The 72,089-nt window shown below is 41.6% G+C and overlaps 2 protein-coding genes across 2 annotated transcripts in view; both read left to right on the top strand.

The window, feature by feature from the left end:
- Positions 1–2,818, top strand: part of LOC148038704 (GDSL esterase/lipase At4g28780-like) — a 3,850-nt gene extending 1,032 nt beyond the window's left edge. Inside the window, exons 2-5 of the mRNA XM_087674443.1 lie at positions 346–473; positions 986–1,225; positions 1,317–1,569; positions 2,362–2,818. Of these exons, the coding sequence (XP_087530569.1) occupies positions 346–473; positions 986–1,225; positions 1,317–1,569; positions 2,362–2,582 (842 nt within the window). The 3' untranslated portion in view covers positions 2,583–2,818. The remainder of the gene's footprint in view (positions 1–345; positions 474–985; positions 1,226–1,316; positions 1,570–2,361) is intronic.
- A 46,761-nt stretch (positions 2,819–49,579) lies between these two features.
- On the top strand, positions 49,580–52,554 carry LOC148038703 (uncharacterized). Its single transcript, XM_087674438.1, has 6 exons — positions 49,580–49,917; positions 50,678–50,809; positions 50,891–50,928; positions 51,009–51,075; positions 51,365–51,876; positions 52,082–52,554. The coding sequence occupies exons 1-6, from the start codon at positions 49,696–49,698 to the stop codon at positions 52,098–52,100; spliced, it is 990 nt and encodes a 329-aa protein (XP_087530564.1). The 5' UTR covers positions 49,580–49,695; the 3' UTR covers positions 52,101–52,554.
- The last annotated feature ends 19,535 nt before the right edge of the window (positions 52,555–72,089 follow it).

Below are 72,089 nucleotides of genomic sequence, written 5' to 3'. Positions count from 1 at the left end.
CAAGCCCTGCTGTTCATTCAGCTTGCAAGCTATCCTATCTGCGCGTACACGCAGCAGATTTCAACTATTTGTCGGCTATTCATATATAAAGCTCCAATTCAAGGAAACTCCCAAGTGATCAGAATCAGCTCAATCCTGGCTAGATTCCCAGACGTAGTAGTGTCCACTACATCTTTCGGTCCTGTCAATCTTAGTCGAGCAAATTCCAATTATACATTTTGTTTATGGTGGGCTCACTTGTTTTGCTTTCTTTTACATAAACTTTCAATGTTACACGACAAGGTGCTTTAGGAGGATCAGGGTCCGCTGAAGCTTCTTCTTTCCTGTGTTTGATCATGTGCACAGGTGACTTTATGGGAACCCCTCCAATCAAACCATACCTGGACCCAACCAACGATGAGTCCAGCCTTCTGCTCGGCACCAACTTTGCCTCTGCTGGTGGTGGGATCCTCAATTCAACCAGCAGGCAATTTGTAAGCGCTAATTTACAGACACTGAGCCTGTCTTGCTTGTAAGCATTAGTGTACTGCAAAAGAATGATCTTAGTCTCAACCGAGCCACCCATTCTCCCTCCCCTGCACATACCTGCAGAGCTATTGGGTGGCCATGTTGCCTAGGCAGGAGACATCACCAGGGGTTCTAATTAACTGCACAGGTCCTTTGAGCTTAATGTCAGTCTAATCAAGTGAACTGGTTATCATCAATCAAGTGAACTTGGTTATCATCAAGTGAACTGGTTATCATCAATCAAGTGAACTTGGTTATCATCAAGTGAACTGGTTATCCAATAAAGACCAATCTAACTTTAATTAAAATGAAGAGCTATCTGCGACTAAACTTGGTACTAATTTGAGAGAGAGCCCCTAACTAATAGGGCTCTTCAAATGGGCAGATTTGCAGTTTAAGCTGTCAAAATGGAGCTGTTTGAATGGGAAGTTTGCGGTTATATGTGATTAATGGAGTTGCTTAAATGGCTAATTTGCAGTTCAGGGTTCTCAGTGTAGACAAACAGCTCGAGTACTTCAAAGAATATCAGCAGAAGATTGCCAGTTCCATAGGTATTGAAGCAGCCCAGCAGCTCGTCAATGGTGCTCTTTACTCCCTAACCTTTGGGGGCAATGACTACATCAACAACTACCTCCAGCCGCTTTCTGAATCTAACAAGCTGTACACCCTTGCCCAGTATCAAGCTTTCCTCATATCTACTTACAAGAGGCAGCTCACTGTAAGCCATTACTTAGGAAGTGTGATTCGTGTAATTCATGGATGTGAATCATGAAATCTCAATGTATATAATCTTTGTCTGGAAAATGCAGGACCTGTACTACCTTGGCGCCCGCAAGATCTCCATCTCATCTTTGGGTCCTTTAGGCTGCATTCCCTCTCAGCTCAACAAGAAGAGCAAAGATGGCAAATGCATTGACTCCTTGCAGCAGATTGCCGTGAACTTCAATGTAGCTCTCAAGACCACGACGGAGGCCCTCAATGCAGAGTTTCCTGATGCCAGATTTGTGTATGTCAACAGTTTTGGTATGGTCATGGATTACATCACCAACCCTTCAACTTATGGTAAGTGTTATTCAGACAAGAAAGATGTGGGCAGAAGTGATTTGTTATTATTTGCTGCAAGAGGAAAAACTGTTTTCTACTGACATTTTGTGTGTGTGTGTGTGTGTACTGTGTTTGCTCATGCATATATAATGTACTATCATGTAAGCTTAGATATAGGTTTCAAAATCACAAGCAATCCATCCTTGCAGTAAAAGCAGAAATACAGACACCCGCTTATCTACATGCGTGCATGCTTGCCAGCTTCTTTTCATATTTTCAGTGCCACAAATCAAGCTTGACCTATGCATCTTTCTCAGAAGATAGAATACCAGTCTGATCATTGGTGATCAAGGGACTCTCAAAGGCTCTCGTAGAAGTTGCAGCTGACTGCATATTGAAGTCTAAATACAACCATAATCAAGATCAATGCTAATGCTTCTTCTTTTATGTCTCTGCAAAGCACGGAATAATAGGAAATTTAAGGGGTTCCTTTGCTTGAAATAAACCAACACTTGGCAAAGGCCAAAATTATTCTTAGTAAACGCATAAGTGAGAAGGTAAATGTATTCCTAGAATCTTGTATCTAAAAGAGGCCCACATTTTGTCACCAAGTTAGTAAGTCTAGTGCTTATAAGACCCCATAGATCGAAATATTGTATATGTTTTAAAAGTTTGGGATATGGGCAGAATGTTGTTCAACCCTTACCCCCAAGCTTTGGGACACAATATATGGAGCTTATCTCAAAGCTATTGGCAAGCTCTAGAAAGGTGTAAGAAGCTAATCCATTTGGATTTGTTGTGTTGGACTAGGGTATGATGTAACAAACAAAGCTTGTTGCGGGCAAGGCAACTTCAATGGCTTCTTCATATGCAATCGTCTATCCAACTTGTGCACAGATCGATCCAAGTATGTATTTTGGGACCCATTCCATCCAACTGAAAGGACCAATCGCCTCATCACAAATCGCATCCTTAATGGCCCCACATCTGACATTAGTCCAGTGAACATTAGACAATTGTTGGGCATTTAAAGATCTCCCTTGCCCATTCATTCACTTTCATTCTCTCTTACCAACTATTAATTTATTTTCTTCAAAGTGAATAGCAAAGATCACTTCATAAAAATACTTTGCATTCCAAGAAATAAATGCTCATGTTTGAAAGCACATCTTCACGTTTGAAACATTTGAAGCTCATGTTTGATGCTAACAAAAGATGGCATTTTATTGTATTTGGACTAGTTGGAATTCTAAAAATATTGGTTGGATTTTGTTATGTATGCACTTATAAAATAGCACTAGCTTTTTTGAGTATTTTTATTATAAAATTGGCATGTAATATAGATTTTGAACATCAAAATCGGTTGCCTTGGGAACTTGCCTTTATATTTACCAAGTGAGAAACAAGTTTTTTTGTGAGCATTGCTCGTGTCATTATGTAGTGGGGTGGTTTGTTTGTTCATGTGAAGGTGTTTGTTCATGTAAACATGCATGTAAGTAAGTGTTCACAAGAGGGAGTGCACATGCAAAGTATCTTTACAAAGAAAATATATATATTAATTGGACAAGGATTGACAACATTACACATGAACACTAAGAACAAGGTGAAGACCTTTTAGACTTGGCAAGTTTGTTGTAGGTCATGCTTCTTTGATTCAATTGGTTGGGACTACAATCCTATCTTTTAATAGGTCATTACATGATCTATCTTTTGCTACACCTCTCTCCTTTTATAGGCCATCATAGGCTTTTTGGTGTAGCTCAACTTGTGCTTGATATAATGATCATGATTTTAAAATGGTGATGTAGGCCAACCCTTCTTTCCCTTTATTTGTTTTTACATATCTTAGGAAGTCCTTGTGGTTCAATCCATATTCTTGAATAATTTGTTCAAAGGATCTCAACTTGAGTGTTCTCGTATCCCATAATTGGATACATTGCTTAAGTCCTTTATTTGGAAGTTCATTTGGAAGTTTGGGACTATTAGTAATTCGTGCCATTTGATCTTTAAGTGTTTTAAGAGTGGAGCTAGCATGCCACAACAAAATGAGGTAATTAGATTATTTTCTTTATGAAGCTTTGACTTGATCTATTATTAGCTTTATCTTGATCTCAAGATCTACCACTACTTCATTCAAAATGCATTTACTAAACTTAAAGACGTCACCATGTTGAGGATCACATTTTGGATCTTGGCACTTACTAGAGTCATATTGCTTGGTATATCAGGGGTTCATTGTATATAGACTCTTTGTATCATGTGTGTTAAAGGATTATTTGAAAATACTCTTATTTGTGAGTTTTTCCTAAATAAAAGACACCCATTTTCTATTCAATTTGTGAACAAGCCATTTACATGGCATCCTTTTGTATGTAGAAAATGTGTAAAACATGTACTTTTAGTATTGAATGTTGCTTTCAAGCATGATAAAGTTTGTGTTTCAAGTAACAACTAATTGTTTATAAGAGCAATCGCTAGTGAGAATAGTCTTTGTATGTCAACATTAGAATAGGTTGCTAGCTCATGTATTATGGACTAGTAAAATAATGCCTCCTATCAAAAGTTTTTATAATGGCAAAGTTCATGTACTACGAACTAGTAAAATAAGGCTCATGTATTATGGACTAGTAAAACAATGCCTCTTATCAAAAGTTTTTATAATGGCAAAGTTCATGTACTATGAACTAGTAAAATAAGGCTCATCAAAGAGGCCAAAAAGGGTAACTAGTTCATGTACATGAAAAAGTTGACCCTATGCTAGAGACTCTAAAGCTATTTAAGGTACACATATTTGAGATTATCTATGCTCTTATGCATGCATTATATGATATGCATTTTCATGTGTTGTTACACATCACCATTGATGTGTTTTTTCTAGCACTTCTTTTCACATGATTTTCTTGAAAAGAAATACAATTTGGGGGTTCATCCCAAACCATATGTCCTCTTTGGCACTTGTTTTGGCAACATCTTTTTGTTTTGTGGATAACAATGTTACAAACTAGTACTTTCAAGATCCACTCTAGTCATAATGCGAGTCACCATGACTTCTTTTAAAAAACTTATGAATTTTGGGGGTTTTGTGTACATGTCGCTTTCAAGTCAATGTTGAAATTTACCTACAAGTTCAAATTCAAAAATTGGTGATAATAGAACTTATTATCCAACATAGGATTGAAAATGTCTCGAAAAAAATAAGTTATATGTTGATAATCTCTAAATGTTTCAAATTTAATATCTAAGAGATAAGGTTGAAGGCATTTTTTTCAAAAATTTTCAATTTTCCCTTGAGAGGGCTTTTTTTCCACCTTTCCAAAACCCATTAATAACATATTCTTTATCTAAGGAATGCCACGACTTTCTCTAGTCACGTTGGGGCAAAGACCAATATAGCTAGCCATCCCTCTCACTCATTAACCTTAAATGTATATGTATAAGCTTATTTTGTATGTGTTAAAGTGACAAGGTAATAAGGTGCTCCTCACAAGAGAGATATTGAAGCACCATATATATGGCATTTGTGTGTGTGTGTGTGTGTGTGTGTGTGTGTTCTTCATGCTCTATGTAGCTCCATCAACAATTGGTACTAGGGTTGGTGGGAGTCTCCACCTAACATTGCTAGCAAAAATCTTTGCAATTTCCTTTTTGGATCAAATTTAATGTGTGCACTTAGGGTTATCTTATAAGAGGCAATTTGTTTTTTTCTTCAATCTTAGGCTATTTTTAGCTCCATTTTTCACATGTAGTAACTATTGCATATACTTTTTTGTTCCTTTTTTGCAATTCTGTAGAGACTTTAAAACTTGTAAATTGGGTCCTAGGTGACAATTTCCTCCATTGTATAGACACTATATATAGATTACCTAGTGAAGGTAATTAGTTACAAACTACTAAATACAAGTTGTATCAAATTATGAATTGCTTTATAGAGGTTGTATATTCCAAATTTTCCAATTATGGAGTTTGCCATTAGTAATTGTTGTATGCAATAATTATTTCTTGGAGCAAAGATTGTGATGTATGCATTATATGATCTATATATATTGTTAGTTGTGAGTTATAGTTTATGATATGTACTTATGAATGCAACATATTTAGTGTAAGGGATGTGAAATTTTCATTTTAGAATGGCTCTACCTTCACTGTTAAGAACGTACCACATGAGCCCAAGCAAAGAAAGACCATGATCTTTATTAATTAGAGTGATGACTTGGGGTATTTCACTACCTTTGCTTAGTCAGACATGGAAAGTCCACAAGGCTTGCTTGTTGGAACCTTGTATTCTCTTCATGTATACATTATAAAAGATCATGTAATTCTAGTAACTGAGCAACCAAGAGTACTTTTATGGCATTGGGTTTATGTCATACATCCAAGAAAGAAATGAAAATCCTTCTTGTTTGGATTACCAGTCAATTTTTTATTTTTTTGTTTTTTTAATTTGTGAGCATTGTATATATGGTAAATATGCTTGTTTATCCCATAAAAAGAATTAAGCATTAAAAAAAGAGCCACTTAGTACATACAATGATATATATAGGACTATGCCTACTATAAGGCCTTTAGGGGAGGTATCTTATCTTATTATGCTTATTGATGATGTGACTAGGAAAGTGTGGGCTTTTCCTATGGCTAGGAAAGATGATGCATTATTTTGCTTTTAGAAAAATTTGGCCCTTGTAGAAAATCAATCTAGAAGTAGAGTAAAGTGTCTCAAGATTGATAATGGTAAAGAGTATGTCTCCCACAAATTCAAAAGCTTTTGTGAAACATGTGGCATTCATCGAGAGCTCATCACTCCTAGTAATTTTGCATAAAATGATGTGGCTGAATGCGTGAACAAGACCAATAATGAAAGGGTACTATGTATGTTAACATCATCCATATGACGTAAGTATCCCAAATCTTATACAATTTGCATCGACTTGACACTCAAATTTTATGATAAACATTCTCTACATTATGCAACTATTCCAAAACTAACTTAAAATGGTATGGGCTAGTGACATGACTAACAACACAAATTGAAATATAATTTAAAGAGATATCAAGACCTTAAATATCTCCAAAAATAAGTTTATAGTATTTTGGCTTCCACTTTGTTATCTTCTTGCTACTTCCTATTTTTGGCATTTAATTACTATATGTAGCCATTATGATTTTTGGTAGTTGCTATTTTTTATAACTTTTGAAAGATGTACTTTTAGTAACTCATGGTGCCTTTGGCAACTTATTTAACTTGCTAGATTTAGCAGTTGCTTTTTGAAAATTAATATTTTGAGTAGCTACTACTATTCACAGTTATTGAAATCTAGGAACATTGGGGAACATTGGAATATCCAATGCAAGTCATTAATGTTTTTTGAGTTGATCTACATGTAGAATTATATATCCATAGTAAAAATGCATACTACCTTGGTTGTATTACATTTTAAAGAAAACATAGATTTCTTATCATGGGAAAATAGTATATGCCATCTTTACTCATATGTATAGAAAAATTTAAATTGTGAGTAAATAGTGCTATTGATCATAATATTAATATCTCAAATGATACAAATGAGAGATTATTCTCCAATGTACATGGAACCACATTGGTTCATCCTCTTAAGATTTTAGTTAGTGGCTTATTCACTAATATACTTGTGACTTTTCAAGCTTCCTCCCTTTAACAATTTGGCACTTGCTATAATTAAAGAGCAATGTGCCTTTGAGAGAGATAGAACAATAAAATGAAATGTGAGGTACCCCTTACCCAATGCCCATCAACTTTTGATAGTGTGTAAACTTCTTTAAGGGTGGACTCTTACAATGAAAGTTTGTAGGGTTTTCATAAGTATGCACTTTGAATAACCCATATATGCATGCTCTTATGCACTTGATGAATGTAGTGATACTTCACTTCTATTTTCTTGGTCTTCACATGAAACATAGGATTCTTTGCTAGCACAATGACACTCATGCCTATTGTTGTGTAATGATAGCATGTCTTCTCTAAGGCCCAAATCTCCTACGAGATAACTAAGCCATGTATCTTCTTTGCGTGTCCTTGTGGTTGCTATATACTCTACCTCAATGGTGGATAATGACATACATTTCGACAAATGAGACGTCCATGGGATTGTACAAGTTAAATGCATATCCTATGGTTGACTTTTTGTTGTCAATATTCCCTACATAGTCTGCATTTGTAAATCCAAGTTCACACCAACAATTGCTTCTTGCAATGTATATGCATATGTTTGTTGCACCACTCAAGTACCTTAAGATAGATTTCATTGCTTCCCAATGTTTCTTGCTAGGATTTGACATGTATCTACACATGATTCCCACTACAAATGCAATGTCTAGGCAAGTAGCAAACATGAAATACCTAAGACTATCCATGTGTGATACATAAGGAACCTTAGCCATTTTATATATTCTCACATAAAATTTGGGACAATCATTAGCACTAAGGCTCACTTATGGAGGCACTGGGATACTTAGTGCTTTTCCCCCTCCATATTGAAATATTGCAATACAGAGACTCTTCCTTAGCTTGCACATTACCTGTTTCCTATCCTTTTGCACAAAGCCCTTAGGCTATTGCATATATATGTTCTCATTGAGGTCCCATGTAGAAAAGTTGTTACAATATCCATTTGATAGAAGTCCATATCTAACTATGCGACCAAGGCCAAAACCAAGCGATAGATAGTCATTTTGACCACATGAGAGAAGATCTCATCAAAATCAACTCCTTTTTCTTGTTCAAAACCCTTTGCAACCACATGGGCCTTATATGCTAGCTTAGGGAGACCAAGGGTACTCTTCAACTTATACATCCACTTGCATGGCGATGATGTGAAAGGTGGAGTGGAAGTGGAAGGACGAGTAGAAGGGAGTAAGAGCTATGAAGGTTCAAGCAAGAAGAGAGATATTGGTATGTGAGAACTCCAACAATCCAATGTATGACCCTTGCCTTCTCTTATTCTATTGATACTAAAATAATAAAGAATAAAGTGACAGGGATGGGTGTTTGCCACTTGCAATGTATGTGTGTTCAAGTATTGTATACAAGTAAATGTGGGCATCTAAGCACAAGCGATCTTTAACCCCCAACAACCTCCCACTTAAAGGCGAATGTGCGTTGGTGAGGAGTAAAAGAAAAATGAGAAAAGTACAACATATACATAGAGTACAACATGAGGAAATATCTCATCTCATCCTATGCCCATCAACTTTCTAATAATAAAGGCATAATGTTGCTTGTTAGGTGTAGCCATATAACGTACCGAAACTCATACTATAAATGCTATGTCAAGGCGAGTGGCTATCATGACATATATTAAACTACAATACAGATACACATGGAACCTTGGCCATGGCGCCCTTGGCATCATTTGACTAAGGAAAATGATTAAGGACAATCAACCGAACTAACCTTCACATGAGAAGGTAAAGAACAATCGATAGGCTTATCATTCCACATATGGAATCATTCAAGTACTCTATGAATGTAATCCTTTTGGGACAAGTAGACAAGTCCCTTAGAGAAATTATGCATAATGCGCATACCAAGCATGTGTGAAACTTGCCCCATGTTTTTCATCTCAAAGTTTTTCTTGAGCTAAGTCTTTAAAGCATCTAGCTCAACATGGAGACTCCCAATGATAAGTATATTATCAACATAAAATAATGAGATAATAAGGCTATCATCATCGATATTTTTCATGTATAGACATAAATCCATATCACTGTGGGAATAGCTCTATGAATGCATTAAAGCAATAAACTTATGGTACTACTCCCTAGGTACTTGCTTAAGCCCATAAGGACTCTTCTTCAATTTGCACACTAGGTGTTTCCTGCCTTTTTCCACAAAGCTCTTAGACTACTATATATAGATGTCCTCATGCAAGTTCCCATGTAGAAAATTTATCTTGATATCCATTGTAGTGGGAGCTCACACTCAACCGCCAAGACCCACGGACCGCTTATTGCTTCAAGTGTTTCAAGCGAGCTCTAATGGCTATCTCTCACCTAACCGACGCGCCGTCGATCCTACGAGTGTAGTGAGCTTACCTTGATGCCAATGTGAGTAGCCTCCTCCCTTGCACACCTTGGTGGCTCCACGATTCTTGATGCTAGCTCAAGCATCCTCAAGCCTCCTCCATCTCCAAGCTCCATCCTCCATAGCAGTGTGCACGAGAAAAGAGAAGAGAAGAGAAGAGAAGAAGAGAAGAGGAGATGGTGAAGAGCTTCACCTCTTGATCCCTCCCTCCCACACACTCACTCCCTCACACTCTCACACTCCCTCTCTCAAGAGCACACACAAGAAGAGAAGAAGAGAAGAAGAGAAGAAGAGGAGAGCTCTTGTTAGCCACACACCAAAGAATGAGCTTCCATTCACTTTTTGAACTTTATATACAAACCCTAAAATCCCATGGGCACCCATCCCCTCTTTTACATGACCGGCCATTGTGGCAAGGTCCTTTTTCTATTTCCCTCTTCTAGCCTTATGCCTCTAGCCTATGCCCATCTAATATTTTACAATTGGCACAGGAGGGAGCCTGGCGCTCTTTTACAAGAGTTTTTCAAGTTTTTGGAGGCGCCTTTTATTTAAAATTGTGCCTTTGGTCTCGGCTTAGCTTTTAGAGGTCGCTTGCGTGTCTTTGCTCTTCTTCCATGATTTTTTCACTTTTTCCTTCATTTTCCACCATTTTCCGCCATCTCGACTTGGGGTTAATATTACCCCCCTCCGAGATGGGTGCCAGTCCCATGGCACTTATTGTTGTTGTAGGGTGGTAGGCACTTGCGCAATGATGGTGTAAAGGGAAGGGACACATGTAGATTCAGGTGCGTGTGGAAGCCGATGTTTGTTAGGGAAGCCAGATGGATAGCGAGTGGTTGATGGGGGCCTCCGAAGTTGGTGGTTTGCCGCTTGTGTGATGCTTGAAAGGAGAAGGTGCGGTGCTCTTCCTAAGGGGAGTGCCTACCTTACTGTGTTAGTGTAGTGTGCTCATGCTAGTGGAATGGGGAGGTGGGTCTAACCGCAGGCAAGATTGGGTGGTGTCCTATACTTGAGGACCCCATTTGAGTTAAGGGAGGTGCGGTGCAAGTGGCTTAGGGTGACAGGTCTAACCATAGGCGAGTGTTAGCTTCCTAGGTATGTCCTGCCCTTGATGTGCCCTAAGCATGAAGTGGGGAAGCAAAAAGGGCTAGCGGGTTAGGAGCGGAGCCGACCGACCGAAGCCACCGAGCACGCCTAACTTGAGAACCCCTAGGTGCAGTGATAGTGCTCTATGTGGTGTTTAAGTGCTTCTGCAAGTGAGTGCTTGTGTGCTTTTCCTTTCATGTTATTCTTTTCTTTGCTTTGACTTTCCTTTTTTTTTTTGCAGTTGTGGAATGACAGCCAGGCCTAATTTTCTTCATCTGAATGAGGAGGGGAAGGGACTCGGATGGATTTGCTAAAAAACTGGTAGCTTTGCATTTATCCTTTCAGATTCATGTGGACGTGGAGAGAAGTGGTGGAGAGGAAAGGGTGATTGCACCTAGTGAATTGGCTATCATTCATATCTTCTAGGAGGGCTAGGCAAAAAGAGGGGAGGAGACTAGCCCTCATCATAAGATGAGCCATGGTGTAGCTGTCAATAGAGTTAGGGTCAAAGAAGAGGGGAGGTAGGCCGCACTCTTGTGGAGTTGGGTCCTGCTTAAGGAGTAGCTTAAGTAACCTAAGGTAATTATAGGTTGTTACAAAGGCGGGGTCATGGCATGAGGAGAAATGTGCAATAAAGCGTGTCATAGAATCATCTAGGCTTTCAGAGTTAAAGAGAAGGGCATGCTCGAAGGATACTACATTAGAGTTATAAATAATAGGAAAGTCGTACCAGCCGTGGAGGGTGGCATCAAATTCCACACCTACCCTTCGAGGGTATGCCATGTAGATGGGGTTGTTCCGCTCGAATGGTAGGGTGTTACAAAATGCCATCCAGGCAAGCATACTGATGTTGCATACTCGCCTCCTCCACAGGGGTTGGCTTTTGTAGCCCTGTACAGTGTGTGAAAATTTAAAAACTTTGTTCTGCCAGTAATCAGCCGCTTCTGTTCCCCAAGAGGTCAGGGTTTTTTCTCGCTCTTCTAGCCATCTTTGCCCCAACTGGCCACCAATCGCGATCACCTTATCCATCACCTTGAGCGGCAAGACCCTCCGCAGACTGTTGGGTAGGAGAAAACTAAAGGTGAATGGATCATTTTCTGGTTCTTGTCTCTCCCACATCACCAGTTCTGCATGGAATCTAGCGGGGATATCATTAGGGCAAGGTGGGAGGGGTACGGACGGCAGCACGGCTGGTTTGGCTCTCAGCTGTTTCCTGGCTTCCTCTACTAGCTTTCTGCGTCTTTCCCTAGATGCGGCTTGTCTTTCCGCAGATGGTTCCTCCTGTGGTGGCTCTTGATACTGCGGCGAGGGGGGTTGTGGGACTACATCCTTCCTGAATAGGTTCATGTCGATCTCAAGTTCTGCTTCCTCCCCTTGCCGTTCTCCATGTGGTGCTTCCTCTTCGAATTCGAGGGCGTCGATTTCCTAGGGGGTTAGGCTGGCTAGCAATAGGTATTTTCGTTGCTCGTCCAAGCTTAGCCTAACCTCCGCAGGTTGGGGTGGCATCTGCAATCCAGCATGTAAGGCTCTGCGTGCGATGTTGAGCTTTCTTTGTGTCACCTCCAACGACTCTCCTTGCTCTGAGCGGGTGGTGTCCATGATGGTATTGAGGAAGGCTTTTTGTTGGGCACCGAAGGCCACTTGGGCGGCTTCCGCCTTGCTCTCTGCAATGATTTTCTCCTTCTCTACCAGAGCAAGGCACCGTGCCAGTATCTTCACCCTCTTTTCATTATGCACAGCCCACTCCTCTGCTCTCTTGTTCATTTCCTCCATGCTCTCTCCTTGCTTCAGGGTTAGTATCATGAGCCTTTGCTCTTGGTCCTCCAACTCCCTGACCAGTCTCTCTTGCTCTTCTTTTTCAGAGTTTAGTTGATCTGTCAGGCGCTCAATTTCTTCTTGCTGCTCCTCTATGTCTTGTTTTCTCTCCTCATCTCTGGCATTCATCTCAGCCACAAGTGCATCAACCTGAGCAAATTTCGTAGTGAGCTCTTGGTATTGCACTATCATGAGCTTGTGCACTCTTTGCATATTCACTAGCTCCTGTGTTTCGTTCTCGAGCTACTGTCTCCAGTGCTCCTCCTTGTCATCCTTAGCCTTTATTTCTTGTTTGAGATCTGCTATCTCCCTTTGCTGCATGGCTATCATCCTCGTTTTACCCAGCTGGAAGGTGGCTACTGATTCCTTCTCAGCTGCCAACTCAGCCACGGCTATCTTGTGTTCCTCCTTAGCTTTCTCCAATTGGGAGAGCAGCTCGGCAACGTACTCGTTGTAGTTAGCCGATGGCGTCATCGTTGTGTGGATGGGTGAGGTTGAGGCTTTAACCTTCTACCGTTTAGGATCTTGCCTGGATTTCGCATCAGTAGCTGGCCTCTTTTGTCCTGTGGCCGTGGTTTCTATGCTCTGTCCCTGGGCCATCTCTTTGTTAATGAAGTATTGCATCCATGCCACAAAATTTGACACGTTGGCACTGGTCGGGATGCTAGGGGTGATGGTGATGGGTTTAGTGGAAGGCACTAGGAGGGTAGGAATTGGATGAATTGGGGCCTTGCCCTTGCCCTCAGTGACTGCAGGTGGCAGATCTCCGACACCTGTGTGCTAGACCCTGGCCCTTCTTCTCTATGTGGGCTCAAGTTCCCCAATTCATCAGCTCGGTTTTGTTGCTCGATGGACCGGCGCATGGCTTCAGCCAGGTCCTCTTCCTCCTTCCTTCTTAGTTCTTCCTCTTTCTCATCAGCCTTTCTTCTCCTTTCCTTCTCTCCTTTTGTCTGCTCTTTCTTCTTTTTCTCTTTTTCTTCTTTTTCCTTTCTTTTTTTCTCCTCTGCTTCCTGTTTCGATGCCTTCTTTGCTTTCTGTAATTCTTCTTTCTCCTTCTCTTCCTTTTGTCTCTTCTTCCTCTCTCTCTCCTTGGCCTCTTTTAGGGACTCTTTCTTTGCCCTTTCCACAAGTCTTCTCTCTCCTTCTTTCTGCCTTCGTCATCCTTCTTCTTTCTTTGCGCTGTCTTCTTTTTGGGCTTCTTGGTTGTCTTTTTGCTTATCTGTTCTTTCCCTTCTTCCTCTGTCTCAGTTCTATTGGTGGACCTATCCTTGTCCTGGTGAGGAGGCGACCTTTTTGGCGTTTCTCCTTCCCCTTCTTCTGCATCCTGTGCTTCCTTCACTGCCTACTGGATGAGCGCAATCAAGACACCTCCATACCCGATGAAGGAGGCTTTGGAGGAGGCTTTCTTTCTTTCTGTATTTTTAGAGGCTGAAGATTCTCCTCCTACTCGTACACTTCCTAGGGCCAATGCTTTGGCTGCCTGGTCGATCATTTTTCGCACATACCCGTTCCAGTCCACTTCATCTAGGGTATGGGCTGCTACATTCTCCAGCACATGTACGCTAATTCGATGCATCAATGAATTGTAGCGCTGGCTGGAGAAGAGCACATGTATCAGCTTTGCTTGCATTCTGACTTCTGCGTCGGGGATATCTTGGATGCTTATGCCGCCATTTGTGAGCACATCTTCCCTCTTCATTTTAAGCATGGCATAAGCATCCCTTTTCTGTTTCCTCTCCGTCTTTGGCTCCAACCCCAAAGCCTTCTCCACCAAGGCTGGGTCTAAGCGGACCTGTACCTGCTTTGCATTTTCTCCTCTGCCCATTGTCACAGTGCCACATTCTTGATCTGGGTTGTACGTTCTGAGGAACTCCACGCACTTCAAGTGGTTCGGCTCCTGCGAGAACTTTTCAAGATACTTCATGAGGTTGCATTGTTCAACCACCTTCCTAGCTGCTTCCTCCTTGGCCACCACAACTTCTACATTGTGGATGGTTCGAAACTTAAGCTGGCTGAAGGCGCGGTTCTCTAGGTAGATGCAGTATTGCTCTCTTTCCTCGTCTGTGAATGGGAGTCGGTGGGCGCGGTCTTGCTGCGACATTTTATGTTCCTGCCATAAATCGTAACTTTCATTAGTGCTTTCCACATATTAATTCGCTAATTGCTGGAAAAGAAAAACTCTATGCTTTTTTAATGAATTCATTAAGAAGCAATGTAGATTTTCCTTTTCAGACTTGGACTTTTTGCCCTTTACTTCAAAGTTTTCATGCCCATTTTCCTATCCCATCCTTTTTTTCATAATATATGTTTATGTTTTTCACCGATTTTGCTTTGATTTGCCCCTTTGATTCATTTCTCATCTGATTCATTTCACCTTACCCCCTCCCCTTCCATTTTGAGAATAATCCTTCCTAGGATTGAGGGTCAAAAGGTCAAGGGCTTTCGACATGTTGGTGTAGGAGTTACTTGTGAAGGAGCCAAGTATAGAAATTTGGATTGTATTCCATTTGAGCTTCGCGGTCCAAATCAAAGGGTCGAATTCCCACGTGCGTGATGTATGTGAGAACATCTGTGAGGAAGTCACCAGAGTCAACACGGCTAGAAATGTGTAACTCTTCCTCAGTCCAACAAGCGATCGAGGTAGGGGTGTCCTTTGATGTGTTCTTCCATGGGTTGGCCCCAAAGAGTGGTTAACACTCTATATGAGGTGGGCGCGACGTAAGTGGGATCATACTCTACTATTTCGATGGTATGGCGTTGCTCAGCGTTGGTCATTATGCGACATCCTTCAACTTCCCATTGCAACCTAAGAGCATACTACTACCTCAAGAAAGGTGATCCAGTATTAGCAAGTTGTGATAACTCCACAATTTCTTGGTCAGTGATAGCAGAAGTGGTTCGTGGATCGTATGACGTGATAAGGCGCTATTTGATGGCTTGCTCCTTGGAGATTTCACTGTTAAGCAACTCAGCAGTGGAGCGAGAAGCTTTTGCGAACACGAATTCAAAGGTTTCCCAAGAGCAAGGCATATTTTGCACTTCAGTTGCAAAGGGTTCTTCTAATGGACCTAAGTCCAAGCGGTCGTAGCTTAGTGCGAGTGACACGAAAGTGTCATCTAGTCTTTTAATACAATCCACCGCGTCATCCCCGGTGTCCTCAGCGAGGTTAGCGGCTAGCGCTAAAAAGGATTTTCATTCATAGGAGGGCGTAAGGCCGACAGGTGGTTGAGGTTTGACAGAACAAGAGCTTTTGACAACGAAGGTGGGCGGTATGTTGAGTGGATTAGGAGTAGCCACGACGGACGGGCTGCTGCATTTAGGTTGGAGTTGGGGAGGCGGATTGACTTCGGCGGGTGATGACTCTTGTGACGGAGCCTGCGGTTTGGGCCGGTAGGCTTGCGGGACTCTCTTGGGCCTAGGCGTGGATGAGGCGGATGGTTGTGGTTCAGGAGAGCACTGGGGCTTATGGTTTTGAGGGTTTATGGAACGCGGTTTGATCAAGCTTGAGGGCGGTGTATGAATGGTGCCTTTGGCCATGTGGGCCTTAGGGATCCACAGCTAGGTATTTCCTTCGTAGTAGCCTTGCACACGTAAGAGGGCTTTAGGGACCCATCTTTGCTTGATCATGCGATGCTTTCTGTGACTGCGTCTTGGCCTCCTAGGTTTAGAGTTTTTGGTCTTATGAGGATAGGAGCGTCAAATCCTAGGCGGCGGTTGCAGCTGCTTAGGCTTCCATTGAAATCTAGGCTGTTGAGCCTTATGTTTTGCTACTGTGGGCTGTGATTCTTGAATTCTGGGAGGTGGTGGCCGTGCACTACCCCCCTCCTTAGATTTGGTTATGGAGAATTCTATCAGTGGCTTTGTGGACGGTGATGAAGTTGCGCAGCCCTTGCTGAAAGCTATGACAATGCGAACGTTGCCTATTACGAGGTGGATGCACTGCGACTCATAATCAACATTGCAGTGAGTCTGCTTTTTGAAAGTGCGCCCTAGCAGCGACTCCGTGCCTACATCTTTAGCATTTGGCAACACGTAAAAAAACATTGCGACAGTCTCAGACTCGATAGAAACGGCTACTTTGCACTTGCCGAGGAGTGCGTAGGAATGGGCCCTATATGGGCTTAATTTAACATTTGTGGGCTGAAGAGGTGGTCTGCCAAGTTTGGTCCAATGATCGTGAGTTAGGACATTGAAGTTTGCTCCCTCATCGATCAAAGCATTGAAAGCGCAGGTTTGTTTTGCAGTGACCGTTATATGGAGGTATGCGGGCTCTACGGGTTCCTCATCCTTGTCATCAATCTCAGTGATTGTGGCCACTCGTACTTTGACAGGCGGTGCTAACATCGGGGGCTCGTGCAAAGGATGGGTGGGAGGGTAGTACTTCTTGACACGACTGCCATTGAAGAAGCCTATTCCCTCACCGTCTAAGGTTTCGAGTTTGACATTGCCTGTGCGGCTGATCGCATGAACTTTGAAGGGTCCAAGGCCTCGAAATTTCATTTTCTGTTTATGTCCCTTAACAGAGTAGAGGAGCACTAAGTTGCCCTGTTCAAAGTCGCGCTGCTTGATATGCTTGTCAAACCAACTCTTGCGACGGGCCTTCTCACATATAAGTGCATGGGTGGCTAAAAGACAGGTCTTTGATAGGCGTTCAAGCTCGACCAGGTGTTGCGTCCATGCCTCCTTCCCTTCCATCATTCTTGAAGGGCTATTCTCAGGCTAGGAACAAAGAATTCTAAGGGTAGGATTGCTTTTGTTCCATAGGTCAGCCTGAACGGGGTTTGACCGACAGCCGTTTTATAAGTTGTATGGTAAGCCCACAAAGTTGCCATAAGCTTGTTGTCCCAGTCGCTACGTGAGGCTGAGACTACTTTGGTTAGGACATTGATGAGAATCTTATTCGTGGATTCTGCTTGACCGTTTGCCTAAGGGTAGTATGGCAATGATTTGCGATGGATAATGAGAAAGGTGGACAGGAGATGCTCTATCACTTCGTTGATGAAGTGAGTGCCTTGATCACTGACCACTTCGATGGGGCAGCCGAATCGCGAGATCACTTGCTCCCATAAGAACTTGGCAGTCGTCCTAGCATCGTTTTTACGTGTGGCCCTTGCCTCTACCCATTTCGTGAGATAATCCGTGGCCACAATGATATACTTGGCTTGTGAGTACTGCCTTGCAGGGATGATGGGTCCTATGAAGTCGATTCTCCATTTTTCGAAGGGTTGTCAAGCAATAATTGGGGTCAACTCCATCTGATCCTTGCGAATCGGGACTTTTGTCCGTTGGCACTCGTCACAATGCTTGACGAATCACGTAGCATCGCGAAAAAGCGTGGGCCACCATAGTTGAGACTGCAGCACCTTCCGTGCTGTCGTGTCTCCGCTAAAGTGTCCTCCCGCAATGCCGCTATGTGCCTCTGAGAGCACATCGTGCATCTCATGCTCACATACGCATCTACGCAACAATCCGTCTTGCCCCAGCCTATAGAGTTGGCCTGCAATCAGCTGATAGGGCTAGATCTTAAGGGATAAGCACCTAAGTCGGGCTTTTTCTATTGGTCGCTCAGGTAGTCCGTGCTCAAGCACTTGGACTATGTCATCCACCCAATATGGCGTTAGATCAGCCTTAAATAAATCTCTCTCACTGGACAGGTGGAATAGGTGGGCGTCGGGTAATTCATCAACTATGCCTTGTCCAGCGGCTTCTCCCGTGGGAATGCGTGACATATGGTCAGCCATGTAGTGCTATTTTCCTTTCCGCACAACTACGGAGAAATCAAATTCCAAGAGCAGAAGGAGCCATTGAGCTATGCGTCCTGTAGCACAAGGTTTGTTTACTAGATAGAGCAGGGCTTGATGGTCCACGAAAAAGATGAAGGGTGTGGCCAATAGATAATGCCGGAATTTCTTCACAGCGAACACCATGGCTAATCCCTCTCTTTTGGTTGTTGAGTAGTTCATTTCCGTCTCAATGAGTTGTCTGCTAGCAAAGCTCACTAGATAATCTAAGTTGTGCTCACCAGGTTGGCACAACACTGCCCCCACGGCAAACTTAGAAGCATCGATGTGCACGTGGAAGGTAATGGTCCAATCTGGGGCTCGTAAAATTGGTGCTGTGGTTAGAGCATTTTTCAACTCTTCGTACGCTCGTTGGCATGCCTCGGTCCACTCGAACACAATCAGAAGCTTGTACAATGGTCTGGCAATCAACGCATAGTTCAGTACAAACCGTCGATAGTACCCCGTATGGCCTAAGAAGCATTGTACTCCCTCATAATTAATTGGGGATGGAAGGTCAACAATAATCCTAACTTTTGAGAAGTCAGTGGCAATGCCGTTCTTCGACACCACGTGCCCTAAGATGCATCCGTGCTTTACCCAAAACTGGCACTTTAAGGGGTTTAAGGAGAGACGATATAAGCGACACCGTTCAAAGACTGCGCGGAGTTTGTCTAAGTGTTCGATCTAGGTCAAATGGACACACAGGTCATCGACGAAGACTTCTGACTCCTTACGAAGCATGTCCTTAAAGATGGTGCACATGAGGCGTTGGAAAGTGGCAGGGGCGTTAGTCAACTTGAAGGACATGACTATGTAAGCAAAGACCCCCCACTCAGTGTGGCAAAGGCGGTCTTGTGCCTGTCTGCAGGATGCACTTGCACCTAGTTGTACCCTGACAAGCCGTCCAGAAAACTGTAGGCTTCCTTGCCTGCCACCCTCTCAAGCATGTGCTCGGTGTACGGCAATGGATAGTTGTCCCTCTTCGTAGCAGCGTTCACCTTTTTGTAATTGACACACACTCGGATTTTTCCATTCTTTTTCATCACGATGACTATGGGTGATACCCAGTCTGTGTGCTCAATTTTGTAAATGAATCCCGCTCTCATCATCTTGTCAATTTCCTCTTTAACAGCATGAGCGTGTTTTGGATTCATAGGGTACGGTCGCTGCTTGACCGGCATTGTGTCTGGCGTCATGGGTATGTTGTGAGTCACGACACTCGAATCTACCCCCTTAAGCACTTCCAAGGACCAGGCGAATACGTCTATGTACTCTCGCAAGACGACAAGACTAGTTTCTTCTTCCTCAGTCAAGTCGTCGACAATGAAGACTGGTCGGGGTGTTTTCCCTTCCTGGGCCAAATTCACCTCCTTGACCTTGGCTGGTCCCTCGATTGGTTCGTTGGTTTTTCCTTGACGTTTGGCACCTAACAGAACTACTACCCTATCCCCTTTTTTGAATTTCGTGAAGCGCTTAGGGAGGTCCTGCGGTTTTCGATGTTCTTCCATTCGCGTATCCTGGGTTGTTTTACCTTTTCCTGCCTTAATCGTCTGCGTCTCAGGTGGACGGGTAGGTCCCCCTTCGTGTGTCTAGTCGTGGGCGGCCTAGGGATTTCTGGATCACTGTCCGAGCTAACCTCCGACTCAGAGTCGAACTCCCCGTCTTTGCTAGAAGAGGTAGTCTCCCCTGGTGGACGTAGTTCAGATGGTGATTCTGTCCTAAGGTCTAGTGTCGTCCCTGGCTGGGCTAAGCCTGCTTGTTCAAGGTCTATGACTCCTACGTGTTCCAACCAGGCGCGGTCACATTCCATGCGCATGACCCCTCACTCTATCCTAAAGATATTCCTTTTTTGCAGCTTGGAGTCTGGTCATATTTGCTCTATTTCTTGTCCTTCAGTGTCGTATTCTAAGGTATCTACTTCACCCTCAGTTCCATCACTGAAGGATTGGCAGTCTTTGTATTCATCGTTAGAATCCCCTTCATCAGACTGCTCGTCATCTCCTAGGGCTTGGTACACCTCTTGTCGTTGGTCAGGGAGTAGGGCCCAGTTATACATGAGGTTTAAGTTATGCACTCTGGTCCATTGCCACTTGGATTCACCTAAGAGATCCTGGAATGGTTTGAAGTTTGCAGCTGAATTGCCAGCTAGCTTGTCTGTCAAGTATTCCAGCATCTCCTGGAGTTCCCTTTTGTTAGTTGGGACTTGGAAGTTGACAGGCTTAGGCTTTCCCCGAAGGGTTCCTGCCATCATGCAGACTGGTACGGAGAGTGTGTCACTAGGCTTGCCGATCGTTTTGATGGTTTGCTCATACACCTCATGATCTGAGAATGGCAGGTCGATTGTAGCAAGAACGTGCATCCAATCCTGCTCATCCTCTGGGCATGGGATGTACTTGGTCAAGGGCTCATAGGACTCCTTGACCTGAGCGTTACCCTTGAGCATAGTAGAGATGGCGTCTAGGTTGACTGGTGAGGTCTTTCAAGTATCCATCTCTATCCTTACGGCATCCGTTATGTTGCCAAGGAAGATCAAGCTGTTATCCCAATCTTCGATGACTCTAGCATTGCGTATCCAGGGTTAGCCTAATAGGATATCGTAATCCACTCCCTTCATGACTATAAAGTCAACAGAGAATTGTATGCCTGCAATCTTCACTGGCCAATTCTTAAGTACCCCGAATGGCTTTACTCTCATACCGTTTGCTAGTGTGACATTAAACCTAGCAGTTTCAACCGGTGGGTTTCCCCAAGTTTGAAGCACTGCGTGGCTAAGCACACTAACCCCAACTCCCGTGTCTACGATTCCCTTTCTTGTTGTGTCACCTAGGGCTAAGACCGGTAAGTCTGCGTGCATCTCAGAACCTTCCTAGAAGGCATTGACGTGCAAGGATTTAGGCACAGAGTGCAGCGTCAAACTCGGTATTTGCATTTCTGCGTCATGGTCTTGAGGGTCTGTTGTGACCTGCTCTCGTGACCCTTTGACCCACTGCTTAAGATCTTGCCATAGGGTAGGATGCTGCCTAAGTAGATCTCCCAGGCTAAGTGTTACAGGGGTAGTCACTAGCATGGTCAGGAGATCGTTGGATACTCGTCTCTCCCCTAACTTGGATTGTCCTGGCCAATGGTCGTGACTGATCTGCGGCTCTGTAGCATCAAGGCTTGGTCTTAGCAGCACTGCTTGTGGTGCGGTTGCTTCTGTCGACTTAGGTTGAGGCAGCGATATTGGCGTGCTTACACTGGAGAGATCATCAATCTCGTCCTCTATGATGGGCTCAGCGTCCTTGAGATGCTCTTGAGCCTCCTTCACCCATTCCTTCACCTTTTCTATGGCCTCTAACTGTCACTTCGGATGCGGGTATTCCCCTACCTTAGCGCTTCCCTTTTCGGCTGTCTTAGGGGCTGAAGTCTCTGCCTCTGCATCTGAAATCTTCTTTCCCAGCAGGCAGAGTCGTAGCACTCTCGGTTTTTAGTGCGACTTTAGCTTCCGATCTCTTCTTTTTCCGCCTACGGCTTTTCTTCCCTATCGAGGTTGTGTCAAGATTGCTAGGTCCTGGCAGAGAGATGCCAGCCTGCTTCATTTGGGCTCAGATCATGACCCGCAATGGGATAGGTGTGGCCTCCCCATCGAGGTTTTCGACACCAAACAGCCCCAATGGGACAGATGGTACGTTGGCTGAGCTAGAAGATGGCTTTCGCTTTGGTAATCTACGAAGAGATGGGTGATTCCGCACTCTGCGCACCTTTGGTCAGCCTTGTCTCTGTTTTGTTGCTCTCTTTCAGGGCAGTGTGATGAGACATGATCGAGGTGACCACAAGTCCTGCGTCTGCCCTCCTAGGCCTCTACCTCGTCCTCTTCCTAATGCCATCACCGGCATGAGTCGATAGTCCATGAGGACAACGTTGCCCTCGTCGTCATGCAAGACGTAAGGGTATATGTAAGTTTCTTCCTCACTTGGCTCTTCCACGTAGTGGACTAGAGCATCGCTCGGTGGATGGGCCACGTAAGGACTAGGCGGTCTAGGGATGCCTGTAGGATTTATTTCCATCCTAGGAACAACTGGCTTCATATCGTTAGGCGCGGGAAGGGCCAATGGGGCTCCCCTTCCAAAGGGGCGAGTATGGAAGTCTTCTTGGTAATCTACAATGCGCGAAGTCATGGCCAAACCTACCACAGTTAGCACAAGGTCTTGACCTAGGGTCTTGACACTCGGCCGGTAAGTGGTTTCCGCCACAATACATGCATTGGACGTGCGAGCGCGTTGGTCATCTCAACATGTCTTGCAACTTGGCTAATTCCATCTTGACATCAGCCAAGCCTTAGTCTGTCTCAGTGGTCTTCCCCTTATCTTGGGATGATGGGATTGATCGCCCACTAGAGGCTGATGCTCTCTCTGAACCTCGTGAGTTGGTCTCCTCTACGTTCGAGCTCCTGGAGCTCCGCTCTTTCAGCTGATCATCGACTCTGATGGCTTCCTCAAACACTCTGGCTATCATGTCTCACTGTAAGCTTGAATTGCCTGCCAAAGCCTTATATAACTCCTCGTCTCAAATTCCGCTGATGAATACAGTCGAAACTGCTCTTTCAGTCGGTCGCTCGCCTAGAGGGATTCTCTTGAAGAGACTCCTCATGTTGGTTACGTAGTCGCGAATGTCCTGCTTCTCTTTTTGCTTGACGTTCATCAAGCGTACTAGTAGGTTATCGGAGTATTCGAGCTCGGCGAATCTCTTAATGAAGAGATCCTTGAGGCCATTGAAGTTGGCTCTCTCTACAGCATCTAGGCTTATATACCACGTCCTACCCTTGTCGCCTAGGCAAAGCCCGAACGCTTGCGAACATTGAGTCAGGTCGTTGAGGCCGTTGGCTTCGTGGACTTGCTCAAACTGCCCAACAAAGCTGTATGGGTTGTCATGGGGTTGGTACTTGTTGAGTTGCTTGGCAACGTCGGTATTTTGGACTGGCTCTTTGAGCCTTGGTTCGCCCCTAGTCCTATGAGTAGCGATGTCGCTAGTGCCGCGGCACTTTGCTCTGCAGCCGTGTTATCTAGCGGTCGCTTCATGAGAAGCTTGCTCAACATCAAGTCCCCCTCTAGGGCTCTCTCGTGATCTATTCGATTTCTACCTGCTAAGTTCAACACTCGCTGCACCTCGTGCAACTCTGTACTTTGCCTTTGGCTTCTAGCCTGCTGATTCCTATTGTATTTGGCTATGCTTTGCGGGCTAGCTTTCTCTCCTCTTCTAGATCTGCGATGATAGCATCTACTGTCCTATCGGGGTGCTCATACCGGGCGTGTGCGTCGTAACTGCTTACCAGCTCTGCTGAATAGCTTCTGAGAAGATGTTCAAATCGAGTTCCTCATTAGACCTGCGGTCTGAGCTTTCCTCTGCCATTGTCGAGTTGCCTTGCTCCACCAAGCTGTCGATCAGGTTCAGTAGACTTGTTAAATCCACATCGTTGGCGGCAGCCATTGCTGCGCCCTTATACTCAGCCTCTGTGCTCGACAAGGCAACTGTAGACTGTTTCTTGCTGCTCCAAGTGACTGCAGCACTTCCAAAAGAGAGCACATATCCACTGGTAGATCGTCTATCAGAAATACTACTAGCCCAATCAGCATCAGTGTATCCATGCAACTGTATTTGAACCCCAGTCTCATAAAGTAGTCCATACTGCAATGTGAACTTCACATACCTGAGTATGCGTCTAGCCGCATCCAAATACGATTTCCTTGGAACCTACATAAACTGACTTACCAATCCAATAGCATAGCTCAAATTTGGCCTGGTAATAGTCATATAAATCAAACTTTCTACTATGCGTCTGTACATAGGAGGGTCTTCCAGAAGCTCACCTGCATCTGCGCTCAACTTCACATTCTGCTCCAAAGGAACTGAAATAGACTTACATCCTGTCATCCCATATTTGGACAGCATGTCCAATCCATACTGCCTCTGTAAGAGCCATATCCCACTTGGTGATCTAATCACCTCAATGCCCAAGAAATAACGTAGCTCTCCCAAATCCTTCATCTCAAACTTCTGCTTCAATCGCATTTTCACATGAAGGATATCTTCATCACTATCACCTGTGATAATCAAATCATCAACATAAATGACAAGCAGCATAATACCACATAAAGTGAGAAATCTGCCTTGGAAATCTGAAAGCCAATAATGACAAGATACTGTCCTATCTTGTCAGACCATGCTCTAGATACTTGCTTCAAGCCATACAAGGCTTTCTTCAACCTGCAAACAAACTCAGGATGAACAGCATGCACATAACCTGGTGGCTGCTCCATATAGACCTCTTCTTGCAAATCACCATGCAAGAAGGCATTCTTTACATCCATCTAATGTAAAGACCATCCCTTTGATGCATCTATAGCAATGACTGCTCTTACGGTTGCCATCCTTGCAACCGGATTGAATGTTTCTTCATAATCAATGCCATATCTTTGTGCATACCCCTTGACTACTAATCTTGCCTTGTATCTATTCACAGAACCATCTGCATTGTGTTTCACCTTTTTTCCCCACATTTAAAACACAATCCTTTAGCAAACATTTCCTTTAGCCTATTATTTGTAACATGCTTTAATTGGGTATTATTGGCTAAAGCTTTACCGCCAAAATCTATCCTTTTTTGCTCAATGTTTCCATCAGCAATAGGTTTGAAATTTTCTCCCTATTTTGATGCATATGCTATAGGAAATGTAGGTATCATGACATAAGTATTTAATGGCATTCCATCATGATAATTCCATATTTTGACTATCCAAATGGTTGTGCACCTCTTGTAGGTTGATTTGTACCCCTTGTTTTAGGCAAAAAACTCTTATCCATGAGAATTAAATCTGACCTGCAAGCCCTGCTCAACCATTTGACCAATAGAAACCAGATTCTTGGTGATATTCGGGGTATGAAATACATCATCCATGTATTTCTTTTTCCCATCCTGCATTGACAAAGGAATTTTTCCAATCTGCACAATAGGATGTGCAGTATCATCACCAGTCTCCACAAATTCTGGTTTTTCCATTTTCCTTGCATCCTGCATCCATTCTGCATGACCTGTCATGTGGTTTGATGCACCTAAGTCAACATACCACACATCATTGCTTTCTTCTATACTTGTCACAGAATTGGTCATGTGCTGCACCATAAACAAATGCTCATTTCTGTCATCACCCTGTCTACTAGAAGATGCATAATTTCCTTGTTGCAATTTTCCATTCATGATGTTATTCTGCTTTTTATAGCAGTCTTTATCCATATGACCCATTTTACTACAGTAGTAGAATTCAACATTGCTATTTGCATTTTGGCCTCTTTGCCATCCACCACGACCTCTTTGGCTCCCCCTGCCTCTAGAGTTACCACGTCCTCCTCCATAGGACTGGTTTTCTTGAGTTTGCTGTATATTCTGATTTCTACCATGGCCTCCAGACCGGCCTTCTCTACCTCCGCCTCTACCTCTTTCAGCATTTGAGTAGAAGACAGCTTCTTTTGAAGTTCCTCCTGAAGAAGATGCACCACCATTTATCTACTCCTCAGAAATTAGAAGAGCAATCAACTCCTCAAAATCAGGAAATCTTTCACGAACGGAAATGGATGTTCGGAACTGTGCATAATCCTTTCCTAGACCATTCAAGGTCACAGAAACTAAATCATCATCTTCCACTGGCGACCCAATGGAAGCAAGTGCATCTGCAATTTTCTTCACCTTCATGTGGTAGTCATTGATGCTCATACTTTCTCAATCATAGAGTCTGAAATGCTGATAGACAGCCAGTACATAACTTTCCTGGCTCTCTCATGCCATGCTTTAAATGCTTGCATTTGCTGTTGATTGGGAACATCAGGTAAAATTGGTTCTTCTTCATTTCCTGCAACGAATTCCCAATATCCTTTTTCCATAAGAAAATTCGTCATTCTGAACTTCCATGCTTGGAAGTTGTTCTTGTCAAGCTTTTCAGTGACAATCTGTGAAAGAGAGTCAGACGCCATTACAGAACACTGCAAAAAATTCTGTCACTGCAAAGAATACAGCTTCAGCCTCACAAGGGCAAATCTGTAAAACTAACGAAAGTGGTATTTGACCACAAAGTCACTTCCTAGTGACAATTTTGCATCAACAGGCAACAAGGATGATTCTGTAACTCCCAATGTCTCTGCGCACAAGCATACGATGTAACTTCTATAGTAACTTTTCACCGACCTGTAGAACAGTGGTCGCACAGCATATAACAGGGCCTTTTCCTAAGTGCGTGCAGAAAACTTCCGCCTCCAAAACAGGCCCCGAAATGGCCTCAAATAAAAAAAACAGAGCAACCAAGGGCTAAAGCCCGCTCCCACAACATATACTGCCCTCTTGCTACACCGCAAAGGGCGTCTCAATCTGAGACAATGCACTCTTGCACTTTCCAGCTATGCTACCTACAACGACTTGCTCCCAAAACAGAAAAATGAAAGCAACACTGGTCCTCTTACCAGAACACCGTGAACTTGGTTTGCTTTCTTGAGCTCCTTACCACGAACAAGGCTCTGATACCATGTTAAGATTGTGGGAGAGAAGGAAGGAGTCTCACTTGTAGCTTTCTTGCTTGCACAATGGGGGAATACACACACATGTGGAGGCTGAAAACAGTTTTCCTCTTCTTAGTTGTGTAAGCCAAAAAGAACTCAAGTACATAGAAATAGAAGAACCCTATATATGGTCTCAAACCAAACTCAACTAACTAAGGTGGCATACTAACTGAGCCATGAACTAGAGTAGATAAGGATAGCTGTCATCTAGCTATTATTCATGGGCGGTGTACCAACCGCATCTGCAAACTGACAAGTCGGTGACATAAATGCACAACGGTCACCCTGGCATATCACGAGTGGAGCTCGATATCTCAACAAGCCAACTGTGAAGATACGATAGATTTAGCTTTGGACATAAAATGAGGAGATTTGGTAAGAATGGGAATGTCATCAACATAGAGTCCTAGGATAATGACAGTGTTGCCCTGAAGAAGAGTATAAATGTTATGATCAATGTCTAGTCGTCAAAAGCCATGGTGTATTAAGTGACAATGAATACGATTGTACCATTGCCTTGGTGCCTGTTTTAGGTCATAAATAGCTTTATGCAATAAATAGACATGAGTAGGAAATTTTGGATCAACAAAGTTTGGTGGTTGAGATATATAGATTTTCTCTTCTAAGTGACCATGTAAGAAGGCAGTTTTGACATCAACATGGTGAAGAATTAATTGAAAATGAGCAGCTATGGAGAGTAATACCCGTAAGGAGATTAAAGATAGTATGGGAGAGAATGTACTTTTGTAATGGAGACCTTCAATTTCTTGGAAACCAAGAGCTAAAAGTCAAGCTTTATACTTGTCAATAGAGCCATCTAGTTTGAGCGTTATACTTGTCAATAGAACCATCTGGTTTGAGATTTTTGCGAAGTACACATTTGCAACTAACGGAAGGGGAACCAATGTCTAGGTGTTGTTGTGAAGAAGAGCATTGTATTCTTCAAGCATTGCAACTTGCCATTGAGAGGCTTTATGACTTCGAAGTGCTTGATTGACAAAAGGGAAGATGGATAGCTCGAGAATAGTGGTTGGAGGCGAATCTTGAGATTGTCCAAGGGCAATGTTGGCTTGGAGATGAAGGTCATGTAAACTTTTGAAGCAAGGAGTTGGTTGGGAGTGTACTTCATCAATGTCAGAGTTGGAAAAGTTGAATAGAGTGATGGGCATTGATGGGGAAGTTGAAGATGGAGACCGAAGAGTGGTAACAATGAGAGCATTAGGGAAAGAATTACTTGAAGTGGATGACACTGTTGCTATGCAAGCACACCTTCGAAGTTTGTGTCCTTCAGTGGGAAATGATGGAGCTAATTTCTGAGAAGAGGATTTGTTGAGGGGATCTAAATTTGTTGGAGGATAGTGAACTTGTGGGAGTGGAAGGACAGGAGTTTGTTGCTATTGAAGTAGTGCTTCAACTATGGAGTGTGAGCTAGAAATTGCAGGGAGAGAGAGAGTATCATTCCCAATGTATGGCTGAGGTGGAGTATCAACAGGGTGGCTACTGAATGACATTGTGTCTTGATGTGGCTGCTAAAGAGGCACCTGGTTGCAGCAAGCAATGATGGCAAATGTTGCATGGTGTGGGAAGAGGGCGCATTTTCTGATGTCATTGCCTTTGAAGCTAGCGTGATTGATGTTGTTGAATCACGTGCCAATTTACAATCGTTTGTTTTTAATGATGAGCTGGAAACTAAATTTTTAAGATTAGATTTTATTAGATTTGGGGCTTGTCCGTATGTGGCACATGATGTGGGCTGGTTTAAATGAGATAAGGGAGATGACAATTGTGAAGAACATGACTGGAGAAAAATAGGAAGAGAAGATTTTGTAGAAGATATGGTGGGCCCTGTGCACAAATCGGATGATGTATGCATGCATAGCGAGTGTCGGAAGGTCCCCAAGAACAAAAGAACTCTACTTTTGCACAAAAAACAAGAGAGAAGACTTGCACCACATGAGGCAAAAGACCAATTGGGTACAATCTCCCCCCATGCCTTGTGTGAGCGCTCCACAAAGAATGTATTTAATATATTATTCATCTCCAAGCTAAAAAATGGCCCAAATTTACAATTAGCATGCTTTAGCTTTTGTGTTTGCTTTTGTCCAAATAAAGAATAAAGCGGTCGAGTGCCCAAAGAGTCGGGTTGTGCCCAAATACAATGTCCAATAATAAATATTTAAATCATGCGCCCATGCACATTCAAAATAATAAATATATGTCAAGCGCTTCAATAAATAAGCGCATCAAAATAAATATTAGCGCCACGCCTAAGATGTGCACCCATAAAAAATGATAATTTCTTCTAAATAACTTGAATATACGCTATCGCCCAGTGCTTCCCAATGCCACCGTTGCTTGCTCTACACATCAACTGAAGCATTCACAATTATTAGAAAATAATCAAATTAAACCGATAAAAGTGAATACCTAGCAGTCTTCAGCTACAAAATAAATAAATTGGTTAAAACTCAATCCTAACCTTAAATTATTACGAGTGCGCACTCTAAACTCATATACATCCCATTAATTTAAATATGTATTTTACAGAATCACCCACTTGCACATTAAATTAATGAGACGCCTGAAAAGGACAGGCGTCCCCATCGACTTTTCGCACAAGGAATCCACCTTGTGTATGAGCCCCGACAATAAATATAATTTTACGGAATCCATCGCAAAACCTCACGGAATCCACCATGGAATATGCCTCCTGGCATCATCCCCCTGGGGTGGGATAGCAATTGTCCTCAATTGCTATTAGCTCAATGTGGAGCCAACAGTGAGGGGTAAGCACTTAGGTCTCGAGCGTGCATCCATTAGGCCTCTTCAATAGGATGATTTTTAAACTTAACCAAATATCTAGAATATCTACGGCCAGTTCTAGTGGTCATAAAGTCAGTATCTAGAATAGTTTCAAGTTCAAGGATTTCAGTTTCTTCTTCTAACAAAGAAGGGTTTTCATAGACAGGTTGTACAAGTAATTGGCCTCTAAAAGGTCGTAATAAACTGATATAAAAAGTATTGTGGATTTTCAAGTGTTGTGGTAATTCTAGTTTAAATGCATTGTCATTGATTTTGTGAATTATCTTGAAAGATCCATAAAATCTAGGAGCTAACTTTACAATAGGGTATTTGTCAACACTTTGTAATCTTCTCTTTTCAATGCATAACCAAACATAATCATCAATTTTGAAACTCATAGCTTTTCTTTTCTTGTTAGCTTGTTTTGTATATGATTGCTGGGCTTTCGCAATCATATCTTTAACTTCATCAAAAATAGTAGCATGCATATTAGCAATATCATCAACAGCTTGAACTTTGTTTGACAATGATGTAACTCGTGTAGGCAATCTATATCCATAAATTATTTCAAATGGTGCTTTGTGTGTAGCTATATGTGGTGTGTTATTGTATGCAAACTGAAGTAAATGTAAATGTGTATCCCATGTTTGTGGTTTTGAAATTGTGTATGCACGCAAAAGATCTAAAACGGTACTGTTAGTAGCTTCTATTTGCCCATTTATTTCAGGATAAAATGTAGATGAAAAATCAATCTTTGTTCCTAAATTAGCAAACAAAGCAATCCAAAAATTATTGCAGAATCTAGAATCACGGTCAGAAATAATAACTTTTGGCAAACCATGATTAGTGAAAACAGTTTTAAGAACAATTGAGTAGCTTGAGATGCAGTTAACATTTTCTTGCATGGAATGAAATATTCTTATTTTCTAAACCTATCGACAATAGTCCAAATCATGTTATGATTAGCTTTAGTGTTAGAAAAACCAATGATAAAATCCATTGAGATTTGATCCCATGGTCATTCTGGAATTGGTAAAGGCATTAATAAACCATATTGTTTACCATGGTGTCGTTTAACTCTTTGACAAATTAAGCATTCAGATACAAAGTTAGAAACATCATATTCCATCTGTGGCCAATAAAAAACTTCAATCAGTGTATGCAAAGTAGAAATAAATCCTCTATGGCCTTGATATGGGGGACAATGAATTTCGTGCAAGACAAATGATCGAAATGGAACAATTACACATAATCTTTTTTCATAGAACATAAATCCATCAATGTAAGACAATGAATCAATTGGAATCCAGTTATTTGCAACTAATTTATTCCAATCAGCTTGAAAACTAGGGTCTTGGTCATAGGTATCTTTCATAGGGAGAAGAGAATAAAAATATATCACAGAGATATTATGAATAGTCGGTCTTCTACTTAAAGTATCGGCAACAACATTTTCTTTTATGGGTTGATATTGTATGAGTGGATGAAAACTTTGAATAAAAGCAACCCATTTAATGTGTCGGTCAGATATTTGTGGTTGACTAAGGAGATGTTTAATACTTTGTTGGTCAGTTTTGACCATGAATTCAAATCCCATTAAATAGTGCTTCCATTGATGTAAACCTTGTACTACAGCTGGCAATTCCTTATCATAGGTAGAATACTTAAGTTTAGAGGGTTTAAGTTTGTAGCTAGAGTAGGCTATGGGATGGGAATCTTGCATAAGGACTACTCCTATTCCAAATCCAGTAGCGTCAGTGACTACTAGGAAAAATGGTCTATTGAAGTCAGGGAATTGCAATACAGGAGCATGAGTTAAAGCATGTTTCAGTAAATCAAATGACTTTTGTTGATTGTCAGACCAATGATACACAATACCTTTCTTTAATAATTTTGTCAAAGGTAATCCAAGCAATGAAAATTTTCTCACAAATTTTCTGTAAAAGCTAGCAAGACCTAAGAAAGAACATAATTCGTGCACATTTTTAGGTATGGGCCAATTCAAATTTGCTTCTATCTTTTTAGGGTCAACTTTAATACCTTCAGATGAAACAATATGTTCTAAGTATTCAATTTGTGTTTGGAAAATTTCACTATTTTCAAGATTAGCATATAATTGATTCTCTTTCAATAATTTGAAAACCAATGATAAATATTCATAATGCTCATTCTCATTCTTACTGAAAACCAATATATCATCAAAGAAAACAATGACACAATGCTGATGCTTCAAAAATATGCAATTCGTCATACAACTGAATGTGGCTGGTGCATTAGTTAAACCAAAAGGCATAACAAGGAATTCATAATGTCCAAATTGTGTTCTAAATGTAGTTTTGAAAATATCAGATGTGTCCAATCGTACTTGATGGTATCCAGATTTAAGATCTATCTTGCTAAATATTGCAGACCCTTGTAGTTTGTCCATAAGATCGTCTACCCTAGGGATTGGATATCTATTCTTAATAGTGATCTTATTTAGGGCACGATAATCAATGCACATATGATAGATATTGTTTTTCTTCTTCACTAATAGAACAGGTGCACCAAATGGAGAGCTACTAGGTCTAATGAGTCCTCGGGTTAACAATTCTTCAACTTGGGCTTGAATTTCTTTCTGTTCAATTTGGTTATGTCTATATGGTGCTTTACATGGTGTTTGTGATCCAGGAATTAGGTCTATTTTGTGATCTTCGAGACGTATAGATGGTAAGCCAAGTGGTAAGTCAGCAACAAAACAATCTTGAAATTATGAAAGAAATTGTGCGTGCCTAGGATGCATCTGATTTTCTTTAGCTTCAATTTCATTCACCCATATTAAATAGGAGTTGCTACCTTTTTATAATGCACGTTTAGCCTGTGTATGACTAAGCAATGGAAAATTATCGAAAGTATGCATACCATGCAATGTGATTTGTTTCCCATTAGAATGAATCTTCATTGAATGCGTGGAATAATCTATATCAGGATTGTACTGATGACGCCAAGGCATTCCTAAGATAATGTCACTAAATTGCAAGGGCACAACTAAGAAATTTTTACGTTTACCATAATCACCAATTTTAATTTCTAAGTCATGCACTTCTTGTGTTCCATTGTATCTAGTGCCTAAGAATGCAGTCTTGATGCGATAATGTGTAGAAACAGTATGTAAATTCAATTCTTTGACCAATTTTACAGAAATAAAGTCATGTGTGCTCACATCATCATGTAAAACAATCTTTTCTTTACCATGCACAAGACATTTCATCTTTAATAAAGAATGAGGATTTGGCATACCTAGTAAAGTATCTGAAGTAGTACCAATATCGTCACCGTCTTCTGTGAAATCTGGCATTTCTTCATTTTCTTCATCTTCTGTCACTCTCAAATAATTGATGTGTATAGTTGGCTTTTTGGTTTGACAATTCGCCACTAGATGTCCAGGTTTATGACATTTGTAAACAGACTATGGGTTTGGCTTTACACACATTATTGGTAATAGTGTAAAGTTTAGGAATGTTGGGATTTTGCCAGAAAGATGGCTTAGGGTTTGGATTTGTGTTTGATGGTAAAGCAGGGGGTCGTGTCCAAGATTTACGAAATGAAGATGGAAGGAAACAGTTTTGATTAAATCTTCGAAAATTTGAATTGAGTTGTTTTGAACCAAAGTTACCATTAGTTTGAAATTGTTGTGGTCGCTTCTCTCGTCCTCAAATTTTTTCTTCAGCATCATGGGCCAAGGAAATTGCATCTTTGAGAGTCGTTGGCTTGAACATGTTTGAAAGGTGAGAATGATCGAAGCTTGCACTCGAGAGCTATGGCAGGAGAGCAAGAGCAAGAAAGAGAGAGACAAGAAATGGGAACTCCAACAGTCACAATGTGTGACCGGGCCTTCCTTTATTCAAACTGTCACTAAAAGAATAAAGAATAAAGTGACAGTGACAGGCGCCTGCCACTTGCAATGTGCAGTGGCGGTGACTGTCAGTGTAGTAATACACGGGCGGCTAGGCGGAGGCGCTTTTACCCCCAACAACCTCCCACTTAAAGGCAAATCTGCCCTAGTGAGGAGTGAAAAGAAAAAGGAAAAGATAGTACGACATGTACACATGTACAACAGGATGAGGAAAGATGTCATCTCATCCCACGCCCATCAATCTCCTGAGGAAGGCAAAGCGCTCTGTAGAGAGGCTTTTCGTGAGCAGATCTATAGGATTTTGGTCAGTCGAGATCTTGACAAGATCAACAGACTTGTCCTCAATGACCCCACATATAAAGTGATACCTCACCTCAATGTGTTTTGTCTTCGCATGGAAGATCAGATTCTTGGCTAACTAAACAGCACTCATAGAATCCGAATGTAGTGTAGGGATAGCATCAATACCAAGGTCAGGAACCAAACGACCCAACCAAATGGCCTCCTTGCAAGCCTCAGTGGCTACAACATACTCGGCCTCTGTAGTAGAAAGGGCCGTGCATTTTTGCACCCTGGACATCCAAGAAACAGCACCTCCAGCATATGTGAATACATAGCCGGAAGTGGACTTCCTACTATCTGCATGTCCTGCATAATCAGAGCTAGTGTACCCCATGACTCCTATATCCTGGCTGCCATAGCATATGCACATATCCGGAATGCCCTTCAGGTACCTCATGATACCCTTCATAGCATCCCAATGCTTCTTGCCAGGTGTAGCCATATAGCGTGCCACAACACCAACTGCAAAGGCAATATCTGGACGAGTGGCTATCATGGCATACATAAGACTGCCCACTGCGGATGCATAGGGAATCTTGGCCATCTCGGCCCTCTACTCATCTGTCTGTGGACAATCAGCTTGTGATAGCTTCACATAAGAAGGCAATGGATAACCAATAGGATTTACATCCTGCATGCGAAAGCGCTCAAGGACTTTATGAATGTACTCCCTCTGTGACAAGTAGAGGAGTCCCTTATGCCTGTCGCGTCTAATGCGCATACCAAGTATGTGAGTGGCCTGTCCCAGATCTTTCATCTCAAAGCTCTTCTTGAGCTGAGCCTTAAGAGCATCTAGCTCATCATGAGCTTTCCCTGCTATCAGCATATCATCCACATAGAGGACCAAAATCAATAAAGAACCATCACAGGCTTTCTTCGTGTAAAGACACGGATCCATAGCACTCCTGTTGTAGCCCTGTGATTGCATAAAGGCATCAAACTTATGATACCACTCCCTAGGTGCCTGTTTCAAGCCATAAAGACTTTTCTTCAATTTGCACACTAGGTGCTCCCTGCCAGGTTCTGCAAAGCCCTTAGGCTACTCCATATAAATCTCATAATGCAAGTCCCCATGTAAGAAAGCCGTCTTGACATCCATCTGGTAGAAATCCACAAGTCAAGCTGAGCAACCAAAGCCAAGACTAAGCGCAGGGTGGTGATCTTAACCATAGGAGAAAAGACCTCATCAAAGTCCACACCATGCTCCTCCTTAGAACCCTTTGCTACAAATTTAGCCTTGTATGCCGGCTTGGGGTATCCAAGGGTACTTTTCAGCTTGTACACCCACTTGCATGGCAAAGCCTTCTTGCCCTTAGGCAAGGAAACCAAATCCTAAGTCTGATTCTTATGCAAGGAGTCTATCTTAGACTGCATAGCCCTCTCCCAGGAGTGACTATCACCCCTGCGCATAGCCTCATCATAAGTGAAAGGCTCTCCTGCATCTGTAACCAAGACATAATGCATCTAGGGCTGAAATCTATCAGGTGGACGTCTATCTCTAGTAGACCATCTCACGGCAGGCTCTGCTGCCTATCCAACACCCTGACCATGAGCATCTGCTGTAGCTGTAGGCTGTCCAACTGGCTGTGCGGGAGCTCTCAGCTCCTCCTAAAATATGACCCTGTGGATCTCAACAACTCTCTCAGGCTGCCTATGCATCTTGTCTTCATGGAAGACTACATCATGACTGCGGATGACTTTTCACACCTGCGGATCCCAGAGACGGTAACCCATCTCGCCTGCATCCCCATAACCAAGGAAAATGCATTTGACACTCTTAGGATCCAGCTTACTTCTCTTGTCCCTCGGCACATGGCAAAATGCCTCACATCCAAAGACACGGAGATGTGCATAAGAGGGAGGTTTTCTAGTCCATACCTCCTCGGCAACCTGGAAATCCAAACCACTAGAAGGTGATCTGTTTATGATATGCACAGCTGTACTAACTGTCTCAGCCCAAAAGCTCTGTGGTAGGCCTGCGTGGCTAAGCATACTATGTACACGCTCCTGGATGGTTCTATTCATCTGCTCAGCCAAACAATTCTGGGGGAGGTGTAGGGGGCGGTCAAGTGATGCTTAATACCCCTCTCATCACATAATTGCTCAAAAGAACGTGAGACATACTCACCCCCATTATCTATCCTTAGGCATTTTAGCCTATACCCAGACTGGTTCTCAACCAATGCAAGCCATCTCTGAAACACAACCAAGACATCGGATTTCAGCTTAATGGGATAAGCCCAAACTTTCTATGAAAAATCATCTATGAAAGTAACAAAATACTTGGCACCACCCATAGACTGACAAGGCATGGGCCCACAGACATCCGAATGTACCAATGCCAAGGGCTCACTCATGCGTGGCCTACCAGAATTTTTATGCGTAGACCTAGTCTGCCTGCCATAAAGACAATGCTCACATGAATCAAAACATGCATAATCAAGGGGCGGTAAGTATTGCAAACCAGAAAGCATTTTCATTTCCTTCAAAGACATATGGCCCAAACGGGCATGCCAAAGAGATACATGTGGGATAGAATCCACAGACAAAACATGATCAAGGGAAGAAGCTGATACAATCAAGGGATAGAGGCTGCCAGCCTTGGCACCTCTCGCAATCACAAGTCTGCCACGAGTGATCTTCCATGCAGGGTCTCCAAAAGATACATGATAACCTGCATCATGAAGCTGTCCAGCTGACATGAGACTGCGTGTCAAAGCAGGTACATGACGTACATCCTGCATAACAAAACTGTTACCATAAGAAAACTGCAGCCTAACATCACTAATGCCCACAATATCAAGAGAGCTGTCATCACCCAATCGCACAGAACTCGAAACAGTACGGTATGAATGAAACCACTCTCGGTAAGGTGTCACATGAAAGGATGCATCTGAGTCCAAGAGCCAACACTGTGCATACATAGAGTGTATCTCTGTCATCTGCGAAGCACTAAAAGAAGCTGCAAGGATATAATCATCATCATCAACATCCTCAGGCTGCATAACATTGATCTCTTCAATTTTAACACTGGACTTTACAGGCACTATGCTGCGATCAGAAGACTTATCCTGCACTTTGTCTTTCCCCTTATCTTTGCACCTTTCATTGTGCAGTTCATGGCATTGTGGCCTAATATGGCCCTTTTTCCCACAATGGTGACAAGTAACATCTGCATTCTTGCCACGGGATTTGCTACATGACTTCCCATGAGACTTGGACCGAGATTTCTGAGAATCCCGTCCACGGCCACCAGCCACTGCCATGCTTTCCATATCCATCATTCCTGTCTCTAACTGTCATAGCATGCGACACACGAGAGGCATCCAAATTCTTACGGTTAACCTCTTCTTGCAAAAGAGCACTCTCAACATTAGATAATTTCAAGGTAGCAGTAGAGGCACATAATGCAGTGCGGAATACATCCCATGACTCATTAAGAGTACCAAGCAAGAAAAGAGGAGTGACATACTCTGCAAAAGTGATGTCCTGCGAAGTCAAGTTCTTGAGTATAGCATGGAACTGGCTCAAGTGAGCAGATATGGTCCAATTCTCCTTCATGCGCAGATCCATAAGCTGCTTCAGCCAATACATCTGACTCGCTCGACTTTTCTTGTCATAGAGATTCTTGATTTTATCCCACAACTGCCATACACTCTGTTCTTCCTCAAATACATTGTAGTGAACATGTTCTGTGAGAGATAATACAATAGTGGACTTGCATAACTCATCAAGCTCAAGCCATTCCTCATTTGGCATAGTTGCAGGCAGATGCCCACTCAACCTCAAAGGTTTGATCTGCAATTTTTGTACCAACACCTGTCAAATCTGGCTCTTCCAATAAAAGTAATTCTTACCATCAAGCTTAGTGATGTTGAAAATAGCATGATCAGTGGACAAACTCGCCATAATGTAGGCCGGAAGACTGTAGACAATTCAAAACTGCTTGCTGTTTACTGCAGAAAATGACCAAAAAATCACCAAAATCGAGAGAAAATGGCGAGAAAAGTGTAATCAAAGCTGCTACCCACCAAGTACTAGTGAAAGTACATCATTTTAGAATATTTCAACATGAAAAATCCCTGTCAGTCCATACATATATGCTTGTTGTAATAAATTACAGATTTCAGTAAATGAGAGCTAACAGTGCCAAAATCGGATCCCATATCAATCAGATACTGCCAAGACCAAAGCCGGCATCATGTGGGCATAACATAGGCATATGACAGTCGATAAGCATGAATCCAACACCCAAACATGTCATACAAGCATTTGCCAGTGAGTAGGCACATCCCTTAGTCAACGAGGCAAAGTGTTTATACCACTACCAAAACTTGACACAAGTAGGTGTTAGCTCACAAAGAGAGGGACCCAAAGCAAAGAGTCAGCTCATAAGCATCAGAGAAACCAAGTCATATGAACCATGCATCATCCTGAAGGGTAAAAGATCCCAAATAGCCTCAAAAGCTCAAAGAGCATAAACCGCCTGCTCAATGGCTGTCAAGCATCCAAAGACGCTCCCACTCGCACAAAAGCCATAAATATCAAGCAACAAATCTTGAACAAAGCATGTACAAGCACCAGTGACAAGTGTCCAAGATCAAGCATCAACGGTACATCCCGGACATGTAGGAGGTAGAGCATCCGTATGTAGCATCGATAAGCATGTAAGACATCAAGTACATCCCAAGATACAACTCTGGCAAGCCAATAAATAGCTCAAGTAAGCTCTGGGAATCCAAGGTCAAGCCAAGTCCGAGCTCCAGTAGCAACAGGCTCCAAACAATGTAACTAGCATGTAGTAATGGCATAGGCTAAGCATGTCAATACCGGTCAGACATAAGCAACATACATGCCATAAGTACATCCAAGACGGAGTATCCAAATGCTTTGCAAAGCAAGCTCAAGCTCAAACAATGATCCCGAATCAAAACCAAGCTCTAAGTCAAGCCCCAAGTGTCAATACATCACCATATATGCCCGAAACATAGCCCGAAAAGCATAGACATAAGCATACATGAGTAAAATGACTTCAGCCCAACTGTGTACAACAATGATTTACTGTTCAAAATTGAGAATTTCAGCACCAAAATCAGCTGCAAATGGTTGCCAAATAATAGGCATACATTCCCCTAACATCCGGGCATCAAACGGGACCAACCGGGCATCAAACGACAATGCCAAACAAGCTGTAGCATCAAATGTCAGTGTAACACTGTCATAAACTGCCTATGGACTGTTATGACAGTCCCAAAATAGTGTTAAATCAGTCCAAATGCTATGTCAACACATCAACCATCAAAACCAAGCATCAAAGCATGTTCATATGCCCAAAATGGAGCCTTTCCAAGTGCCAATGGAGGGGGAGAGCTATTGTTGTGACTGTCGATGCTGAAGACACATATGGGAGGGGTGCGTGATTCCGCCAACTGCAAATGCTGGTCTTGGGGCTGCAAAAAATGATGGCCAAGCTTCAGAGGGATCCGGTTAAAGCCAAGGAAGGCCTCAAACAAGCTCCAGCAAGGGGAGAGCATCCCACTTATGAAATGAAAGCTGGGAGTGTAATGGCTGCCCTCTTTCAAGAGGGCTGAAAACCGAGGTAAACCCTATAAAGAGTGAAGCAATACCTCTATGTGAATGCCTTGAGGGTGCCCAAAGGGGCCGAGAAGGTGCTCAGGGCTATCGGGAAGGAGACCCAATGCGAGTGGGGAGTCGATAGGAAGCCGAGAATTCCATGAGCCAAGCTCAAGAGTCAAGAAGCCGAGCTCTGATATCAGTTGAAAGGTGAGAAGGATCGAAGCTTGCACTCAAGAGCTATGGCCGAAGAGCAAGAGCAAGAAAGAGGGAGACAAGAAATGGAAACTCCAATAGTCACAATGTGTGACCGGCCCTTCCTTTATTCAAACTATCACTAAAAGAATAAAGAATAAAGTGACGGTGACGGGCGCCCGCCACCTGCAGTGTGCAATGGCAGTGACTATCAGTGTAGTTATACACGGGCGGCTAGGCAGAGGCACCTTTACCCCCAACAATGTTCACCTCCACATAAAAATGTCCAAGTAAGCCAGACATAAACTTGCATTTATGGGTTGCCTCATGTACATCTTCGAGCATTCAAAGTTGCAATAAAGCATTCCAAAAACGCTCGGTATATTGTGAAATAGGCTCGCGATCCCTCTGTTTGCAAAAGATCCCACTGTTTGATTGCTTTTTCGTGAAATTGCGGTGGAAAAAAATTCTGCAAAAATTTATTTTGGAAAGTCTCCCAAGTAGTAGGACAATCAATGCTTTTGCGGACAACAGTCCACCATAGGGATGCTCTGTCCACTAAATGATTAGTGACACACTTAATTTTGTCTTTCTCAGCATATTGTTCTTTATGGAAATAATTATCAAATTGACTGATAAAAGCAAGTACAGTCTTTCCATCGTGTAACCCATTGAAAGTATGAAATTTGAAATTTATTTTATTTATCTTTGTTTCTTTCCGAATAGATTGCGCTTCAAGTATCGCATCGATCGTACGTCGTATAAGATCTTCAGATTGCGGTCCATCTTGGTCGGCGGTAGATCATTGTAGATGGCCAATTGAGCTTGCAAAGTTTGATGTGCTCTTCGTTCCTCTTGACGCTGCATCATAATCAAGTCCAGTTTTTGCTCCAGGTAGGTCACCTTCAGCCATAAAATCTTCCATGGTTTGATCGGACATCCTGCAAAATTCCAAAAGACCTCACACACTCGAAATCTTGTTAGCGGGATGAGTGTAGCTCAAAGTCGGGTTTACAAGGCTTATTTCTTTTTTTTAAATATGACTTTTTGTAGTATTTCTTCTTTGTGGATGCGGAATTTGATGTCACGGTCTTCTACCAAGAGGATATTCATGCGTGCAAACTACGTATAGCAATCAGTTTGCTGGAATTTGGCTCTGTCAGTCCACATGTGTGAACAGGGGCTTGCCAGAAAGTTGAAAATCCGTTTGAGACTAGCTGTGTGTGAACAGTCACTATGGAAGAGATTTGAAATTGAAATTTGAAACTTTAGAAATCTTGGGACTTTGAAGCTTTAGAATATAAAGCTTATTGAATTTTTGGAAATCGTCCAGGACAAAAGGACGTCGACGGCAGATTCGACGACGTGCAGTACATGCTGCCGCCACGGATGGAAAAATTATGGGCTTTAAGCTTTTTATAAAGCTTAATAAGCTTGCTAATCTCAACTTAATAATGAATTACTTATCTACTTTTGAGAGAAAAAACATATTGTTTAAGAAGTTTCTCGGGTGATCCTCCGCTTGTAGAGGCCAGTCCTTCGCGATCCAACAGCGTAGCAGGGGGTTCTTCACTGCCAGGAATACGCTGGTATTGACGGATTGCCACGAGACTGAATGTAGAGCTCAATCATTCCAGGAGCTCTGCCTTAGCACGAGATGGTAAGCGATTGGAAGCCCTCGATCTTAGCTTCGCTCTGATACCACTGGTGCACAGATCGGATGTTGTATGCGCACGTAGCAAGCGTCGAAAGGTCCCCAAGAACAAAAGATCTCTACTTTTGCATAAAAAACAAGAGAGAAGACTTGCATGACATGAGGCAAAAGACCAATTGGGTACAATCTCCCCCCATGCCTTGTGTGAGCGCTCCACAAAGCATGTATTTAATATATTATTCATCTCCAAGCTAAAAAATGGCCCAAATTTACAATTAGCATACTTTAGCTTTTGTGTTTACTTTTGTCCAAATAAAGAATAAAGCGGTTGGGCGTCCAAAGAGTCGGGTTGTGTCCAAATACAATGTCCAATAACAAATATTTAAATCGTGCGTCCATGCGCATTCAAAATAATAAATATATGTCAAGCGCTTCAAGAAATAAGCGCATCAAAATAAATATCGGTGCCACGCCTAAAATGCGCGCCATCAAAAATGATAATTTCTTTTAAATAACTTAAATACACGCTATTGCCTAGTGCTTCCCAACGCCACCACTGCCTGCTCTACACATCAACTCAAGCATTCACAATTGTTAGAAAATAATCAAATTAAACCAACAAAAGTGAATACCTAGTAGTCTTCAGCTTACAAAATAAATAAATTGGTTAGAACTCAATCCTAACCTTAATTTATAACGAGTGCGCACTCTAAACTCATAAATGTCCATTAATTTAAGTATGTATTTTGCAGAATCACAAGCTATGGAATCACCCACTTGCACATTAAATTAACGAGACGCCCAAAAAGGACAGGCGTCCCCATCGACTTTTCGCACAAGGAATCCACCTTGTGTATGAGCCCCCAGAATAAATATAATTGTACGGAATCCACTACAAAACCTCACGGAATCCACCGTGGAATATGCCTCCTGGCATCAGGCCCAAATTGAGCCATGTCAAATGTCAGATTGGATAATGGGCTAGCATATGGGACAACTGGATAAAGTGTGAGAGATTGAGGTTGTGTGGTGGTAGAGCCGTCAGGAAGAAGATTAATTTCATGAAATATGGCACCTCTCCCATAAAGAAAGACCTTGTTGTGTGGATCATGAAATCAATAGGCTTTGTGGCCATGGGGCTCACCATATCTTGTAAAAATTAATTGTGTGGCTCTAGGAGAGAATTTGGATTTGTGATCTTGGTTGACAAGAAAGGTAACTCATCCAAAGATCTTTAGATGTGATAGGTCAGGAGGGTAACCATACCACAATCCGTAAGTGTGTAGAGAGTTTGAGTACAATCTGTTTTGAAGATATGTTGCTGTAGCAATTGCTTCCTCCCAATATTCTTTTCCAAGACAAGCTAGTGATAGCATAGCTCTTGCGGTATTTAGTAGAGTATGATTCTTGCATTCTACAACTCCATTTTGTTGTGGATGATGTGGTATGGTAAGCTCATGTTGAATGCCAAAGGCTTTGCAATAATCTTCGAACTCACCTGAAGTATATTCTCCTCCATTGTCTGTATGAAGAGCTTTGAGTCGTAGCTCTTGCTTATTTTCAATTGCTTCCTTATATTCTTGGAACTTGGAGAAGACTTGTGACTTTCTTGTGAGAAAATATGCAACAGCATATCTTGAATAATCATCAATGAGCACCATAAAATATTTTACTCCAGTGAGAGATACATGATTGATAGGACCACAAATGTCAGAGTGTACTAATTGAAGATGTTGAGTCATAATGGAGTAGGATTTGGGGTAAGTAAGATTTGTGGCTTAATGAGAGCTCAAGCTTGACAAAATGGAAGTTGAGAGAGGCCACAAGCAAGTTTCTTGTGAATAAGTTGTTGGATAACATTTTGAGAGACATGACCAAGTCTAGAGCGCCATAGGAGGGTGTTTTGTGGTGTACTTGTAAGTGAAGTGGAGTTAGCTAAAGCATTTGAAGAAGGTTGTAGAAGTGAATAGCCAAGTGTATAAAGCTGACCTACTTTGGGGCATGTGAGTTTGAGAGAAGGTGAGAGTAGCTGTAAGATGTAGTGGTCTTTGTAGAAGTGAGCAATGAGAGAGGATTGAGAAGTAAGTTCATTGATACTTAACGTATTTTTCTTGAGATTGAGAACATAATAGACTTTATGTACCTTGATTATGTGATTGGAGGGAAGCTCCACTTGAATGGTGTCGTAGCCCTGAGCTTATTGAATGTTGTTGTCACCCATGGCAACACTGAGTGGAGTGGACATCTCCTTGAAGTCGACTAACCATTCCTTATGAAAAGTCATATGATGAGTAGCTCCAGAATCTAGAAACCATGTATATTTTTCTTTGAAGTTTGAAGAAGGTGCCCAAACACTTGTTGCTAGGCTTATGATAGTTTTTGGTTGCTCTTCCATGTCAAAATTTCCGATGCTAACAAAATGAGCTTGACCTTTTGAGTGGGCTCCAAAATATAGAAACCATGTATATTCTTCTTTGAAGTTTGAAGAAGGTGCCCAAACACTTGTGGCTAGGCTTATGATAGTTTTTGGTTGCTCTTCCATGTCCTAATTGCCGATGCTAACAAAATGAGCTTGACCTTTTGAGTGATGTTTGTTGAATCTATTTTTTTTATGACAATCCTTTTCAATATGACCTTGTCATTTGCAAACATTACATATGAGATGATAATGAGGGTTTCTTGTTAAGGATAGGGATTGAAATGACTAGTAAGGGTTGGGCTTATACCAACGAAGTGGGTGTGACACATGTTGGGGTTAAAGGCACATGTGCCTAGCAACCCGTGTATTGGTGGTTACATTGATAGTATTCGTATTGCGTATTAGTCACCTGCACATGTGTACACTGCAGCAAGTGGCAGGCACCCATCACTATCACTTTATTCTTTATTCTTTATTCTTTCAATGACATTTAATTAAAGGGAAGGCCGGTCACACATCTGATTGTTGGAGTTCCCATCTCTTGTGTGTGTCTCTCTCTCTTGCTCTTGCTTCTTCCACCATAGCTCTTGCTTTCGCTCCGTGCTTTCACTTCAGGGCTCACTCCCTTCAATTGGTATTTGAGCCATCTTGCTCAAGAGCTTGAGCTTGGCTTGGCATTGCTCCAACTGGATTAAGCCTTTGAAACATGAGGGTGTCAAGCTCGAATGTATTGTTGTAGAGGATTGGGCTGAATTAGATGAGCTATGTAAGTCCACCATCATGTTGTTCCTCTCTAAGTAGGTGTTCTATAATGTTGTCTCTGATGGGCAATCCGCATGGGACTTGTGGGAAAATATTCACAATGTCTATGATAAGTAGGGCCCCCACTTTCTCAAATGTATTAGTTGAAGCAACTCATGGACCTTCATATGAAGGAGAGAACTTCCATGTCAGCCCACTTAAATGAGTTTCATTATATTCTCAACCATTTGTCTTCACATGGGATTGAATTCAAGGATAATCTCCCCCCTTTGTTCCTCTTGGTTACATTGCCTGAATCATGAGATACATTTCGTACTACTATGTGTGTAAACATGTCTACTGATGGGTTAGAGTTATAAGATGTAGAGGGTGCACTCTTAAATGAAGAGGTTAACAAAAAGAATGTTGATGCTTCTCGCACCTCTCATGCTTTGACAATTAGAGGCAATAATGGTAGGAGTGGTAATGGCCACCATGGGAGGGACTCTTAGCTAAGTCTCATTCTCAGACACATAGACAATCTCACAGTAAGTTCTGTAGCCATAAGTCCTCATTGACTTGTCATTACTATTAAAAAGCAAGGCATATTTGGCCATAGTGCCATAAAATACATAAGGACAAGCACAAGGAAAAGAGCATGACAAAAATGATGATCACAGCATTGTCTCTAGCAAGTTGAGTGCTAAGATTGAAGAGATTAATGTTGTGTAAACTGATTCTAATGATGATTTCATACTTACAACTTTTTCTCTTGATACTTCCCAGATCTGAGTGATGCTTTGTCAGGGTATACTTAGTGTTGGTGGCTGATAGATTTAGGGGCTTCCTTCATGTGACCCCTCATAGAAAGTGGTTCCATTCCTATCACAGTTTGACTGGATCTATCAATTTGGGTAATGACCTGGCACTAGAGATAGTTGGTATTAGTGATGTCTAGCTATAGTTTGGTTTAGGTTATATGTTTACTCTTCATGATGTTGCCATGTATCGACTCTGATGAAGAGCCTTATCTTTGTTGGCACTTTGGATGATGCAAATTATGTAGTTTCTTTTGATGATTCTGCATGGAAGATTATGCGTGGTGCTAAGTCAGATACTCTCTACCCCTTGCTTGTATCTAGGCCAATCGACCATGTTTTGGTAGTGGATGCAATTCCACATGTATCTCTTTGGTATCTCGCCTTGGGTATATCTTCTTGAAAGAAATGAAAATGCTTACCCATTTGCAGTATCTTTCGCCCCTTAACTATAAGTGCTTTGAATCTTGTGATCATTGTTTACATAGTAGATAGACACGTAATATGCAGCATAAAAAGTCCAGTATAACACGCATGGATGAGCCAATGGCTCTTGCTCATCAGATGTATGTGGTCCCATGTCCTACAAGCCGTTAGGTGGCGCGAAGTATTTCATTTAAGCATGTTATTGAGGTATGTATGGTGATATTTTAGGAGGAGCCTCATGCTACTATATAGCTAGCTATATAGCTTGCCACAATAGTAGCTTGATGCTCCAATAGCCCCAGGTTCCTGATGCTCCATAGGATGTCTTGGCCCCATAGCCTATTTTGAGGTGGTCTAATAGTGACAAACAATAGCCACACAATTTGAGCCCTCTATGTATTATGTTATGGTAATAGATATTGGTGAGTCTCTTACCTATACTGAGGCCATACATAGAGATAATAGTCACTCTTGGGAGAGGGGCATGAAGTCAGAGTATGACTCAATGTAGAAAAATCATATATGGAACTCGGTTCCTTTGCCCAGTGGAAAGCATGCTTTCCTATGAAATGGGTGTATAAGTTGAAAAGTATCCCTAGATGCTCCAAGTTGGCATACATGGCCAGATTGGTTGCTAAGGTCTTCAAGCAAGAGCATGGTGTGGACTTTGATGAAGTCTTTTCTCTTATTGTGAAGATGACGACCTTGCATTTGGTATTGGCTTTGATTGCTCAGCTTGACTTGGATCTTTATCAGATGGATGCCAAGATGACTTTTCTTAAAGGGGACTTGCATGATGAGATTTACATGGAGCAGTCTAAGGGCAATAGGGACCACCTAGTGTGCAGATTGAGAAAGAGTCTTTATGGCCTTAAGCATGCACCTAGGGAATGGTACCACAAGTTTGATGCCTTTATGCATTCACATGGATACTGCGTGGTGCGCAGATCGGTCGCTGTATGCTCACGTAGTGAATCCCGGAAGGTCCCCAAGAACAATGAACTCTACTTTTTGCACAAGTTACAAGGTAAAAAACATGAACGACAAGAGCAAGAGACCAATTGGGTTCAATCTCCCCCCATGCCTTGTGTGAGCGCTTCACAAAGCATGTATTTTATGTATATTCCATCTTCATGCTCAATAATAGCCCAATTTACAAAAATATATCAAGCTTTTAGCTTTTGAGTTTGCTTTTACAAAAATAGGAATAAAGCTAATGGACGGTGCCCAAAGAGTCTGGCACGCCCAATACAATGTCCAAATAAAAATAACATATCCGTGCGCATGAGCGCATACAAAATAATAATAAATAATCGATGTCTCAATAGACATGACAAAATATAGGCGTGTCGCCTATCAAAATATAATCCATAGGTCGAATACTCGCTAGACTCCAATGCTTTCCTCCGCCACTGCTGCTATCTCTACACATCAACTGAAGCATTCACAATCGTTAGTAAAATAATACAATTAAACCGACAAAAGTGAATACCTAGCAGTCTTCAGCTACATAAATAAATCAATTGGTTAGAAATAAATCCTAACCTTAGTTTATTACGAGTGCGCACTCTAAACTCATAAACGTTTATTAATTTAATATGTATTTTGTGAAATCACCCGCTATGGAATCACCCACGTACACACTAAATTAATGAAACGCCTGAAAAGGACAGGCGTCCCCATCAACTTCTCGCACAAAGAATCCACTTTGTGTATGAGCCCCAGTCATCAAAGTTTATGGAATCCACCGTAAATCCTCACGGAATCCACCGTGGCACGAAATCCACCGTGGCACGGAATCCACCGTGAAATATGCCTCCTGGCATCACTGCCGCAGTCATATTAATTCGTGTTTATACATGAAGAAGGCTTATGATGGCAGCCTTATGATTTTGATTCTCTATGTGGATGATATGTTGATTGTTGGGAGTGCTCATGATGGGCTAGATGCCTTGAAAGGTCAGCTCAAGAAGAGCTTTGAGATAAAGGGTATGGGACATGCCTCACATATTCTTGGGATATGCATTGCATGTGATCACTCTAAGGGGTTTATTTACTTGTCATAGAAGGAGGACATCCAGAAGGCCCTTAAGCTGTTTCATCTAACAGGATGTTAAGCCTATTGGCTATCTTTTACCTTCTCATGTGAAGGTTAGTCAAGCTGATTATCTATAGACAGAAGGCCAAGATAGCTAAGATCCCTTATGCATCTGCAGTGGGAAGTTTGATGTATGCCATGGTAGCCACTCACCCTAACATAGCATTTGTAGTGATAGTTGTGGCACACTATATGGCTACACTTGGCCAACGACATTAGGATGCTGTCATAGCATTTGTAGTGATAGTTGTGGCATACTATATGGTTACACTTGACCAACGACATTAGGATGATGTCAAGGGTATCATGAGGTATCGGAAGGGTACAATAGTTATGTGCATATGTTATGGTAGCCAGGATATAGGAGTCGTGGGATACATTGACTCTGATTATGCATGATATGTAGACAATAGGAAGTCCACTCTGGCTATGTCTTCACCTTTGCTAGAGGTGCTGTTTCTTGGATGTTCATGGTGCAAAAATTCACGGCTCTCTCTACTACAAAGATAGAGTATATTGCAACCACTGAGGCTTGCAAGGAGGTTCTTTGGTTAGGCCGTCTAGTGGCAGCAGACCTTGGCATTACTGATGTGGTCCCTACACTACATTCTATGAGTGCTATTTAGTTAGCCAAGAATCTGGTCTTCCATGTGAAGACAAAGTACATTGAGATGCATTACCATTTCATTCAAGAGGTCATTGAGGACAAGTCCATTGAGCTTGTCAAGATCTCAACTGACCAAAATCTTGCAGATTTGCTCACTAAAAGTCTCTCAGTAGAGCGTTTTGTCTTCATTAGGAAGTTGATGGGTATTGGATGAGATGATGTCTTTTCTCATCCTATTGTACTTATGTACATTTATACCTTGTCACTTTTTTCTTGTTCTCTTCTCATTAGGAGCACATTCGCCTTTATGTGGAAGGTTGTTGGGGATAAAGGCGCATGTGCATAGCTGTCCATGTATTAGTTTCACTAACAATACTACGTACACTGTGTATTGGTTACCCGTACACTTGTACACTGTAGGTGGTGGGCACTCATCATTGTCACTTTATTCTTTATTCTTTCAGTGACATTTGAATAAAGGGAAAGCCGATTACACGTTGTGACTGTTGGAGTTCTCATATCTTGTGTGTGTCTTTCTCTCTTGCTCTTGCTCCCTCCACCATAGCTCTTGCTTTTGCTTTGTGCTTCCACTTCAAGGCTCACTTCCTTCAACATGGCCCTTAGTGGGGGGGAGAGAAACTTAGGTGTGACGTTGCCCCTAATAGGTGTGAGATGGCTCTTAGTTGGGGGAGTAAAACCCCACTCCCCCCTAATAACCCTTAATTGTGCCTAGGTGGCTCTAGGGGAATAAGGTTACATAAACCCCTAACTTATTGTGTTGTTACCCTTGTAGAAGGGTGTGCTAGTCATGTGTTAGTAGAATTTAGGACAATCCACACTCTCTCATTGGTATCATACCATTACATGTTCGATTGTTGTCACAAAACATGGCTGAGATACCAATTAAAAAAATGACGTCTCACATAAAGACGATTTCTTTTTATTCCTAGTGCAACCACGTGTGTGCTAGTGCGATTGTGGTGGCGCTTTGCTATTCCATCGCAACCCGTGGTGTGACCTAGCCCTAAGGTTCTTGTTGACCTGCTACTTCATGTTCAAATTGTAACCAAACATTACATTACTTTACACGATGGAATCTGCGATGTCCACCTTTAATTTGGAAAGTGTAGATGACTTCATGCGGCGCTGTTGACGGCTAGTCCTAAAGAATACCATAAAAACAGCGGGATAGATGATGATCTATACGTATTTTGCAGGTTAGAACAGCAGTTCCGTCAGAGAGCAGCCGGATGGAGACACGGCGCTGCTTTGCCAGTGATCCAGGCTTGCATGCCGGCCTTCCACACCCCTCTCAGCTTGGCAGCAGTTGGACACGAAGGCACAGATGCGGCCGGTTAGGTCAATCCATGCCCTCTGAAATCAGTTTCTCAGTGCTTCGCAGACGACCCGCCCGCTCTCGACTCGTCCTCCGACCATGCGCAAGCGTCATCCAGGAGCTCTCTCACAACCAGGTGAGCCTGCAGAATGTGATACTCTGGTTCGTTGAAAGGGCCGTTGCACAATCGGACAAGCGCAGATTTTGAGCATTGATGTGGTTGTTCGTACCGTTTTTCTGTTCGACCTTATGTTGTAAATATACGCAAGGAGGTTTTCGCACAGCAAGCAGTTATCATAAGCTGTTGGATTGCATTCTGTGTTATGTCATTCAGAGTGTGTTTCTTTTGATATGGCAGTCATGCTAGAATGGATGTAATCTTTGCTACCTCCTCAAAAGCAGATGGATGTAACCACTGCTAGCTATTCAAATCAGATGGATATTGTAATTTTCCAGAATGGATGTTTGCTGCTAGGTCCCTACATCAGACGGATGTGGTCATGCTAGAATGGATGTAACTACTGCAAGGTCCCTAGATCTGACAACATCGCCATGGATATCAAATGGATGTAGTCATGCTAGAATGGATGTTATTATTGCCAGGTCTCTAAATCAGACAATACTGGCACAGTTGTGCCTGTCCATAACGCGTAAGCGTCTCAGGCATTTGTATATTTCCTTAGTGCTAGATGCCTGTATGTCTGGCATTGTTTTAATGTTGTGTGGAATCGTCATTGATACTACATACCTGGCATGATGCCTTGTATCTTTACTGGCATCTTTTGCTTCTCTCATTGTGCAGGCATGTTATTGGATGTGGCCTCATGAACCATTTACTAAATTGATGGGCAGATTATGGATGGCTGTTTATCTGAGAATTTTGTTGCCTCTTGCAGGTACTCTTGGCAGCCACTGTTGCTGCTACATTAGGCCAGGTATCAAAACCCTTTATAGCTGCCCTTCGTGGGAGAGATTTCAACTGGAAGCTAGCTATTACTTCTGGGGGTATGCCTTCCTGCCACTCTGCGGTGAGCCCTGCCTAAGTTTTTGATGGCACATTGTACCTGCAAGAAATGCCCTCTCTTATCTTTCCTTTTCATGGTTGACAGTGTGTAACTGCAGCTTGCACCTGCATTGCCCTTGAAAGGTACACTCCTGCTTCTTGATCCCATTTTAGAAAAAATTGTCAAATGGCCATTTCATTTAATTTTCAGTATTTCATATCAGGGGTTTTGACGATTCATTGTTTGGCCTATCTGCCATTCTTGCGGGTCTTGTGATGTATGATGCCCAGGTTACTCATCTTTATCCATCTCAATAAGAAGGAAATTGTATCCTTAAAATGAATGTCAGGCTCTAGGTTTATATGAAGTAGTAAATGTGTCAGGAAGCAGACTATTAAGAGATATGGATGAAAAAATTATATTAAAACACCAAGCTCTCAGGCAGCCAGGATCCTTACAGTTCTTAATGAAGCTACCAACTGCTTGCATAATTGAACAGATAGGGATAATACACTCTTAAACATGGGCTTTTAGCTTCTGCATATTGAAATTTCTGTAGTGGATTGGATTGTAGCACAGGGTGTTAGGAGAGCTGTTGGAAAGCAAGCAGAAGTCATAAATACTTGGGCTTTGAACTCAACAGCTCCAGATTCTTTATCTCCAGCAACAAACAGGCGGTCGTCAGCTTTGAACACTCAGCAAGCATTTCTCTCTTCTGATATGTCAGTCCAAGAATCAAGGCTATTGGATAAGGCTCAAATTCCAACTGTCCAATTGGCACCAGTGAATTCCGCTAATAAGGACAGCCCATTGGCCATGCTCTCTGAGGCAGACAGACAGTACCAGAAGTCAGAAGTTCATCCTCAATTGAATGGTGCTGAAGAGATGTCTGATGAGAGTGCTGCCTATGATAGACCTGAGAAGTATTTTGAAGTAGCTGCAAAGCTTAAGTCTGGTGAAGTGAATATGCAAGAAATAGGGAATCTTGATGGCTTGCGGCATATCCCTCTGAAGGAGTCTGTAGGTCACACAAAAGTGGAAGTAGTTGTTGGTGGATTGTGGGGTATAATATGCACACTGGCATTTTTCAGGTAAAAATTCATTTATAAAAATTTTATAGTTCCTTTCAGGTGAAAATTCGTACATAACACGCCCATCATTCAAATATGCAAGGCTTCTCAAGTACAGCCTGTGCACTGGGGTTGACGCATTTGCCTTCAAGTCAGCACTGTAACTACCGACTTGAACTCCTTATGAATTAACATTTGTATTGAAGATCCTTTCTTTGGTTTATAGGGTCGGGAATTACTACTGACTGGAACTCCTGAGTTAACATTTCTATCGAAAGTCCTTTTTTCAGTTGGTAGGGCAGGGACTTAAACCACAGTTTGAAGATGTAGCAGATCTTCTCACTTTGGATGAATGGATGAAGTAAGGTTGCGGGAAATGCAGCTTAAAGGAGCTACTAACATGCTTCTAAAGTAATGAAGAATGGATATTTATTAGAGTTGGCATGGATATCTAATATCACATCCATTTCCAATTCTCTCAAACTGTACATGTCACCCAAATACATTACCAGAAAAGCAGCAGCGGTTTATCTGTGCCATCTCAAATTGTTTTGAAGGCAAATTCTGTTGTATTTAAGGCTATTATATGCTGTCTCATGTTTGTTTACATTTGAGACAAAGTCCCTTGCTGTGCCTCCAGCTACCTTGTATATACTCTTTTGCCATGAATATGACTTTCTGCCCTCAAGATGGGCCATTCTGCAAACTGTGAGCAATGTGCGTGCCGTGTCGTGTTCCGTGTTGTGTTGGGGTGTCCCGTGACGCGTTAAGGTGTTCAAATGGGAATGTTGGGGAATGGGTCTAGTGCTTCTCTAGAGCCTAGACGGGGTCAAGAGAGGGCCCCACACGGGTATCCGAGGGCTGGATCATCACACTTGGTGGTTGTATGCAGTCTTCCATAGACAATATTTTGACATATTTTTGATTTGCATTTGTGTTTTTTGTACGAAGAGGGTTGGAACCTTAAGCTAGCTAAATAAGGGTGCACAAACGTGTGCAAGAGCATTGTTCTTTTGTTATTAGCATTTTTTTCTAAACATAGGCCACTTAGCTCAAGTTAATTAGGGGCAAGTTTTCAAAGAAGAATCACCTTGTCAGCGTACCATAATAATAGCATATTTCCTATCATGCAATGCTAACAAAAGCTCACTTGGCATTTTTGTTGATAGGGAGGCCTTCAACAACCATTTAGTCAACAGAAAATGGCTAGACATTGTCCATTGTGATTGTTGGGCTATGTGTCATATTTTGGGACAATCATGAATAAACTTTGCTTGCTTTTTCTAATGTAGGTGCTTATGGAATTTTTTTGTTAGAGCTGAAGCAACTCTGATGGTAACATGTAATGTGTTCAAGTTTGTATGTTACTATATAGGTATCTTTTTATTTTGTATGTGTTTGTGTTAGCCATGATGTCGTCAGGGTGTGAACTTTTGATGCTTTGCTAAATGTTTGATTAAAGAGTTAATCAAATGTGCAAATGACTTGCATAGATGAGATGTAGGTTGGTTGTTTGATTATGTGGGATCTATTTTTAAAAGTGAAATATTAAATTGATTTTTAAACTAAGTTTATTTTAAACTAGTAGTTTAAAAATTTATTTAACAAATTTGGATAATGTTGGAAATGCTTCAAAAGGTAGCTACTTGGTAAACTTGCCCATGCAAGTGGAGAAACCGTTTTTGGAGAGAGAGAGAGAGAGAGAGAGAGGGCACATGTAGTATTTCATTAGGTGGGATAATGGCTTAAAATTTGACGGACCCAAACGGAATTAGAGGCACATGTAAACGGAGTAGAACCTGAGTTATGATGGACACACAACAATCCATTAGGCATAGTGAAACAAATTTCCTCCTATTGGATCCCAAATGGAAATATGGATACATGTCTAGCTAGTTGCTATCGAACCTTAACGAAAATATGGGCATATGTTTTTTTTTTTTGTTAGATAAGTCAAGAAACATTCACAATGACCTTTGGGGAATCGAATGCCAACGTAAGGTCCACCATGAAGGTCTTGTCTACCTAGGTTACACACAAACTAACTAGCACACAACACAAATAAATGCTCAAGCATACATATAGGCAAACATGCAGGTACATGACTTAGGTAGGCCACACATATGACATAGGACCACACATGACCAAGTAGCCACACGTATGACATAGGACTACACATGTATGACACAGGACCACCCACATGTAATAGGACCTAGGAGCCACACGTATGACATAGGATCATAGATGCATGACATAGGACCACACACATGACCAAGCAGTCAAAACGAAAACACACACACACACACACACACACATTACAAGCAATGCAAATGCAACAAACCACATAAGCACACGATATTTTTTTGTTTTTTCTAAATACTTGGAAAAAACTCGCAAACATTATCCATCTTACATATCTCTAACATGCAAGATACAACAGTTCATGTGATTAAAATAATAATAATAATCCTCATCGATTCCTTTTTCTTCTCCTCCACTATCACTACTTTCTTTGTCCTCTTCTTGATCACTTTCTCCATTATCTCCTCACTGACCACCACACTAGATGACCTTATGGTGAAATCTCTAAACAAAGCTCCTCTTAGACTAGTGTGAAGGTTTGTTTGAGGTTTGCGACCTTGCACCGTCTCCCTATTGTTCATATGTGTTTCTATACAATCTAACTCAGCCTCTCCACGCCTTGTAACAAAGTTATGGAGGACATTGCTAAGCATGTCATCTTCTTCGTCCTTACTCTGAAGCATCTACATACACATGTTCAAGTAGAAGAAATGTGTCACCTCATTCATCCTATAACAATAAACAAGAGAGCTTGACATTGCCTTTTCTACTAACTCTCCTCATTACCTCCCTTGTTCTATCACAAAAGTATTCAAGTCATGGAAAACAATAGGAAAAAAAATCATGGAAAGCAAACTCTTTCATATTTAAATTTCAATTGAGGTATTAAGAAATTACCTTCTAACTATGGTGTTGCGGGTCTTCGCAACAACTCCTCTACAACCTTCAGGTGCACATTAGCAAGAATTTGCAGCCTTTCAGTCTCACCATCTTGCTTTATTTTGTAAAGTTCCTTCTCAAAAGTTATTTGATCCTCTCCAATAGTTCACATTGTTTTGCACATTTCATGAAACCCCTTAGCCACCAGGTGTAAGAAAGCAAACTTAGGGTTTCCCTTTTTTGATTTTGTAGATTCCTTCACCTTTTGGCCCTTCAATCCAGATTCTTCATGCACTCTTTCTTTTCCTTTATTTGGTGAGGTATTCTCTACCATGACCACATCATCATCTACGTCCTCATAAGGAGGTGTTTGCCCTATATCAATATCAATTGCACCTAGAATTCCATCCATATTTGGTGTTGAGCCTAGAATCACATCCATAGCCTCAAAGAATGGCCAAGTGGATGGCATTGAACCGGTTTGCCTTACTAGTCTCTTCTCCTTTTTATATTGTTTTTTCAAGGTGTCTATTTTGTTTTGAACTTGATCAACATTGTAAGACCCTTGGATCTCTTTGTTTGATGCAAATGTTAGGTTCTCCCAATCTTTAGATCTTAGACCCCCCTTTTTAACATGTATACACATGTCCTCGTAACACTTAATCAATATGCATGTACTATTGTCCTCCCATTCTACCCTCGTATGCTTCTTGGCTTGGGATATATTGAGAATCATTTACTGCTCCACCTAGCATTTTCGTAAATGATGAAACGCCCCCCATGTCAACTTGGGAGGAAGGCACATACTCCAATGGTTCATACTCCCATTGGCCACCATCAAGTTTTCTCACCCCCTAGTGTTCTCAGTTCATGTAGTGACCATTATAGGGCAAATACCTTCTCTTTGCGTAGTAGGACGAGGAACATGATCCATGTAGAGTTATGTTACTGGGCAAATGAAAATGTTTCATACAAATAGTGGTATTAGAACTTTAGCTATTATATATTTACATGAAAATATTTCATACAGATAGTGGTATTAGAACTTTAGCTATTATATATTTACATGTTGAATCCAAGGAGTTAAAGATAAGACCCCTTGACAATACTTTTTCCTCATGCTTGAGAGTTCACATAACTTCTTAAAACCTTAACAAAATTGCAAGTCACAAAACATCAAAGGGGCTACAAGCTAAAAAGTAAAGCAACATAATAGAAGTAAAGATCACATCCCAATGTCATTACATTGAGTAACACTATAGACATGAATAAAAAAATACAAGTAGTGCCGCATAATTTAGAATGCTGACTTATATGCCAAAAGTACAATGCCAAAACACCAAACATGATCTCTTCAATGGTAACTAAAATGACAATTCACGATTCACTAAACATAAATCACAAATGGAAGCACATCTTCATACCCTGATGAAACATATTAAAAAGCATAAACAACAAAGCATCCATGTTAGAAACAGAAGCAACATATCATCCATGTTTGAAACATGTTTCAAGCATCGCAAAGCACAACATACAATTCATCCATGTTTGAAACATAGCCTTTCTCACATGCACACAAGGCATATCTATGTACACCTATGGAACACACCACAAAGCATAAGCAACAAAGCATCCATGTTGGAGACTTTACAATGCATAAGCAACAATTCATCCATGTTTCAAACATTGACCTCCTCATAGTCTCACAGATCTTGGAATATGTGACCTTTTCCCAAATTCATTACTCAATAAACAAATAGTTTCATTTGTAGACTTCTTAAATCACATGGACTTGCTATGCTAGGAATTTAGACCTAAGAAAGCACATATTCACTTGTCAACAAAGCAAAACACATAAAATAAGCTACACATCATCCATGTATGAAACATATAGATCCTAACACACACACAAAGTTTGAAATATGATACATATCTTGAAAACACAATTCACTAAACATCAAGTACAATGGAATCCAATACACTAATTGTACACTTCCATTTGCAGACTATTAAAACCACATGCTCATGCTATGCCACCAATGTATACCCAAGCAAGCACATCTTCATATGCCGATGAATTGCATCACAAAACTCGAGCAACAAATCATGTATGTATGAATCATACACTTCCTCATACACACACAGAACTTCAAATATGTGACCTTTCCCCTAATGACAATTCTCCAAACATTTTGTTCAGCAGGAGCCTTTGTGCATACATACAACTTCATCGAAGACCTTAATAGTACACTATGGGATTCAACAAAGCATCAATGATGAAGAAAATTTGAAGTGCCGCACACCATATTCCTTTGAAGGCAAGAACATATATTAACGTGCATGGCCGAACCGCACCTTTAATGTTGAGAAAGCACGAACTGAATACTTAAATGTAAATAATTCTGCACTACACAGAAGATCAGGGAAGAAATTCAAGACAATGCAGAATAACAAGGAAATGATGGTGAAAATTGATGCTGGTGAGCAATTAACCACAAGGATATCCGATCATGAACGCTTTTGCATCGCGTGGAAGAATAGAAGAATCATTAGCGACGATCAATGTACTTGGGAGCAGAAACTAGGACAAAAGGCCTGTCATACATGCAAGATTATACCACCAAGTGGGACCAGAATGCAACCTACAAGACAATAAGGCAACTTCATAGGGAGCATCGCCTTTGAATCAGAGATTTGAGTTAGAGGCCGCTGCATTCACCTCTCATGTTCCCCATTGTTGCTCGGTCACGTGGGGAGCTTCTCCATCCACCACGCTCGTGTTAGGGCTGGAAGGAGCATCTTCTTTGTCTTTTGTCTGTTGGGGGTAAAGGCGCCTCCGCCTAGCCGCCCGTGTATTACTACACTGACAGTCACCGCCACTGCACACTACAAGTGGCGGGCGCCCGTCACCATCACTTTATTCTTTATTCTTTTAGTGACAGTTTGAATAAAGGAAGGCCTGGTCACACGTAGTGACTGTTGGAGTTCCCATTTCTTGTCTCTCTCTTTCTTGCTCTTGCTCTCCCGCCATAGCTCTCGAGTGCAAGCTTCGATCCTTCTCACCTTTCAACTGGTATCAAAGCTTGGCTTCCCGACTCTTGAGCTTGGTTCGTGGCATTCTTAGCTTCCCATCGACTCCCCATTCACATTGGGTCTCCTTCCTGACAGCCATATCCGACTCCTTCGAGCTCCCGTCACTCCCCGACTTCCTGAGCACCTTCCCGACCCCTTTGGGCATCCTCATAGAGGTATTGCTTCACTCTTTATAGGGTTTACCTCAGTTTTCAGGTCTCTTGAAACAGGGGCAGCCATAGCCCAAAACCCTTGAAGCTTCTTTGCTTCATATCTTGGCATAGACCTCTTGTGGCTACTTGAGGCTTCTTGTGTGCCTTCCATAGGCCCTCCTTGAGCTCCCTTTGGCCTCAATCTACAAAACATTGATCAGAATGAATCCCTTTTAACATCAACAAATTTGTGCTAGTTTTGGCGTGTTTTGGACTGCACACACACTCCAACAATCTACCACTTCTTGGGCAGCCATTGGCACTTGAAAAGGCTCCATTTCAGGCATATGAACATGCTTTGATGCTTGGTTTTGATGGTTGATGTGTTGAAATAGCATTTGGACTGATTTAACACTATTTTTGGACTGTCATAATAGACCACAGGAAGTTCATGACAGTGTTACACTGACATTTGATGCTACAGCTTATTTGGCATTGTCATTTGATGCTCGGATGTTAGGGGAATGTATGCCTATTGTTTGGCAACCATTTGGAGCTGATTTTGGTGCTGAAATTCTCAGTTTTGAACAGTAAATCACTGCTGTACATAGTTGAGCTGAAGTCATTTTACTCATGTATACTTATGCCTATGCTTTTCGGGCTATGTTTCGAGCATATATGGTGATGTATTGACACCTGGGGCTCGACATAGCGCTTGGTTTTGATTCGGGATCGTTGGTTGAGCTTGAGCTCGCTTTGCAAAGCATTTGGATGCTCCGTCTTGGATGTACTTATGGCATGTATATTGCTTATGTCTGACCGGTCTTGACATGCTTAGCCTATGCCATTACTACATGCTAGTTACATTGTTTGGAGCCTATTGCTACTGGAGCTCGGTCTTTGCTTGACCTTGGATTCTCGGAGCTTACTTGAGCTATTTATTGGCTTGCTAGAGTTGTATCTTGGGATGTACTTGATGTCTTACATGCTTATGGATGCTACATACGGATGCTCTACCGCCTACATGTCCGAGATGTACCATTGATGCTTGATCTTGGACACTTGTCACTAGTTCTTGTACATGCTTTGTTCGAGCTTTGTTGCTTGATATTTACGGCTTTTGTGCCAGTGGGAGCATCTTTGGATGCTTGATAGCCATTGAGCAGGCGGTCTATGCTCTTTGAGCTTTTGAGACTATTTGGGATCTTTTACCCTTCAGGATGATGCATGGTTCATATGTCTTGGTTCCTCTAATGCTTATGAGCTGACTCTTTGCTTTGGGTCCCTCTCTTTGTGAGCTGACACCTAATTGTGTCAAGTCTTGGTAGTGGCAGGAACACTTTGCCCTGTTGACTGGGGGGTGTGCCTGCAGATGCTTGTATGACATGTTTGGGTGTTGAATTCATGCTTATCGAATGTCATATGCCTATGTTATGCCCGCATGATGTCGACTTTGGTCTTGGCAGTATCTGATTGACCTGGGATCTGATTTTGGCACTGTTAGCTCTCATTTACTGAAATCTGTAATTTATTACAGCAAGCATATATGTATGGACTGACATGGATTTTTCATGCTGAAATATTCTGAAATGATGTACTTTCACTAGTACTTGATGGGAAACAGCTTTGGTTACACTTTTCTTGCCATTTTCTCTCAATTTTGGTGATTTTTTTGTCATTTTCTGCAGTAAACAGCAAGCAGTTTTGAACTGTCTACAGTCTTCCAGCCTACATTATGGCGAGTTCGTCCACTGATCATTCTATTTTCAACATCACTAAGCTTGATGGTACGAATTAATCTTATTAGAAGAGCTAGATTTGGCAGTTGTTGGTGCAGAAATTGCAGATCAAACCTTTGAGGTTGAGCGGGCATCCGCCTGCAACTATGCCACATGAGGAATGGCTTGAGCTTGATGAGTTATGCAAGTCCACTATTATATTATCTCTCACAGAACATGTTCACTACAATGTATTTGAGAAAGAACAGAGTGTATGATAGTTGTGGGATAAAATCAAGAATCTCTATGACAAGAAAAGTCCAGCGAGTCAGATGTATTGGCTGAAGCAGCTTATGGATCTGCGCATGAAGGAGAATGTGACCATGTCTGCTCACTTGAGCCAATTCCATGCTATACTCAAGAACTTGACTTCACAGGCCATCACTTTTGCAGAGGATGCCACTCCTCTTTTCTTGCTTGGTACTCTTAATGAGTCATGGGATGTATTCCGCACCGCATTATGTGCCTCTACTGCTACCTTGAAATTATCTAATGTTGAGAGTGCTCTTTTGCAGGAAGAGGTTAAACGTAAGAATTTGGATGCCTCTCGTATGTCGTATGCTATGACAGTTAGAGGCAGGAATGATGGATATGGAAAGCATGGCAGTGGCAGTGGCAGTGGTCGTGGACGGGATTCTCAGAAATCTCGGTCCAAGTCTCTTGGAAAGTCACGTAGCAAATCCCCTGGCAGGAATGCAGATGTTACTTGTCACCATTGTGGAAAAAAGGGCCATATTAGGCCACAATGCCATGAACTGTGCAATGAAAGGCGTAAAGATAAGGGGAAAGACAAAGTGCAGGATAATTCTTCTGATCATAGCATAGTGCCTGCAAAGTCCAGTGTTAAAATTGAAGAGATCAATGTTATGCAGCCTGAGGATGTTGATGATGATGATTATATCCTTGCAACTTCTTATAGTGCTTCGTAGATGACAAAGATACACTATGTATACACAGTGTTGGCTCTTGGACTCAGGTGCGTCCTTTCATGTGACACCTTGCCGAGAGTGGTTTCATTCATACCGTACTGTTTCGGGCTCTGTGTGCTTGGGTGATGATAGCTCTCTTGATATTGTGGGCATTGGTGATGTTAGGCTGCAGTTTCCTTCTGGGAGCAGTTTTGTTATGCAGGATGTACGTCATGTACCTGCTTTGACACACAGTCTCATGTCAGCTATTGATGACGCAGGTTATCATGTATCTTTTGGAGACTCTGCATGGAAGATCACTCGTGGCAGACTTGTGATTGTGAGAGGTGCCAAGGCTAGCAGCTTTTCTATTGCTTGATTGTATTAGCTTCTTCCCTTGATCATGTTTTGTCTGTGGGTTCTATTCCACATGTATCTCTTTGGCATGCCCGTTTGGGCCATATTTCTTTGAAGGGAATGAAAATGCTTTCTGATTTGCAGTACTTACCGCCCCTTGATTATGCATGTTTTGATTCATGTGAGCATTGTCGACTAGGTCTATGCATAAGAAGTCTGGTAGGCCACGCATGAGTGAGCCCTTGGCATTGGTACATTCGGATGTCTATGGGACCATGCCTTGTCAGTCTATGGGTGGTGCCAAGTATTTTGTTACTTTAATAGATGATTTTTCACAGAAAGTTTGGGCTTATCCCATTAAGCTGAAATCCGATGTCTTGGCTGTGTTTCAGAGATGGCTTGCATTGATTGAGAACCAGTTTGGGTATAGGCTAAAATGCCTAAGGACAGATAATGGGGGTGAGTATGTCTCACGTGCTTTTGAGTAGTTATGTGATGAGAGGGGTATTAAGCAGTTGACCGCCCCCTACACCTCCTCCCAGAATGGTTTGGCTGAGCGGATGAATAGAACCATCCAGGAGCGTGTACGTAGTATGCTTAGCCACGCAAGCCTACCACATAGCTTTTGGACTGAGGCAGTTAGTACAGCTGTGCATATCATAAACAGATCACCTTCTAGTGGTTTGGATTTTCAGGTTGCCGAGGAGGTATGGATTGGAAAACCTCCCTCTTATGCGCATCTCCGTGTCTTTGGATGTGAAGCATTTTGCCATGTGCCCAGGGACAAGAGAAGTAAGCTAGATCCTAAGAGTGTCAGATGCATTTTCCTTGATTATGGGGATGGAGGCGGCGAGATGGGTTACTGTCTCTGGGATCCGCAGGCGCGTGGAAAGTCATATGTAGTCATGATGTAGTCTTCCATGAAGACAAGATGCATAGGCAGCCTGAGAGATTTGTTGAGATCCGCACGGTCATATTTCAGGAGGAGCTGAGAGCTCCCCCACAGCCAATTGGACAGCCTACAGCTGCAGCAGATGCTCATGGTCAGGGCGTTGGACAGGCAACTGGGCAGGTAGCAAAGCCTGCCATGAGACGGTCTACTAGAGACAGAACGTCCACTTGATAGATTCCAGCCCTCGATGCATTATATCTTGGTTATAGATACAGGAGAGCCTTTCACTTATGATGAGGCTATGCTCAGGGGTGACAGTCACTCTTGGGAGAGGGCTATGCAGTTTGAGATAGACTCCTTGCATAAGAATGACACTTGGGATTTGGTTTCCTTGCCTAAGGGCAAGAAGGCTTTGCCATGCAAGTGAGTGTACAAATTGAAAAGTACCCCTGGACACCCCAAGCCGGCATACAAGGCTAGATTGGGAGCAAAGGGTTTTAAGCAAGAGCATGGTGTGGACTTTGATGAGTTCTTTTCTCCTGTGGTTAAGATGACCACCCTGCGCTTAGTCTTGGCTTTGGTTGCTCAGCTTGACTTGGATTTATACCAGATGGATGTCAAGATGGCTTTCTTACATGGGGATTTGCATGATGAGATTTATATGGAGCAGCCTAAGAGCTTTGCAGAACGTGGCAAGGAGCACCTAGTGTGCGAATTGAAGAAAAGTTTTTATAGCTTGAAACAGGCACCTAGGGAGTGGTATTATAAGTTTGATGCCTTTATGCAGTCACAGGGCTACATCAAGAGTGCTATGGATCTGTGTCTTTACACAAAGAAAGCCCGTGATGGTTCTTTATTGATTCTGGTCCTCTATGTGGATGATATGCTGATAGTAGCAGGGGAAGCTCATGATGAGCTAGATGCTCTTAAGGCTCAGCTCAAGAAGAGCTTTGAGATGAAAGATCTGGGACAGATCACTCATATACTTGGTATGTACATTAGACGCAACAGGCATCAAGGACTCCTCTACTTGTCACAGAGGGAGTACATTCATAAAGTCCTTGAGCGCTTCCACATGCAGGACGTAAAGCCTATTGGCTGTCCATTGCCTTCTTATGTGAAGGTATCACAGGATGATTATCCGCTGACAGATGAGCAGAGGGCCGAGATGGCCAAAATTCCCTATGCATCCACAGTGGGCAGTCTTATGTATGCCATGATGGCCACTCGTCTAGATATTGCCTTTGCAGTTGGTGTTGCGGCACGCTATATAGCTACACCTAGCAAGAAGCATTGGGATGCCGTGAAGAGTATCATGAGGTACCTGAAGGGCACTGCAGATATGTGCATATGCTATGGCAGCTTGGATACAGGAGTCGTGGGGTACACTGACTTTGATTATGCGGGACATGCAGATAGTAGGAAGTCCACTTCAGGCTATGTATTCACATATGCTGGAGGTGTTGTTTCTTGGATGTCCAGGGTGCAGAAATGCACGGCCTTTTCTACTACAGAGGCCGAGTATGTTGCAGCCCCACTGAGGCTTGCAAGGAGGCCATTTGGTTGGGTCGTTTGGTTGTTGACCTTGGTATTGATGCTATCCCTACACTGCATTCGGATTCTATGAGTGCTATTCAGTTAGCCAAGAATCCGGCCTTCCATGCGAAGACAAAACACATTGAGGTCAGGTATCACTTCATACGTGGGGTCATTGAGGACAAGTCATACGTGGGGTCATTGAGGACAAGTCTGTTGATCTTGTCAAGATCTTGACTGACCAGAATCCTACAAATCTGCTCACCGAAAAGCCTCTCTACAGAGCGCTTTGCCTTCCTCAGGAGGTTGATGGGCGTGGGATGAGATGACGTCTTTCCTCATCCTGTTATACATGTGTACATGTTGTACTGTCTTTTTCTTTTTCTTTTCACTCCTCACTAGGGCAGATTCGCCTTTAAGTGGGAGGTTGTTGGGGGTAAAGTCACCTCCGCCTAGCCGTCCATGTATTACTACACTGACAGTCACCGCCACTACACATTGCAAGTGGCGGGCGTCCGTCACCGTCACTTTATTCTTTTTTCTTTTAGTGACAGGTAGGCCCGCTCACACATTGTGACTGTTGGAGTTCCCATTTCTTGTCTCTTTCTTTCTTGCTCTTGCTCTCCCGCCATAGCTCTCGAGTGCAAGCTTCGATCCTTCTCACCTTTCATTGTCCACTTAGGACTTTGAAAAAAATGGGTGTCATGCCGATTTTTTCTTCACTTTTCCATTTGTAAACATATGGTTAGTCAAAAAAAAGAGGCAAATTCTGCAGTGCTTGATCTCTTGACATGCTATGTTTTTTAGCATAAGTCATAGTGGGAATTGTGACTGTTGGAGTTCCCATTTCTTGTCTCTTTCTTTCTTGCTCTTGCTCTCCCGCCATAGCTCTCGAGTGCAAGCTTCGATCCTTCTCACCTTTCATTGTCCACTTAGGACTTTGAAAAAAATGGGTGTCATGCCGATTTTTTCTTCACTTTTCCATTTGTAAACATATGGTTAGTCAAAAAAAAGAGGCAAATTCTGCAATGCTTGATCTCTTGACATGCTATGTTTTTGAGCATAAGTCATAGTGGGAATAGTATTTGCCTTTTGAAAATTTCTTTATTCTTCCATTCACAGACATATGTTTCGCTCTATAGTTCGTGATCTCTTGAGATGCTACGTTTTTAGCATAAGTCATACTGGGAGTAGTATTTGCCTTTGGTAGAGTTTGCATACAATAACACAGTGCACAGTTCCATTGGCAAAGCTCCATTTGAGATTTTGGAAGGTAACAAGAAAGTACTCCTTGTTTTGTAGACAAAAAATAAGATCTTTGAGGTTGATCACTATGTGGAAAGCATGCATATAGTTTATACAAAGGTTAATTATGCTCTCTTCAGAGGTCTTAAGAGAAGCAAAAGAAGGCAACTAATTGCCATAGATGTACTTTGTACCTTGGAGAGGCCAATTATGTGTTGTTGAGTTTTGAAAATGCAAGGTTAAAAAAGATGAGAGGTGAAGTTTCAAAAAGATACTTGGTGAAGTTTTAGAATCATTCACCAATGGATGCTAAGTGGGTGGAAGAGGATAACTTAGCAGACCATTCTCAATTGTTATAGCTTTGTCACAAGGCTTTTTAGTTAGGGTCGTGACTTTGGATCGGGCTCGGTTAGCACTTTCACTCCTCCAATGTGATAGATAGCTCTCATGTATAGTGGATCTCGAATGTATTCAACATGCACCCAAGGTATTGTGTTGACAATATGTTTGCCATGAGGTCACTATCCAATGTACTACTCACTACAATTTGATATGCACATGATACGAATTTTCCACCTATAGCTCTGAAATGAGTAGTTGTCCTTCTTCGACCCTTAATGCCAACTGGAGCAGACACTAATGCATTCTACTCCTCAAATTAGGTTTTATGGTTGGTATGTAGCCTTTGAGGATTTTTGCATCGTTTGGGACAATCTTGTAGTTCCTACGGGATGGGGTTGATGGGGTTCAGTCCATGGATCTTCTTTTCGCCGCATCGTGCTTGACTAGTTGAGGAAAGTTAGTTCATTAAGCATAAGTATGCATGAATGTATGATTATCAAAAATTGATTATCAATTGTTGGTTTTTAATGGATGATCATCAATTATTAGTGGTACTCAGTTGGTTTTGTGGATATCAGTGTGGTTTGTGAATGCCAATGAAAGTTCAACCATGGTTTATGCTCAGTTTCAACTTTGCTATGGTTGTCTAGCCAAAATAGTTGAGATATGCTAATGAGAAATGCATTCTATGGGTTTTTGGTAGCAATTTTGGATTCTTCATAAGTCTTAGATTATGGTTTTGTTAGTTAAAAATTTTCAATAATTATTTGGAATTAGCACAGTTAAGTAGCAGTGTCGGTGTCATTTTGACTATGATGTCTTTTAGAACATTCAAGTGTAGCATGTTTTGCTTTGTCACCTTGCAGTGGAATTGGGGAGGATTGTAAGGATTTGACTGTAAAGGCTTGTCACAAGGACATGGAATTTCAATGCTTTGCTTAGCATTTGATTAAAGAGTTAAACAAACGTGCAAATGTAACTTTCACATGCGAGGTGGTGCATGTTAATTATATCGCAATGTGGGATGTAGGACCTTGAGATATCAGTTATTAGTGCCAAAGACAAAATGTGTAACAAGTTATATTGGACACGTACTAGGTGGTACCTACTAGTGTTAGAAACTAGCCTAGACCATTTAATTAGACATAAGTGTTAGTAGTGGCACTAGATAATTGATATTAATTAATTAATTAATGCTAGTTCCAGAGCTAATGAGTTCTTAGGATCACTTGGGTAATAAAGGAGCCTGGCTAATTTAATTTTGAAGCCAATTAAAAATTTTAAGCCATAAATAATCATTACATTTATTTTAAAAGCTAATAATTTGAAAATCAATTTAGTAAAGTTGGATAGTGCTAGAAATTATTTTGGAAGGCTACCATTTGGCAAAACTTGCTCACGTAAGTGAAAAAAACGTTTTTGGAGAGAGAGAGAGAGAGAGAGAGAGAGAGAGAGAGAGAGAGAGAGAGAGAGAGAGAGAGAGAGAGAGAGAGAGAGAGAGAGAGAGAGAGAGAGAGAGAGAGAGAGAGAGAGAGTACGATCAGGTTACTTGTTGTTTAGAGGCCATTTGTAGCAATCGAAGGATGCTTTTGGACTAAAGACTATAGCCCAAGGCGTTATGGATGTAGGGAGAACATCTTGCTCTAGGTGACAACACTTTTGGGAGGTCTTGCATTTTGTGACAACTTCCATGGCTATCTAAACTATACATTGACTGATTTTCTCTAGTTTCTCATGATAAAATCAGAATTTTCTCTCTTCTTAGAATTCTCTTTCATCCTCAAGCTTATTCCCCTTCATCCTTAGCAAATTTTAGCAAAACTAGCCATTATCGATGGAGATTTTGACTAGTCTCTATTATAAACCCTAATTTACGGTAAAAATTAGGGTTTTATAGTGACCTCAAGAAGTGTACTAAAAAATGAAGGCCTAAAGACTTGAATTTCAGTCACTGAATTTGGGAAAATTTTAGGAGATTCAAGAAGTGGCCATTCAACTAAGAGAGATTTGGGGCTGAATTTGTTACCCAAGGAGCACAATTAAAGGCTAACCAAGGGGCAAAGTGGTTTGAAGGCTTGCTAGTAATTTATCATAGCAAAAGAGGCACTTGGAGAGCATAGGAGATTGAAGAATCTGTGTGCTCCACCCATTTGCAATAAAAGATAAAGAAATACTAAAAGAGACAATAGTTTTTTGGTTTCGACAAGTTGTCCATTTTCCAAGATTAAGTGGTAACATTTGCATTTTTAGGTTATGTGAATTTTATGCTTGCTCTAATTGTTGATTAATTAGATCATTACTACCCTCTTCAAGAAGGAAGGTTGGTTTCACATGGATTAGTAACCGGCTTAGTGAGTTTGGATTTATCCCCATGGATCAACCAATAAGAATAGTTGGGTTATTAAGGTTCCATCTCTATGATTAGAGCATCAAAGGATCAATTCTCATTAAATATAGATGAGCTTGCTTTGCCTTGTTTCTTATTGCCAATCACTTCCTTTTCTCCTACACTTTTTGCACATCTACAAAATCTATGAGATGCCTTAGACAAAGGATTTAATAAAATGATGGATATGTTCCTTAAATTGATATGCATGGCAAGTTTCTTAAGTCAATACAATTGCAAAGCAGGGCTTTGCTTATAAAAAATATTGGATATTTTCTCCCAAAACTCCTAAGCATCATTGTCGGTCTCAATGACATTAAAGTACACTTGTGTTGACAGACAAGATAATATTAAGAGTTGCCTTTTGGGGATTTAGATATTTTCTGTGAAACAGAAGGCTGAAGGTAACAAATTTGGGGACTATAACTTTCATTTGTCTTTCTTTGTTTGTTTTCCCTTGGTTTACTTTAAAATGGCATTTACCTCCTAGGACAGCTTTGATTAGTCTATGGGAAGGTGATCTAGATAAGAAGAATGGTGTCATTGTCTACATGTTAAAGGGGATTGCTTTCACATTTAATGGTTTCTAATGTCCTTGTTGGTAACTTTATGATGGGTATGTTTTCACCTCTAAATAGATAGCATAAGATAGTTTGATTTGAGGTTTCTCATAGTTCTAGGAGCGCTCTTTTTGTGGTGGTAAGCTAATTGCTCTAACCGCACTTTCTTGAAGTTTTCTACTTTTGTGTTTGATTAATAGGTGGATCAATAATCATCATGATATTGATTACTTGCTTTTTCTTAGAGCACTTCATGAAGGTACTAAGATTGTGGGAGGTTAGTCCATCACAAGCCAAATATTGGAGACTTAGTTTACTTGATATGTCAAGGAGAAGCTTTCAAAAAGTCCATCAAGTGAGGTTGAAGATGCTTTAAGTTGAAATTCATAGCCAATATAAAGGTGTATGTGTTTGAACCAATCAAAGGATCAATCCAAATGCAAATGGTACTAGATGAAAACACAAATGATTGACAATATATTCTTGTATAAAATCCTATCAAGTAATGTTCTATCAAATTTCATATTGATAGCAAAGTACATCTAGAGAGCTTATATGTTCCCATACTTACCCTATCTATTGGTGGCTTAGTAACCATACCATGGAGATGGTATGTATGTCATAGGTAGGGAAGATAATGGACGCATAGCCCCTGGTTAACAAATTGCAAAGCGGGCTCCTATCACTTAGTGTGCAACCAAACTAAGTTCGAACATTGTGATTTTTGCTATTTATAAGCTTATTCATAATTTACATTATCCCCAAAAAGGAGAAAAATTTTCATGTTGTATTGAATTGAGGCTTAGAAAAAACAATGCGTGGCATCATGAAGTAGCAACCCATCCATATAAGGAATTTATGTTTGAAGATAATATGCAAATAAAAAAGATCAGTTTAAAAAGCCATGTGGTTGATTGGCCCTAAAAGTTTTTTGGGGGAAAAGATGACTTGGCTAAAAGTAATAGAATTAGGAACAATTCGGCCACCTTTGATGTTCTTCAAGAGTAAAATGGTGAACACGTTTTATGTATCGAAATTGCCTAGTTCTCCTTAAGGGAATCATGTATATATCTAGCTAGCAGCCAATTGAATGGTCATTCTCTCCACATTGATAAGGAAATTTTATGAATGTAGAACTAGCAAGGAAAGAAATTTAGAACTAGTAAGTAAGGAAATTCTAGAAGTTCCTTTTTTTTTTTGAAAATTTGACATTTTCTTACTTTTGTACATTACTAATTGCCATATTTCTGCCATGATGACAACAAAACCAATGGGGATATGTAGTAATTTACTTCTTGCCAACATGATCACTTTAAAACCTTATAAAGTGATCATGTTGGCAAGAAGTAAACTACTATCACTTGATAACCTTGACTAATGATCCACCAATGAGGCAATTAATAAAGGATCAAACGCTAGCATTAATATGAATACTTATAGATGTAGATGAGAAACAAAGAGTATTCATGTGATCCCAAGGTCATTATAAATTGATGATAATCATGCACACTGCCATTTGTGTGGTTTACATGGTAGACAAGGAATTGATTTTTGGGGATGGGCACCAAGGTCCCTTTATGCTTAACATTATTTGCCTTGTCTTGTATAATCCATCTTGATGCATTTATAGCAACAACATAGCATTTGGCACTCTAGAAATCATTTGCCTAAAATTAATAAACAATAAGCTTAACTATGAAAAAATGAGAGGCAAGACCATAGTTAGAAAAGAAACAATGAGATAGAACCTTGCCTTATGCCACATTGGCTTCAACTAATGTGTTAATGCCACTAAAGTTGCTACTACAAAAAGTAGACCCAACCTCTAGAAGGCATTCAAACTTTGGGTAGAGGGAGGAATGAAACTACAAAAACTCCAAGGTGAAAAGAGCATTGAAGTTGGAGTACCAATCCCCTCTACAACAGTGACTAGAATCAATGGATTCTAGGAAATATCCAAGTGCCACATCATCCTTCCAATGAAGGCTCTTGGTGACTCCCCAAGGAGAGATATCATAGGTACAACTACAAGAGTCATCATTGCTATTGAAGCATGGGGAAACCCACCCACTGAGGGTATGCACTCCAACCTTGTGGTGGGTGACAAATACAAGGTCTGATCACTAGGAGTGGTAAAAGACTAGCCTATTAGGATCATGGGAGTTTAATATCATAATGAATTTTATGGCTAGAAGGGGTGTAGACAATGACCTGTTTTTGGGATTCCCTTAGATGCAAAACACTCAACTCATTGAGAATTGGGGGAATGGTCAATGGATTCAACATTCCTACCAATTACCTAGAGTTGAGGAAAATTCTTACTTCAATGGTTATGGCATCTCAAGGACAATCCCCAAACCAACCTACTCATTTTCAAGGAGTTGTTGTAAAATGAAGGTGGAATTGAACCAAGTTGCATCCAACCCTATTTAACTACCATAATATTCTCGTAATGTTGCTTATGGAGTAGGATGAAGCGAAAGGTGACAAATACAATGATGCAAGAGAGGACTTCTTTGAGGTGATAGTGAGGATGTCAAGGATGAAGAATTCTTAGATTATGGATCCAACAACAACACAATAGAATAGACCATGGAAAACCCCAAGACCATAGGGTTGAGGGGCTACTAGTAGATGCCAAGGTGGTGTGAGCAAAGTCAAAGTTGTAATGGCTAGAGTACCTAGAAGCCCTTAACCACAAACAAAGAGGGTTCAAGCCCATACATCTCATTCCTAATCTTGAAGTCCTTGCAATAGATGGCATCATGGAGAGTGATAAAGACTCTATAAAAGGGTTGAACACAACCAATTCAAAGTTAAACAATAGCATGGATATTGACCTAGAGATTCCACAGCTTAGCCAATCTAAACATTACAATAGAAGCCTATGCATATATCTAAGGTAGCGAAGGCTAAAGAATGCTTGAAGGAATCAAGACTTTGATGAGGAAAATCAAAAGAAGCCCTAGTATCTCCTTAAGCGATTCACTTATTTTAAGAAGGGAGATTGCATTATTAATCCATTGTTATAATTCTTAGTGCCAAGCGGAAAGGGAAATCCAATGGGCCCATTGAGAGACCTGTTAGGGTTAAGGAGGTGAATCTTGCTAAGGAAGAGAAACCTCCCAAGACCATATACATTTTTGATGACCTTTCACTAAGGGATGAGGGAAAGATCATTGACCTACTCAAGGGATTCTAAGATATGTCCACATGGAATTACAATGACCATAGGGGGGCACCACCACCTTTGCTTGTGTATATGATACCTTCAAATACCAACTTGATTCTCGTGGTTTAAAGATGGAAGATGGAGAAAATGTTGCCTCTATAGTCAATAAAATGAAAATCTTAAAAACCCAACTTTCAAATGTTGGAGAACTCGTCAAAGAAATGAATGTTGTAGCATTGATACTGAAGAGTATGCCATCAAACTTTGACCAAAGATTCAAAATATTCAAAGAAAAGAACTAATTACAAGCCTAGGGAGCATGACAAATGCTCTCCTTGAAGAAGAGATGAGCATGGGATTGATATCCTATGTAGGAGATCTAGCATATCCTCTCATGCAAACATTGCAAGAATACAAACCACAAGTCAGAATTCTGCTTCACAAAGTATCCTTGCAAGGATTGTTGAAGATAGGGTCATGGAGAAAAGGATTGCAAAGCACCAAAGGAGTCTACAACAACAAACATTGTGGAAGACAAAAAGGAAGAAATTGCACCATATGCTAATCTTGACGATGCATTTTGGTCTACATTAACATTAAAGGCTAGTTTTTGTTTTGGTATCTCCTCATATAATCCCCGACTTATTGTTTAAGTTTTAGAAGTATTTTGCATTGTAATCATGGAATTATTTTTTAAATTTCCAAAACTAGTTTTCCTATTATTCTTGGACTTGTTGTTTTAAGTTCTAGAAGTCTTTCTTACCAATCCTGGTCTTCATGGGTACCATAAGGAATTTGGCATTTATAATCTTGGACTTCTTGTTTTGAAGTTCTAGATAGCTTGTTTTATTAGAGTGAGTACCACCTAGCCCT

Source organism: Lygodium microphyllum, chromosome 3 (assembly GCF_053477565.2).
Source record: "Lygodium microphyllum isolate KBCC chromosome 3, Lygodium_microphyllum_v1.1.10, whole genome shotgun sequence".
Classification (NCBI taxonomy): Eukaryota; Viridiplantae; Streptophyta; class Polypodiopsida; order Schizaeales; family Lygodiaceae; genus Lygodium; species Lygodium microphyllum.
Note: the sequence above shows the minus strand (reverse complement) of the source record. Positions and strands in the feature narration are given on the sequence as shown.

Bases quoted from the DNA above. Each gene is read 5' to 3' on its own strand.
- LOC148038703 (XM_087674438.1), top strand. From the start codon at position 49,696: ATGGAGACACGGCGCTGCTTTGCCAGTGATCCAGGCTTGCATGCCGGC. The intron at 50,810-50,890 runs GTGAGCCCTGCC...CATGGTTGACAG, and splicing joins TGCCTTCCTGCCACTCTGCG to TGTGTAACTGCAGCTTGCAC. The intron at 50,929-51,008 runs GTACACTCCTGC...ATTTCATATCAG, and splicing joins ACCTGCATTGCCCTTGAAAG to GGGTTTTGACGATTCATTGT.